Source organism: Daucus carota, chromosome 6 (assembly GCF_001625215.2).
Source record: "Daucus carota subsp. sativus chromosome 6, DH1 v3.0, whole genome shotgun sequence".
Taxonomy (NCBI): domain Eukaryota; kingdom Viridiplantae; phylum Streptophyta; class Magnoliopsida; order Apiales; family Apiaceae; genus Daucus; species Daucus carota.
In genome coordinates, this window is record NC_030386.2 from 36,634,395 (window position 1) to 36,703,515 (window position 69,121).

At 34.8% G+C, this 69,121-nt stretch overlaps 10 protein-coding genes, 1 long non-coding RNA gene, 1 other non-coding gene and 1 pseudogene across 15 annotated transcripts in view; 8 read left to right on the top strand and 5 right to left on the bottom strand.

Annotated features, from left to right (window-relative positions):
- The first annotated feature begins 7,026 nt into the window (after positions 1–7,026).
- Positions 7,027–19,416, top strand: LOC108226948 (glutamate synthase [NADH], amyloplastic). 4 transcript variants are annotated; one of them, XM_017401941.2, is made up of 22 exons: positions 7,027–7,766; positions 7,887–8,006; positions 8,682–8,795; positions 8,997–9,149; positions 9,508–9,608; positions 9,693–9,789; positions 10,248–10,357; positions 10,901–11,004; positions 11,171–11,350; positions 11,430–11,773; positions 11,893–11,963; positions 12,059–12,528; positions 12,627–13,496; positions 13,899–14,053; positions 14,249–14,410; positions 14,536–16,140; positions 16,634–16,849; positions 17,025–17,293; positions 17,428–17,733; positions 17,865–18,132; positions 18,345–18,602; positions 18,769–19,416. In XM_017401941.2, exons 1-22 carry the CDS (start codon positions 7,383–7,385, stop codon positions 19,042–19,044), a joined length of 6,633 nt encoding a protein of 2,210 aa, XP_017257430.1. In that variant the 5' UTR covers positions 7,027–7,382; the 3' UTR covers positions 19,045–19,416. The 4 variants fall into 4 exon arrangements, with proteins under 4 accessions (XP_017257430.1, XP_017257431.1, XP_017257432.1 ...); XM_017401942.2 differs by lacking the exons at positions 7,027–7,766; positions 7,887–8,006; positions 8,682–8,795; positions 8,997–9,149; positions 9,508–9,608 and adding an exon at positions 9,853–9,994 and having other exon boundaries at positions 9,693–9,767; XM_017401943.2 differs by lacking the exons at positions 7,027–7,766; positions 7,887–8,006; positions 8,682–8,795; positions 8,997–9,149; positions 9,508–9,608 and adding an exon at positions 9,853–9,986 and having other exon boundaries at positions 9,693–9,767.
- Positions 19,367–20,144, bottom strand: LOC135147341 (uncharacterized). The gene is made up of 2 exons (XR_010284864.1): positions 20,020–20,144; positions 19,367–19,598 (listed from the first exon to the last, which is right to left on the bottom strand). It is a non-coding gene; the product is annotated as an uncharacterized LOC135147341 (long non-coding RNA).
- Positions 20,145–21,348: 1,204 nt separating this feature from the next.
- On the top strand, positions 21,349–22,363 carry LOC108226304 (uncharacterized). The gene is made up of 2 exons (XR_010284501.1): positions 21,349–21,854; positions 22,136–22,363. It is a non-coding gene; the product is annotated as an uncharacterized LOC108226304 (transcript).
- Positions 22,364–22,970: 607 nt separating this feature from the next.
- LOC108224472 (rust resistance kinase Lr10-like) lies at positions 22,971–25,517 on the bottom strand. The gene is made up of 3 exons (XM_017399110.2): positions 24,517–25,517; positions 24,246–24,287; positions 22,971–24,158 (listed from the first exon to the last, which is right to left on the bottom strand). Exons 1-3 carry the CDS (start codon positions 25,370–25,372, stop codon positions 23,026–23,028), a joined length of 2,031 nt encoding a protein of 676 aa, XP_017254599.1. The 5' UTR covers positions 25,373–25,517; the 3' UTR covers positions 22,971–23,025.
- A 541-nt stretch (positions 25,518–26,058) lies between these two features.
- LOC108225431 (rust resistance kinase Lr10-like) lies at positions 26,059–28,609 on the top strand. Its single transcript, XM_017400288.2, has 4 exons — positions 26,059–26,972; positions 27,080–27,121; positions 27,220–27,249; positions 27,330–28,609. Exons 1-4 carry the CDS (start codon positions 26,204–26,206, stop codon positions 28,436–28,438), a joined length of 1,950 nt encoding a protein of 649 aa, XP_017255777.1. The 5' UTR covers positions 26,059–26,203; the 3' UTR covers positions 28,439–28,609.
- A 5,728-nt stretch (positions 28,610–34,337) lies between these two features.
- Positions 34,338–35,874, bottom strand: LOC108225468 (glucan endo-1,3-beta-glucosidase-like). Its single transcript, XM_017400337.2, has 2 exons — positions 35,679–35,874; positions 34,338–35,570 (listed from the first exon to the last, which is right to left on the bottom strand). Exons 1-2 carry the CDS (start codon positions 35,872–35,874, stop codon positions 34,606–34,608), a joined length of 1,161 nt encoding a protein of 386 aa, XP_017255826.2. The 3' UTR covers positions 34,338–34,605.
- A 2,191-nt stretch (positions 35,875–38,065) lies between these two features.
- Positions 38,066–39,492, bottom strand: LOC108225221 (glucan endo-1,3-beta-glucosidase-like). The gene is made up of 2 exons (XM_017400047.2): positions 39,325–39,492; positions 38,066–39,214 (listed from the first exon to the last, which is right to left on the bottom strand). Exons 1-2 carry the CDS (start codon positions 39,395–39,397, stop codon positions 38,256–38,258), a joined length of 1,032 nt encoding a protein of 343 aa, XP_017255536.1. The 5' UTR covers positions 39,398–39,492; the 3' UTR covers positions 38,066–38,255.
- A 4,158-nt stretch (positions 39,493–43,650) lies between these two features.
- On the top strand, positions 43,651–44,732 carry LOC108226757 (thaumatin-like protein 1; annotated as a pseudogene).
- A 697-nt stretch (positions 44,733–45,429) lies between these two features.
- On the bottom strand, positions 45,430–47,017 carry LOC135147288 (uncharacterized). The gene is made up of 3 exons (XM_064080209.1): positions 46,901–47,017; positions 45,658–46,806; positions 45,430–45,579 (listed from the first exon to the last, which is right to left on the bottom strand). Exons 1-3 carry the CDS (start codon positions 47,015–47,017, stop codon positions 45,430–45,432), a joined length of 1,416 nt encoding a protein of 471 aa, XP_063936279.1.
- Positions 47,018–57,214: 10,197 nt separating this feature from the next.
- Positions 57,215–58,421, top strand: LOC108226571 (thaumatin-like protein 1). The gene is made up of 2 exons (XM_017401543.2): positions 57,215–57,362; positions 57,468–58,421. The coding sequence occupies exons 1-2, from the start codon at positions 57,311–57,313 to the stop codon at positions 58,121–58,123; spliced, it is 708 nt and encodes a 235-aa protein (XP_017257032.1). The 5' UTR covers positions 57,215–57,310; the 3' UTR covers positions 58,124–58,421.
- Positions 58,422–59,804: 1,383 nt separating this feature from the next.
- Positions 59,805–60,959, top strand: LOC108226524 (thaumatin-like protein 1). Its single transcript, XM_017401493.2, has 2 exons — positions 59,805–59,953; positions 60,160–60,959. Exons 1-2 carry the CDS (start codon positions 59,902–59,904, stop codon positions 60,810–60,812), a joined length of 705 nt encoding a protein of 234 aa, XP_017256982.1. The 5' UTR covers positions 59,805–59,901; the 3' UTR covers positions 60,813–60,959.
- Positions 60,960–64,119: 3,160 nt separating this feature from the next.
- Positions 64,120–65,183, top strand: LOC108226503 (thaumatin-like protein 1). Its single transcript, XM_017401466.2, has 2 exons — positions 64,120–64,269; positions 64,389–65,183. Exons 1-2 carry the CDS (start codon positions 64,218–64,220, stop codon positions 65,039–65,041), a joined length of 705 nt encoding a protein of 234 aa, XP_017256955.1. The 5' UTR covers positions 64,120–64,217; the 3' UTR covers positions 65,042–65,183.
- A 3,677-nt stretch (positions 65,184–68,860) lies between these two features.
- The window catches only part of LOC108226674 (thaumatin-like protein 1), a 1,686-nt gene continuing 1,425 nt past the window's right edge, over positions 68,861–69,121 (top strand). Inside the window, exon 1 of the mRNA XM_017401668.2 lies at positions 68,861–68,978. Within this exon, the coding sequence (XP_017257157.1) occupies positions 68,927–68,978 (52 nt within the window). The 5' untranslated portion in view covers positions 68,861–68,926. The remainder of the gene's footprint in view (positions 68,979–69,121) is intronic.

Here is a 69,121-nt window from a genome sequence, read left to right on the forward strand (position 1 = left end):
TTATATATTGCGGCTGCTGCTTCGGACATGTATATAATATATTATCTAAAATATACATATTATTATTAAGAAATTATATATTTACGTAGATAGATTATATTCACAGGAATTATCAATTTTCTAATATAATAGGCTATACTATTACTTTGAAGATCTTATAGGTATTGTCAATCATGTGAGGCTTAGAAATTAAATCTAAAAAATAATTTTTATTAACTTATACAATTATATACCGTCATTGAACAATTATAAAAGATTCCCGAATTTTGAATAAATGACAGAGATGCTAAAGGCATCAATAACATAATTACTAGAATATACCGAGTTAATAAAAATAAAATAACTCCAATTTTCCACGCAAAACTGCCACCCGTAATATCTATATTCGCAATGACAATTAGCCGCATATGTACACAATCTACAGACAGGGGCAGATTAAAAGAACCGGTACTAGTAAACAAAAACTAATAATTCTAATTTGGTTTTGTCACTGAGGTCGTCATCTTCTGTGTCGCCTCTTTAAAAACTGTTTATTCAACTTTAACGTCAACACTCCTTGTATTTCTATATCCAAGTTAAGAGAATCCAAAATACAATGAAGAGTGAGAACTTATCCTTTTCTTCTTCTTTTTCATCTGTCAAGAGTGGAGACATATCTTTATTTTTCACCTTGCAAGTTATCCTAAAGTTTTTTTTTTCTTTTCACCCCGCTACTCCTCGATTACATAATCTTATTGAAACGTTTTTAGCATCGTGATATAATAAATAAAAATTACAGAGGACATGTTAAATAGATGCATCCCAATCACACAATTTTTATGTTTAAAAATTTAACACGTCGATCATATTTGTAAAGTGAAAGATTCCACGTTATTTATTATTACAATAATATATATAATTTATAATACAAGATTTTATTTTACATAATCAATAATTTATATTATTTTGAACAACTATTTTAGTATTGAGATGCTTCAATGTGTATGTGATATATTTTCTTTTGAAAGAATTTATTTTTATTGACCTTGTTTACGTGAAACTATTATTAAAACATTAGTGTGTAAAATATATCAACAAATCCATACTATACTATTTATTTTTTTTGAAACCAAATCCATACTATACTATTAAAGCTGAAATATTAAAAATTTAATATACATGCACAATATATATCATTCAAACTATACGTTGTGCGCTGAGATGAAGAACCGTCTGAGAAGTATGGAGCACAGAGAATCCGATTTTAATTTTGCAAACTGCGTTTTTAAGATCAACTATGCCTGAGTGCTCTAGAGAAAGATGGCATGGACTTTCCAGAATTAAGCGCACCAACGTTCTAAAAAAATTATAAACGCGATAGATTCTTAGACATCAACATCCTAAAAATTAAAAGAACTATATATATTGTGACTATTATTACGATAGATTCTTAGACACCGACATCCTAAAAATTAAAAGAACTATATATATTGTGATTATTGTTATTCTATTTTGTGTACGTGTTTTTCAACGCTGTCTTCAAAAAATACGTCTAATATCTTCAGCTCTTATATAAACAATTAAAACACACTTGACGCCCTTTCATATTCTAACAACACTGTAGTCACAACCATTTAAGTTTATCTTCAATTAAATTACAAGAATAATACTCTATTATTCTAATAATAATTGTTACCTGTGATTTTTTAAAATTTGACACATCATTAACTAGATTTTGGTAGTACAAACTCTATACGTAATAAAAGGATAATACTCTATTATTCTAACAATTCTAAAAATTGTTACTTGTAAATTTTTTATTTTTATTTTTTTGGCCAAAATTTAGAGCAGATTTCATTAATACGAAAGAGACTTAATCGGGACAAACCCCCAATTGATCATGCAACCAGGTTGAAAAACAAATAAACGAGCTAAATAATTAGCCGTTTTGTTTTCGGATTGCTTAACTAACTGAATACAAATATTCTGAAAATTAAAAATGAAGATGATGGTTTCTTGTGCAATCCAACCTGCATCTCCTCCGAAATCAGTAGTTTCACAATTGACCCTCACAGTAATTTCATGGATAGTACAATGTTCAGAGGACTCGGTTGGCCTCATGTTATGAACAAATATATTTTGTGAGAGGTGAGCACATGCGATTTTCACTACCGTTCCAAACGCAACCCAGCTATCTATCTGCCGGATACCAGCTATAAACCTGCCGAAAGTGTTGTTGATGCGAGTTCTACGGATCTCCCAATACACCGTAAAATTCATTTTCAATACAAACACGTCGCATAAAGCGAGACACATCGCACAAAGCGAGACACTCAAACACACAAATAATGACTCAGACAGAAGACAACGAAGAACTCAAATGAGTTTTCTGAATTTTGTGGAACAAAACTCGATTTTATTGTAGAAAAAACATACTAAGAGGATTTTTGATTGAGAATTGAAAAGAAGAGAAGATATGTTGTGTGAATGGAGAATGGGCGGCTAGAGAATTGAGATGAAAGGAAGGGAGATAGATGGGGATGGATAGAAGGGGTGGAGAAGGAGATGGAGAAGGATAGGGAGCGGCCGACTCTCATGAGAGAAAGAGAATTAGGGTTTGGTCTAGATTTTCTAGTTTAAAATTTGATACATCGTTAACTAGATTTTAATAGTACAAACTCTATATGTAATAAATTAGATTAAAGTAGTTTTACATAAAAATTATACCACTTTGAAATTTGATGTTGGGTCGTGTTTTTATAAACCTATCAAAGCTGCGGCTGTACATAGACCGTAAATTTTCTCTATGAAAAATAAAAGGTCCACGTCAGGCGAGTCATAACCAGGTAATGAGAAAAGGTTCTACTAATAAAATGAAACAACACAGCGGTTGGCTTAAAAACGGAAAATAGCTAAGAAACATGGGTAACCCAAATATTTTATGTACCAGGTGAGCCACCTGGCGCGGAGGTTCGGACCATATCCTGGTAGGCTACAACTAAAACTAACTGGGACTAGTATCCTCATAGGCGGCTACATGCGGAGTTGGAGGATCCTTTATCAACCGGGACCCACGTGCAACTTAAAAGATGGTTATTGGACCCGCCATGAGCGGTTGTCGCGTGCCGCATAGGCTAAACTTTATAAATAAGTTTACTTTTCAATATATTTAGCTGTCAGTTAATTGTGAGGTCGGTTTCATTGTATTTATTTTTTGTGGTGGTCCAATTCCCATCTTCACCGCTTATTAATTAATGTATTAATTTATGTATTAATATTTTAATTTGATTAAATATTTTAAATAAATTTAAAATATATTTTGGATTTATTAGTTTGGATTTGTAGTTTTGTAAGCATAATCAACAGTAAAATTATTCTAGCGATCAAGGATTATTTTATAGGCAATTCCGCAATTGTACAGTTGGTAGCAGTTGTATCGTTTAGTGCTACTCACCTTTTACCCGTTGTACATTTTGTGTGTCACATGCGGAGTAAAGTCTTGTTTTTTCTTTTCCCTTTATATTTGTCCGTCCTAATAACATGTACTCCACATAGAGGTGCACAAATAGCCTGGCAGGCCAGGCTTTATCCGGATCTGAAAATATCCGGGCTTTTTGTCAAAAATCCAGGCCGGGCTTTACTGACAACCGGGCCAGGCCAGGCCTGTCAGCAAATTATAGGAACTGTTTAAGGCCTGCAGGCCGGATCAGGCCGGACCGGGTTTTACCCAGGCCTGGTTAAACATATATAATTTTTTCAAGCAACTCTGATTCTACAATTCTACTGGAAGTCTGGAACTAAAAAATAAAACTGAGAATATCTTGAAAAAATAATCTTCATTACAACTGATTAAAATTAAAATATGCAAATACAGTCCAGACTCCAGAACATAAAATGCATTTTACAAAAGCTAAGAAAGTGGCCCTCCAGTGGTCAAAAACTCTGTTGAACTTGATATCATTAAAAACAGAATAGGTCCAGACTCCAGTGTGCTTGGCAATGAAATCCTTGTCATCAAGTATACTCCCACATATTGATACACATCCACTGGCCACTGCCATCAACCTGCAGTGCCGAATTGATCATCAAAAAAAGAAACAACATAATAGACTAATCCCAGAAAAAAAAAGAAACAAAATAAAAAAGTGGATACATGAGCACATAGTTGTCATAAAATTGCACAATCTATGGAATTTGTTTTTGGTGGATAAAGAAAAGATAACATAGTCACAACAAGAATCTGGCTAGGCTCCTACTAATATCACATCAAATTTGAGTGCAGAACATGGATGCACTACAGACTTACCTTGACAGCCAAAGTCCCTGATTATGAACTATTTAGGATGAGTCGCCATCGGTTTCAGTGAGAAGATCTTCATCTGCTGAAGATTCTTCACTGGAAACAACATCTTGCCTTCTTTTTTCTGCATCAAGATGGTCCTTATAACAGATACACACTTCCAAGGATTGCGGATTTAAACGACTCCTTCTTTCATTTAATACCCTGCCACTAAAAGAGAATGCAGATTCCGAAGCTACTGTACTAGCTTGGACTGTTAGAATATCACGGGCCATCGCGGCCATAATAGGATAATGACATGCACGACTTTTCCAAAATTCCAGTATATCTAATTGCTCACCTACGAAATCAGTCATTTTATATTTTGCCAATTCACTACTTGAACTTATAGTTTTTGATTTTTTGCGTGAAATAGCTAATTGAAGTGCAATTTCTCTACTACTACCGGTTTCTACAGGAATATCACGCGGTTTTGCCCCATATAATGTATCATAATGATCATAAAATGCATTAATGTTTCATTAAACTTTCTAATACTTGCATTTGTAAAATCATTACTAATCCCTAAATTATGATTAATACACTCTAAAAGGCTTTCAACTCCATCTACACCAGTTCTGGGATTTAAAGCCGCTGCACAACAAAACATTTGTGGCATTTCTTCATAATATTTTAAAAACTTTGCTCGCATATGATAAATAACAGGCTGCCAAGTACTATTATTATGCCAATTTTTCAGAGTTTCTGAAATCAAGTAAAATTCCTCTAAAACTAATGGAGTGGTAAAATAACAGTTTTATATCCGGGTTTATCCGGGTTTTAATCCGGGTTTTTATAAAACCGGGTTTTGTCCGGGTTTTTTAAAATCCGGGTTTAAATCCGGATTTTTCAGATTTCGGGCCGGGCCAGATTTTGTTGAAAAATAGTAGGTCTGTTTAAAATCTCCAGACCGGGCCAGACCGGATCGGGTTTTTTTCAGATCGGATTTATCAGATTTTTTTCCGGATCGGATCGGATCGGATTTCGGATTTCGGATTTTTTGGACATCTCTAACTCCACATGTGAATCGACCGGTGTGTAAAAATTATTTTTTAGTTTTTTTTGAATTAAATTTGTTTATATATCTTTGTCTAGGAAAAAGAATTTTAAAAATTATATTTTTAATTATTTAATCAACACACTTAAAAATTTGTGTCATAAAACAAAGAAAGTGATTGCGAGTTGTTTTGTATTTTTTTTCTTCGTAATTATGGATACTTTTACTTGAATTATAATTGTTAATTATATATGGAAAAAATTCAGGGTGTATTTCAATTAGAATTTAAAGGATTCTTTTTATTTATGAATCCGAAGATATTCAACTCGGATTAAAGAAAGAAAAGGATCTTAGGGTATTTAATTAGGATTAATCATGCTACGACTACAAAATTTGGTGATATTCGATTAGGATTTTGAATCATACTTTAAAATCTGATGGTATTCAGTTTATAATTATTTCAAATTTACTAAAATCTGATGATATTTGATGGATATTGTGGAATTAATGAAATGATGGATTTTATGGGAGTGTTCAATGTTTTTTAAAGATATTTAAAATCCCACTGAAATCTACGAGATTTTTGAAGTATCGTGCTTCACTCTTAAACGCTCCCATCAATTTTATCTGATATCCGCATAGAATCGAAATCTGATACAACCCATCCATTAAAATCCATATAAAATCTCAGCGTAGTACAACTTTTTAGTATGTTATTTTTTGTTTGCTTTTATAACACAATATACGTTCCACTTTAAACCGTTTGGTTTAGTTCTAAAAAAATGACTTATTGATTAAAGTAAAGAAAAAATTATAAGTGATAAGTGAACCTGACTTACAAGTTTTAAAAGTGTTGGGATAACTTTTACTTATAAGTCAATTGAGTGGTTGACCATTAATATTTTAAATAAAAAAACCCAATTATTAAAATAAAAAACTTTATCAATAAACAAAGTTTTTTTAATATTAAAAAAATTAAAAATTTCATGATAAACTATAAATATTTAAAAAAACTAGCATTCCTACCTGAAAAGAATCACTTTTGCTTTTTTGCCAAATTCTACATAAAAAATAAAAACAGCTTAGAGTGCTAAAAAAATCTGCAAGTACTTCAAATAAGCGTTGCCAAACATCAACTAAATATTGTAACACGGATATTAAAGCATTTCAAATAAAAAAGTACAAATCCAACTTTAACGAAAATAAAACTTAATCACATAACAATTATTTTTTGATATATCTTAAAATATACATGACAATAGTTATACTCAAAAATAAATAATTCAGATAGTAAATACCGAACTTGACAATTTTTAGAACACTATCACCATACAAAAATTATATGCACCAACAATATGAAAATAAAAATACTCCTGAAATTTTTGGATGATAGGTGTGGAAAATCGAAACTATTTCAAAAAGTATACTGCACTGCATGGGTTCCACGTCACTGGTCAACCACTGTAATTTCATTATTTCAGAAGATACCGTATCCATTTGCATTTAAAATATACTATACGCTAAAATCCAGTATCCATTGTAATTTTTTTCACCAACAAATACGATCACGATCCCGATTTACGATTACAGCAGGAGTATTTTTAATTTTTCTTTTTACCAAATCTGCCGTGTGTGTATTCCACACTCTCTCTCACACACCAAGAGTCCTCACCTACTACTAATTTCTCTATAAATAAAATGCTTAGCAACCTCGGCGAGAAGTATCGCGAGAGAGAGAGGGAGCATATCAGAGCTGTCTTCTTGATTTTCTCTCTTCTTGTTTACACCTCCTTTTATTCTCTCTCTATATATACATACATACAATCACATATATTAAAGTCCTTGAAAATCAAGATTTCTTCGCTCTGTGTTGTTTGTTTTTACAGATAAGCATCAGATCTTATCTCTTTTCATCTTCAAACATCTCTGACATTCTGAATCACCACAAACCCGTGAAAGAGATCTGATTTTTAACACAGCCAGATAAAAAATTTCATAAGTTTAATCAATATAACGAAAGTTCACTTTTAAAATTGGATCCTTGTGAACGATTGAATAGTAATCACAATGTCGGTGGCTCAAAATTCGATTTTTCAACCAAAACCCGCCTCGAATTTGTGTTCAACCACCAAGCCTAAGGCTATTCTGAACCCCCAACTCAATGTTTTGAGTCGGGTCGCGGTGAGAGCCAAAGCAAAAGCCAAGAATTGTGGGTTTGCTTTGGAGAAGAACAGGTTTTATGGGTCCAGATTACGTGGGTCGGGTCAAGAAAGGCACCATCTTTGGCAATCTGATGGACCCGGAAGAGCTCCAAAACTCAAAGTGGTGGTCAAGTCTTCAATGTCTCAGGTGCCTGAAAAGCCTCTTGGGCTTTATGATTCAGCTTTCGATAAGGATTCTTGTGGGGTAGGCTTTGTTGCTGAGTTATCTGGTGAAAGCAGCCGTAAAACGGTAAAAAGATGTCAAGTTTATAATTTTGTGTATATCGTTTATGTATATTTATGTGCAGACAAATTTTAGGTACTTATAATTGATGGGTTTGGTCTGGATTGGATTGATTTGTTGTTGTAGGTAAGGGATGCAATAGAGATGTTGGTAAGAATGGCACACAGAGGTGCATGTGGATGTGAAGCTAATACTGGTGATGGGGCTGGGATTCTTGTTGCTCTTCCTCATGACTTTTACAAGGAGGTATATCTGGATCCTAATCTATCTATCTATCTTTATCTGTGTAGGCTTATGTGTAAATACAAACAATTTGGTCTATTTTAGCCTATAATATGACACCTATTTGTTTTTTAGTATTTCTTTATCTTGTGTGTATATGAATTAGTAAAAATCATTGTTTTTATCCAAGCGAATATCATATTTATAAATTATAATATATATATATATATATATATATATATATATATATTTTGGTTTATATATATATTTTTAACTTTTAGTATGTGTCGAATTTCCAAGGTTCTTAAAGCTTTGTATGTACACACACACATGTAACTGATTTTGCTCTGATTTACATGAAAAACAATTTTGTAGAGGCTGTTGTTTGTTAATTTATGGACAGTTTATTTTAGCAGTTCAAAATGAATATATGGGTGTTTGCATGTTGTGTTCTTGTGGTTATACTTAATTTGTTGCACTTTACTAATTTATAAAATTTCTATTACCTCTGATTTTTTGAATTAATATGATCATTCACCAATGTGGATTTTATTTAAAAAACACAAACAAAAACAGTTTAAAAGGGGTTGTTGAGTTTAACATAATCATTTTTCTTGTACAGTAGTAGCAGTTAGTAACAAGCTTTTTGATTGGTGTTTTAAGGTCGGAAGTGAGTTTGATTGGTTTACTCTGTATCAGGTTGCTAAAGATGTTGGCTTTGAGCTGCCGCCATTTGGGGAATACGCTGTTGGCATGTTTTTCTTGCCTACTTCTGAAAGCAGAAGGGAGCAAAGCAAAATTGTATTTACGAAGGTATTGCCTTTATTGCTTACGTTTGTGCATTGGGAAGTTGTAGATCGATTTGGATTTCTATGTCTTGGAGAATCTAGTTACGATCAGATAAAAGTATTATTTTACAGAGATTCATATTGATTTTTCCCATTTTTGGATTACTTGCCTCTTGTGTCATGGTTCACTGTCGTGGATTGACTAAATTCTATGCTGTCTCTGTAGGTTGCTGAGTCACTTGGCCATACTGTTCTTGGCTGGCGCTCTGTCCCAACTGATAACTCTGGATTGGGCCCGTCTACTTTACAAACAGAACCTGTTATTGAACAAGTGTTTCTTACACCTACACCTAGGTCTGAGGTTGATTTTGAGCAACAGGTATATTTTGTTTACGTGGTTCTACTATTTGTAATGCAAAATTTCTTTCTACTAAAATCTGAAACATAAATCAAGTTTAATCAAGTAAAATTTTGCCTTTTGAATGCGAGTAACAATTTCTGTGAAAGAGTAAAATGACTTTATCAAAAATTAATTTATTCATGTTTGCCATTTAACTAATGAAGGCAGCTGGTGGTGTTTATTAATATGTGTGTGTGTTTAAGTTGCACAATACTGGATTTCCAACCTTTATAATATATTTCGTTCTGCTTCTTTCATTGAACTGGTGTTTTATTTCTTGAATGTATCCATCACTTGAAACTGTACTTAATTTGTACCTACGTTGTCGTCCACACAGCTTTACATATTAAGGAGAGTTTCGATGGTAGCTATACGAGCGGCTTTAAATCTCCAACATGGCAGCGTCAAGGACTTCTATATATGTTCTTTATCCTCGAGGCATGCTTTCAGAAACCTACTTTATTGTGCAGTTGAATTGTTTAGCATGCAGGAGTTTTGACACGTCTTCTTTCTTTTTTGCAGAACCATTGTCTACAAAGGTCAGTTGAAGCCCAATCAGTTGAAGGAGTATTATTATGCGGATCTTGGCAATCAAAGGTTTACGAGCTACATGGCCCTGGTAAATATTTTCTCTATTCACTTTTTTCTTTTGCCACTGACTGCATACTTCACCAACGAACAGCATGGGACCAACCTGCTAACTGAAGAGATGCAAGGTTGAGGAATGACTTCTGAGGCATTATTGAAGTATGAATGATCTCTTAAGTTCTTCCACTTCCTTGATATATGAATTTGGATGCGGGATTGATTCTTTGGGTGAGTTGGTAAGGTACCTCCATTATGAAGTAAATCATGTTTGCAGAGCAATGTTGTATATGGTCAGTTCTTGAGGAACCAAGTATAATATTGAGTGGTGGAAAGTAATTTTCTCAGGTTAGGTAGACTAGGATCCACAGTATTTCTTATGGTGGTGGAGTGAATATACTATTGTACCCCCAAACACAATAAATTTGGACACAGTTATGTTTTACTTAAAAATACTGGCATAGAATGAGTTATCCTGTGCTATTCATGCAGGTTCATTCACGGTTTTCGACGAATACATTCCCGAGCTGGGATCGTGCTCAACCTATGCGTGTTTTGGGACATAATGGAGAAATTAACACGCTTCGGGGAAATGTCAACTGGTAAATTCTAGAAGCTTATTCCATTTGTACTTTAAATTCTTCTTTGGCGTGGTTGCATGTAGCGTAGTGGTTTTTGAATTAATCAGATTCATTTAAGATTATGGTGCAGTCTAGTTTGAAACTTCTTAAGAGTATAGATTGGTATGTCCCAGTGCTCTGAGAAGTTAGATTTCTGATTATTCATGCTGCATATAAAATTCAAGCAGCCAACTTAATCTACACATATTTGTTTAGTCACAAATTGATTTATTATATTGTGGCTCTTTAATGCCCTTCACTTTCTTTTGAAGAGCTATTGACAACTACAAGGAAATCATTTTCTTATTCATGATCAATGAATGTTGACTTAATAATTTCCTAATACTTAAGTTTACGTTACTCCACGTGTCTTTGTGATTTTAGTTACATAAATATTTGATTATGTTTAGATCATAGTTTTGTAGGTTATAGCATTTTATACTTGAATTTGGTGATGAGCTGATGATTACTATCTATATTTTCATGTCTGTACATGAACATCACCCTTTTTGTTAATTTTAATAGGATGAAGGCCCGGGAAGGTCTCCTTAAGTGCAGGGACCTTCAGTTGTCAAAGAACGAGATGAAGAAGCTTCTACCAATCGTAGATGCAAGCTCTTCTGATTCAGGTTAGAATGTGTTTCATTTCCCTACATGCTCTACTGTTTTGATACTTTATACACTCTTCCTCCTGCACAAAGGCAAAAATGCAAGGCAAATTGCATGTTGAAACAATATGCAGATAGATGTTTTTTCATTAATCTAAATTTTTGTGGCATTGTTATATTTTCTCAGGGTCTTTTGATGGTGTCCTTGAGCTTTTAATACGAGCTGGAAGAAGTCTCCCAGAAGCTATAATGATGATGATCCCTGAAGCTTGGCAGAATGACAAAAATATGGATCCTGAAAGGAAGGATTTGTATGAATATTTTTCAGCCCTAATGGAACCATGGGATGGTCCAGCTCTAATATCATGTAAGAGGGAATATGGATTTCTCAGCTGCTTATGTTAAAGCATCATTTGGTAATTGTGCTGACATAGAATCACTTGCAGTTACTGATGGTCGCTATCTCGGAGCTACATTAGACCGAAATGGATTGCGTCCGGGCCGCTTTTATGTCACTCACAGCGGACGAGTCATAATGGCGAGTGAAGTTGGGGTCGTTGATATCCCACCAGAGGATGTATCTAGGAAAGGAAGACTGAATCCTGGAATGATGCTTCTTGTGGATTTTGAGAAGCATGTTGTTGTAGATGATGAAGCTTTGAAGCAGCAGTACTCAAAGGCACGACCATATGGAAAGTGGCTTGAAAGACAAAAGATTACACTTAAGAATATTGTTGAATCGGTTCGTGAGTCTGACAGGGTGTGTCCTCCTATAGCAGGAGTCATGCAAGTAAGGAACTCAATTGAATTTTTTTTTTATTGCCCTATTCTTTGCCCTCTGTTCTATTTGGATTAATGAACTTCAATAGTTTCAAAATTTTAACATGGCATTTTTTTTTTCCATTTTAGGCATCAAATAACGATGACAACATGGAAAACATGGGTCTGCGTGGCTTACTGGCTCCCCTAAAGGCTTTTGGGTATTTGTCTTCTTTATTTACTATCTTCTATATGCTTTTTACGCTCTTTTCTGTTCGGATCTAAAAATAAATTATTCCATGTATAATCTGTGCAGTTATACTATTGAATCTATAGAGATGCTGCTGCTACCAATGGCCAAAGATGGTGTCGAGGCTCTTGGCTCGATGGGGAACGATGCTCCCTTGGCCGTGATGTCAAACAGGGAGAAACTCATTTTTGAGTATTTTAAACAAATGTTTGCTCAGGTTACGAATCCTCCAATTGATCCTATACGGGAGAAGATAGTTACTTCTATGGAGTGCATGGTTGGTCCAGAAGGGGATCTCACAGAGACCACCGAGGAACAATGCCACCGTCTATCATTGAAAGGCCCCCTTCTATCCATCGATGAAATGCAAGCAATTAAGAAAATGAACTACAGAGGCTGGCGTAGCAAAGTTTTAGATATAACCTATTCAAAGGAACGGGGCGGAAATGGATTGGAGGAGACACTAGATAGGATATGTTTGGAAGCACATAATGCAATTAAGGAGGGTTATACTACTTTGGTGCTTTCTGATCGAGGTATATATTCCTCCATCTTTATAGCAAGACTTTTTTAGGAAATTAATTGCCACTGCTTCTCATTGTTAATATTATGTCTACTTGTAACAAAATTTCAGCATTTTCACCAAACCGAGTTGCTGTTAGCTCACTCTTGGCTGTCGGTGCTGTCCATCAACATTTAGTCAAGAAACTTGAGCGTACTCGTGTAGCATTGATTGTGGAATCTGCTGAACCCCGTGAAGTGCACCATTTCTGTACACTGGTAGGATTTGGTGCAGATGGTATCTGCCCATATTTGGCTGTAGAGGCCATTTGGAGACTTCAGGTTGATGGTAAGATCCCACCCAAATCTAGTGGTGAATTCCACTCAAAGGAAGAGCTAATCAAAAAGTATTATAGAGCAAGTCAATATGGAATGATGAAGGTTCTTGCTAAAATGGGTATATCGACGCTGGCCTCATACAAGGGTGCTCAAATTTTCGAGGCTGTTGGTCTTTCATCAGACGTGATGGATAGGTGCTTTGCAGGAACTCCAAGTAGAGTAGAAGGTGCAACATTTGAGGCTCTTGCTCACGATGCACTTCATTTGCATGATATTGCATTTCCATCACGAGCATTACCTCCCACAAGTGCTGAAGCTGTGGCACTGCCAAATCCGGGCGATTATCACTGGAGAAAAGGTGGTGAGATTCATCTGAACGATCCTCTTGCCATATCAAAGCTGCAAGAGGCAGCCAGGGGAAATAGTGTGGCTGCCTACAAAGAGTACTCCAAGCGCATACAGGAACTGAATAAATCCTGTAATCTGCGGGGACTTCTAAAATTCAAAGAAGCGGCTGTGCAAATTCCTTTAGAGGAAGTAGAGCCAGCTAGTGAAATTGTGAAGAGGTTCTGTACGGGAGCCATGAGTTATGGGTCCATTTCACTGGAGGCTCACACCACCCTTGCTATGGCAATGAATAAGATCGGAGGAAAGTCGAACACAGGTTTGTTGTCTATTGGACTTGCTACTTCTATCAATTATTCGTAAGTATTATCATAGCATGGTCTGCTTCTCATGATCAAATATAAGTATTGTATGTTTTGAGTTGGAATTCCCATAAGCCAATTAGCTTCGGGAAGTTGATGCAAGCATCTTCTCCTGGAATGTTTTTCTAGTCCTGTTTTCTCCTTTCATCCTCAACTTTCTAAGAGAAATCTATTCATTTCACTGGTTTGAGAGTGTTTTTATTGATTTTTAAAGAAAAACTTGTTGGATCTCTTTGCTTGCATCATCGACTGTTATTATAAATATATGCCACTAACTGCAGGTCTGATTCACATTATGTTTTTGTAGTTGCAGAGTAGTTTAACCTTCAGTACTAACTTCTGAAAATATACTCGTGTAGGTGAGGGCGGTGAAAACCCATCCCGTATGGAGCCACTTTCAGATGGTTCGATGAATCCTAAGAGGAGTGCAATCAAGCAGGTAGCAAGTGGGAGGTTTGGTGTTTCCAGTTATTACCTAACTAATGCTGATGAGCTTCAGATAAAAATGGCTCAGGTATGGTTTAACTTTCAAGTTAAGATTAATTGTTACATGTGTGTTAATGAACATATTAGGTAAATGTTAGATCATCTCTTGGTGAGAGGTGCTGTTCATCTTGGACTGCACTTAACATCTGGCATCAAGTTTGGATTGGTCTTGGTTACTCTATGTTCTTTAGATTTTTTGTAACTCTGGATTTGTGTGTCACAGGGAGCAAAGCCTGGTGAAGGAGGGGAACTTCCTGGCCATAAGGTTATTGGGGATATTGCAATCACTCGAAATTCTACTGCTGGGGTGGGATTAATAAGCCCTCCTCCTCATCATGACATCTATTCTATCGAAGATCTTGCTCAACTGATTTATGATTTGAAGGTTAGTGTACAATACTGTAAATAGTGGACATCTGTTCCTGATTTGATGTAGGGAACCTTATTTAGTATATCCAAGACCACGGTGTGATTTTGTATGTTAATTATGTTTTTCTGATTGTTACGTAGAATGCTAATCCAGCGGCAAGAGTTAGTGTGAAATTGGTTTCTGAAGCTGGTGTTGGAGTAATTGCTAGTGGTGTTGTAAAGGGGCATGCTGACCATATTTTAATTTCCGGACACGATGGAGGTACAGGGGCCTCTCGGTGGACTGGTATTAAGAGTGCTGGGCTTCCATGGGAACTTGGTCTTGCGGAGACCCATCAAACTCTTGTTGCTAATGATCTCCGTGGCCGAACAGTTCTCCAGACTGACGGCCAACTTAAAACTGGAAGAGATGTTGCCATGGCTGCACTTCTTGGCGCAGAGGAATTTGGTTTCAGCACAGCTCCTCTCATAACTCTTGGTTGCATTATGATGCGGAAGTGCCACAAAAACACTTGCCCAGTTGGCATTGCAACTCAAGATCCAGTTCTTAGAGAAAAATTTGCTGGAGAACCTGAACATGTCATTAATTTCTTCTTCATGATTGCTGAAGAATTAAGGGAAATTATGTCTCAGCTTGGATTAAGAACCATCAATGAGATGGTTGGTCGATCAGACTTGCTAGAAATGGATAAAGATCTGATCAAGGATAATGAGAAGCTTAAGACTATCGATCTCTCTCTATTACTTAAACCGGCTGCTGAGATTCGTCCGGAAGCAGCACAGTATTGTGTAGAGAAGCAAGACCATGGCCTAGACATGGCTTTGGACCAGAAACTGATATCATTGTCTGCACCAGCCTTGTCAAAAGGTCTTCCTGTGTATATGGAGACCCCTATCTGCAATACAAATCGGGCGGTTGGAACAATGTTAAGTCACGAAGTGACAAAGCGCTACCACAATATAGGCCTTCCTGCAGATACTATTCACGTTAAACTTAATGGAAGTGCGGGGCAGAGCCTTGGAGCTTTTCTGTGCTCTGGAATCATGCTGGAGCTTGAAGGTGACAGCAATGACTATGTTGGAAAGGGATTGTCTGGTGGCAAGATTGTTGTGTACCCTCCCAAAGGAAGCAACTTTGACCCAAAAGAAAACATCATAATAGGAAATGTGGCTCTTTATGGTGCAACAAATGGAGAAGCTTACTTTAATGGGATGGCTGCTGAAAGATTCTGTGTACGTAATTCAGGTGCTAAAGCAGTTGTAGAAGGTGTTGGTGATCATGGTTGCGAGTATATGACTGGAGGGACTGTTGTTGTGCTTGGGAAAACTGGGCGCAATTTTGCAGCTGGCATGAGTGGTGGTATAGCTTATGTTTTCGATGAGGATTCCAAGTTCCGTTCTAGATGCAATGCTGAGCTTGTTGATCTGGATAATGTTGAAGAAGAGGATGACATCACAACTCTTAGGATGATGATACAGCAACATCAGCGGCACACAGGCAGCCAGCTAGCCAAAGACGTGCTTTCGAACTTTGATAAACTCTTGCCTTCATTTGTTAAGGTCTTTCCAAGGGATTACAAACGAATACTAGCAAGCCTTAGGAAGGAGGAAATTGCAAAAAGGGCTGCAGAAAAGGCTGCTAAAGAAGCTGAAGAGCAAGAAGAAGCAGAGTTAGTTGAAAAAGATGCTTTTGAAGAGCTAAAGAAATTGGCAGCTGCTAATACCATGAATGAGAAAGCTAGTGAGGTAAAAATCCTGTTAAGTTGTGGTTATGAGTCTGTGGAAATTATAAAGCTCTTTTGAATTAGCAAAAAAAAAAAAAGGAAAGAAGAAGCTCATTTAAGTCAAAGTAGCTGTAACTGAACATAATTAAGTAATGGCGACTTGGCTACTGACCACTTCATGTAGGTGCAAGTATTGGAAAATTTCCTTTATATTTCTTGAGGTCCTACTTTTCTTTTCTTGAAGAAGTAGCACAAATTAATTTGCTCCTGCATTAGTTATTTCTGAGGAATTTCCCCATCTGAAACAATAAAAATAGATTATTTTTTTTTGTCATTACACCTCTGTTTAATAAAATCAATATATATTTGGTTTATATCCTTGTATCTCTGTAATGTATCCCTATTTTGATTATATTTTTTGTCCTGAATATAGATAAATTTATGTAGCAGTTACTTGATTTAATACATATATGATGACTTTTTAAACTTACATGGTTTATATTTGAACTCAATAGGAAGTGAAGGCTAAAGTATCAGACAGACCATCTGAGGTAGCTGATGCTGTCAAGCATAGAGGTTTTGTTGCATATGAGCGTGCAGGAGTTTCATATAGGGATCCCCTTGTTCGGATGGGTGACTGGAAAGAAGTTATGGAAGAGACAAAGCCTGGACCGCTTGTAAAGACACAGTCTGCTCGCTGTATGGACTGTGGCACTCCTTTTTGTCATCAAGTACGAATTATATTCTTTCATATGATATAGTTTTGTTGTCTATACCAAAAGGTTTTTCTTATGAGTGCAGTGTTATACATCAAAAAGTTAAAATATAATTGCTCTAATATCTGAGACTTTGTGTAACGATTTACCAAGTTTCTTTCCTTTCTTGAACTGGGAAACTATTATGCAGGAGAATTCTGGATGTCCTCTTGGAAATAAAATACCTGAATTCAACGAGTTGGTGTACCAAAATAGGTGGCGTGAAGCACTCAATCGGCTTCTGGAGACCAATAATTTTCCAGAGTTTACTGGCCGAGTATGCCCAGCACCGTGTGAGGGTTCTTGTGTGCTTGGTATTATTGAAAATCCAGTTTCTATTAAGAGCATTGAGTGTTCGATCATCGACAAAGCCTTTGAGGAAGGTTGGATGCTGCCCCGACCTCCACTAACGAGAACAGGGTATGTTATTATTCTTTCTCCCCAGTTGCCTTAAAGCTAATGCTTGATGTCGATACTATAACTCGAAAGTCTTGAGAACATCTAAAAAATGAAGTATACAATATGTAATTTGATCATAATCACTATTGGTACAGGAAAAAAGTTGCCATTGTTGGGAGTGGACCTTCTGGTTTGGCAGCTGCTGATCAGCTAAATAGAATGGGTCATTCTGTGACAGTCTTTGAGCGGTCCGATCGAGTTGGGGGCCTGATGATGTATGGAGTCCCAAATATGAAAACGGATAAAATTGATGTTGTTCAAAGGCGGGTTGACCTTATGGAGAAAGAAGGAGTGACATTTGTTGTCAATGCCAGTGTTGGCAAAGATCCGTCCTATTCCCTGGATCGACTTCGTGAGGAGAATGATGCAATAATTTTGGCCGTAGGAGCTACAAAGCCAAGGTATGCTATGAGTTCTAAAATACCTGTTTTTCATTATACCTATATGGAGGAACATATATGTATTGGAAATTCCTTTATGCAAGTTTTTCGATCAGAAAAGAATTTCAGAACTTGTATTTAAATTTTTGCAGGGACCTTCCTGTTCCTGGAAGGGAGTTGTCAGGAGTCCATTTTGCGATGGAGTTTCTTCATGCCAATACGAAGAGCTTGCTTGATAGCAATCTTGAGGATGGTAACTACATATCAGCCAAAGGAAAGAAAGTTGTTGTAATTGGTGGAGGTGACACAGGAACAGATTGCATAGGGACCTCTATTAGACACGGTTGCAATAACATTGTTAATTTGGAGCTTCTTCCTGAGCCACCTAGAACAAGAGCACCGGGTAACCCCTGGCCACAGGTTCGACCTTTTCCTTGGTTACTTGATGCTTTAGTTATGTGTATTATGCTCTGATGATTTTATCTTGCAGTATGATCATTTATAGTTCGTTTCCTGTTGTGCCTTATAGCCCATCGCAGACTACACTCGTTTGTGTTACAGTTTATTTTCTGCTCCTAATCTTTAATATCAGTTCGGTCACTGATGCCTTTTACTTTATCTTGTGTTTGCAGTGGCCTCGTATATTCCGTGTTGATTATGGGCACCAAGAAGCTGCTACCAAGTTTGGAAAAGACCCCAGGTCCTATGAGGTATTGACTAAGCGGTTCATTGGAGATGAAAATGGTCTTGTGAAAGGACTAGAAATAGTGCGCGTACAATGGGAGAAGGATGCCAGTGGAAGGTTTCAGTTTAAGGAAGTTGAGGGTTCGGAGGAGATCATCGGGGCTGATTTAGTCCTCCTAGCCATGGGTTTTCTAGGGCCCGAGTCGGTAAGCATTGTGAGCTTATGCCCAAACAATTTTTGCTGTACTAAATATATACATTCTAATGTGCTTTCTCTTCAGCCATTCTTTGTAGTCTCGCATCTTGAAATAATGCCAAAAAATGGATAGATATTATATTATATCTTATATCTCTGATGTTTGTTTTGATCAGACTATAGCGGACAAACTGGAGTTGGAACGAGATAATAGATCAAACTTCAAAGCTGAATATGGCCGTTTCTCAACCAATGTAGATGGCGTGTTTGCTGCTGGTGATTGTCGACGTGGTCAATCATTGGTGGTATGGGCCATTTCAGAAGGCCGACAAGCTGCTTCTGAAGTCGACAAGTACCTTCTTAGAGAGGAAAACAATGTCGATTCAGATCGACTAGATAATACCACCAATAGGCAGCAAGATAGCAACAAGCAGACAGTAATGACAAAGTAAATTTCCTTTTAGTCATTTTGGGTTTTCGGTTTTCATATACGAATGAGGGAGTTATCTTGATGAGTTCCATATGGAGATGATTGTTGAATCTGAAGATGTTTATGGGTAAGAAGAGGTTCACAAGTCGATTCTTGTAGATAACCAACAATAGGAGAACCTTTCGAAGCTAAAAAGAATTTTTAGATTAGGGAGGGGGATAATGTCCTTTGTAATCGGGGTATTATTATCCTTTGCAGGTTGTTTTCGTGATCTCTTCATTTCCTTCTGGTATTTCTTGTTTGAAATGGTGGTTAAAAATCCATCACAATAAATACTGTAAAGCTTTTGGATTTTGGTTTTATATCGTTATCTATTTATCACCAGATTAGTAGATCTTGTGTCCACTGTCAAGTGCTGGTGTGTGTATAAACAATGCTATGTTCTTTTTCATTTCTCCGCCAGTAATTACTTATTTGCCAGAATAATAGTTTCCAGTTAAATGTTGGTACATTTTGATAATGCCAAATGTGAAATATTTGGCTTCAAGGTTTTACAAGTTTATGCAAATATGGAACCTTTATAGAGCTGTAATTCGAGTCGGGCAGCTCGCGAGCTCGCCCGGCTCGAACTCGTTTAAGTGGGCTCGGCTCGGCTCGACTTGTTAAACGAGCCGAGTTCGGGTAAAGGTTTCAGCTCGTTTAATTAAACGAGCCGGCTCGACTCGACTCGAGAAATTAAACGAGCCGAGTTCGGGTAGAGGTTTGGGCTCGATTAAGTGTAAAATTATACGAGCTGGCTCGCTCGGCTCGTTAAAACCGGCTCGTTTAGCTAAACGAGCCGGCTCGACTCGACTCGTGAAATTAACCGAGTCGAGTTCGGGCAAAGATTTAGGCTCGATTAGTTAATCGAGCCGGCTCGGCTCGGCTCGATTAAAGTTGGCTCGAATTAGGCTCGGCTCGAAACTCGCCCGGCTCGGCTCGAATTACAGCCCTAAACCTTTACTTTGATATTTTGTAATGATTTTGTGGGGTTTTTTTTACATACCGAGCCCAGCAAAGCTCATTGTGCACTGAATAGATACTATATAGGTTAGCATATTCCGAATGTCAAGTTGTAGCTGCATCTTGTAAGCTTGCAGCATTTGGTCTTTGCTGTGTATCATGGAACATTATATCACTTTGTAAATTTCTATCTCAATATAGATAAAATATTACTATGTAAATCTCTATTTATAAAAAGTAATGTATCATGAAAAATCATATTATCATGTAAATTTCATGGCAAATTTAGAAACAATTTTAACATATATAATATAAAATCTCAAATATTTGCCGCTTGAACCTAAAAAAATATATTTAAAATAAAAGAGCAAAGCGTTATTAATTCATTCATATCTTTTTAGTGATAATTCAACCGATTGTAATATTCTGTTAATATAATGTTATATAGATATTAAAATAACTTGAAAGTTTATTTCAATATCATAGAGCATCTCCAACGGCGTTGGTTATAATGGTTGGCTAAATTGGATCTGTAAGACATTATGTAAAATTTGCTGAACCTGTAAGACATTTTACTTCGATGGTATTGGTTATATTGGTTGACTATAATTTAAAAATAACATGTTTTAATATTTTTGATTGTTATAAATAGAATATATCACTTTAATATGGTAATAAGTGATGTGTAATCTTTCTATAGATTTTCTTATAAACCTGTAGCGGATCGACAAATATAGCCATCCATAAGAGGCTGACTGTAATTATAGATAACATGTGGGTATAGTTGGAGCGCGAATTCTTAAAGCCATTAGCTATACTCCCTTCGTCCCCCTCAATTGTTTACATTGGAGGGGGGCACGGAGACCAAGACAATGTATGAAAAATGAGTAAAGTTAGATGAAAAGTGGGTAAAGTGGTGGGACCTATCAATATTTAATAATAGATTTGTGATAGTGGAGGAAAGTAGTGGGTATAATAGTAGTTTTTATTGTTAAATATGAGATAGTAGGGGAAGATAGTGAGTGTAATGATAAGAAAAACTTACTATTTATAGTAACGTAAAGAAATGAGAGTGACATTCCAAAATAGTACAGTAAAGAAATGAGAGTGAGAGACTAATATTTATTTTTGACATGACAACTAAGATTTTAGCTAAGGGGTATTCGTGGTTGGAGATGCTCTAACAATTTTATTTCTTAAGCCTGCTACATTGATTTGAAGGTTTTTTTTTAATGTCATAAATTACATATTAAAAAAAATCTGAGGCGTGTGAATTCGAAAGAATATTTGCGATCCGAAAAACCAAAAAAGTATTTGCGAGTGTAATTACAATCTGGCCCTGCCACCTCACCCAAAATTCAAGTCGGCGCGGTAAGGTAGTCATCGTCTATACACGAACCCATTCCCCCCAACACACAATCGCACCGCCGCAAAACACAAACGCTCCAAAACAATCAATCAATGGCGAGCAATCCGAGCCGTCTGTTCTCACCAGCAAATCTGAGCCGTCTGTTCTCATCGGAACCAACTAAACTAGGGCTACTAACTTCCGAAATTTCCGCCTCCGCGAGGCGATTGATCTCATACACATCTCAGAAGCTTCACGAAACGCAACAACACGAGAAGCCGGTCTCCGGAGACGGCGATAAAATCGTCGACGAGAAAGTGAACGACGGCGATCGCGAAAGCGATGAAGAAGAGGATGAAGATAGTTTGGATATAAATAAAGCGACCGGTGAGATCGGAGGTCCTAAAGGCCCCGAGCCTACTCGCTTCGGCGATTGGGAAAAGAACGGACGCTGCTCTGATTTTTAATTTTTTTTTAATCAGGTTCGCCTTTTAATATGTTGATATTTTATTTATGTCGTAATTAGAAAATTGTGTTGTTTTTGTGAATTAGGTTTTGGAAAATAAGCGATTGAATTGATTCTTAGTATACTTTTTTGATAACGGATCGGTTAATTGGATCCCAAATTATGGATTGTTTCTGAGAGATTCTTTCGTGTCATGTGAGAGTTCTGAATTTTTGAAAGAAGATGAAAAGCCAGAAATATAGTTTTAAGCATTGATTACTCGGTGGTTCTTATCGGGTTTCGGGGTTGTAATTTCAGGTTCTGTGGGCTGCAGTTGTCGAAGAAGAATTGGTTACACGACACCAGAAAGATTATGCAGAAGATATAAGGCGATACAGACCCCTTCATACTCTCTGATGCCATTGATTTAGACAAGGGAGATTGTAATAACATGCTTGTACTAGTTGAAGATATGAATAATTTGAGATTACTTTTGGCGTTTATAAACTTACAGGATTAATACGAGGTATTCTTGATTTAATTTTATTATATGTTTGTCTGTACAATTTTATGCTGGTGTGCTTCTTGTTAAGAATCTGAAATGAACGAAATTCCAGAACTTATATTTCTCAGATCAAGTATTTTTCGATTCATTTTCTGGTCTAGTATTGTGGGCAGAAGGAAGCTGATGGGACTTCTACTCGCAGATGTTTATAAAACTGTTAAGCTAATTGGATTATATTTCTGCAATTGTATTACTAGCTGAATTTAAATATGGCTCTAGTAATTCCTGCTTGTTCTGAAAGACTAAAGTTTGGCTTTTGAAATAATTTAGCTTGAGAATGCCAGGAATGGATACGCGATGATTTGATTTTCATTACTTACTACTAACATGAGATGATTCTCTTTAAACCTAAATGATATTTTAGTTTTATGCACATTCCTGTTAGCAATTTTGCTTTAACTTTTCAGCATCAGTTTCTTATCCCGTTGATTGCATTAGAAACTTGTGTCATCTAAAACTATCAACAGCTTTATTTCAATAGCAGATTTCTCGGAGAGTATAGCAACCTAATTGTAAACTTTGCATTTCTTTTGTGTACTCTGATGAAAATTGGAAGTTTTAATTTCTTCTCAAGGAGGGTAGTGAGGCTTGAAACAATTGATAATACTATTATAGAAGAATAGATCAAACTATACTTGTGTACTTAATCTTGTTTTTCGGATTCGGAAATAACATCGAGCTCGTTCGAAAAGAGGCTGGAATGTACTGAATATGCAGCACTAAAAGGTGCTGAACTTGCGGCACCAAAAGGATTAGGTGGCATTGCTGGACAATCTGGTTTTTCTAGCATCTGGATCACTCGAGTCATGGATGGTCTGTCTGCCGGATGCCACCCTATGCACCAAAGACCCACAATTGTCAGCTTTCTTGCTATATTCGTGTCTTCTTCTTTCTCTAATATTTGGATTGCCACTTCTCCACCTCCCTCCAACCGACGATATATCCATTCTGGAAAGTACGTATCACTGCTGTTTACTGCTGCTTCGTTGTTCCTAGCTCCAACCATTTCGAGCAATAACATTCCAAAACTGTAAACATCTGATTTTGATGACACCTTCCCGAAATTCCTAGAAAATACTTCTGGCGCAATATAACCAATGGTTCCTCTAGCCATAGTCATTGATACAATACTCTGGTCCTTGGAACACAATTTAGCCAACCCAAAATCAGCAATTTTGGGAGTGAAAGTTTGATCCAACAAGATATTGTGAGGTTTGATATCAAAGTGAAGAATCTGCTGGGCACATCCTTGGTGAAGATATTCGATTCCTTTAGCTATACCTAGAGCAATTTCTTGCATCTTCTCCCAACCAAGGAAGTTGTTCTTATTGTTTATTGCAGAGTAAGTAAACTTTTGGAGAGAATCATTAGGTTGGAACTCATAAACCAGAGCTCGATTGCATCCATCAGCGCAATACCCCACAAGGCGAACCACATTAACATGATGGATACGTCCGATAGTGCCTACTTCGTTGATGAAGTCATCCCCATTACTTTTGGAATCAATATTGAGGACCTTAACTGCAACAACAATCTCATCAGTGATCTGGCCTTTGTAGACTGATCCGAAGCCACCTTGGCCTAATTTTTCACTGAAATGATTAGTTATTTTCTTGATATCAACATACGAATATCTTGTTGGTTTCATAGCTTTGTAATCATTCATAAACATCTCAATCCTCTGACGATCTTCTTCCTTTAGATGACGTGACCTGATCACATAGTATAGTACCCCAGCTAACACAAGAGCAATGAACAATGCACTAGGGACTATCCCTGAATGTCAAAACAATGAACCAATTCAAAGTAAGATTTTGAAGCACACATTATAACTTTAAGCTTCTGTCTAGAATGAATTATTACCTGATGGCTTTGATAACACTGACCTGATTGATGCACCATGACCTACGAAATTATAACAATATCGTATTAGTACAATCAAACACTCTTCCAGGACTAGAGACCAATGTTCTCTTCAATATATCATACATAATCTAAGATCAGTACTAATCTTAGATGGTATAGATGAAATGCCTAATTTATCTCAATGCTTAATGCAAGCACGCGTAATGCTGCTGCAGAAATGATTATATATGATCAAACGGAACCAGTTGAAATATTATTGCTTTCGTACCTCTTACTGCAGGCGGAGGCGCTGGTATGGGGAAACATACAGTGCTGGTGCCATTTCGAATGAGGTTACTACTGCTGCTGCTACTTGTATTGTTACTGAACTTGCAATATTCTCCACTGGCTTCACATTTTCTACAATTTGGTGTGAACCAATTCATCCGAAGCTGATCATAATGGCGCTCAGAAATTCGGTAATCGAGCAAAAGAGGGGCACCAGAGACACTGTACTTCCTGGTGCATGATCTGATAGGCACATCAAAAGTGTAAAATGAATTTGACAAGAAGGCGTAATACTGGAAACTAGCCTCATTCGAGAAGAGAGTCACGCTTGGAACAAAAGACCTAAACAGTCTGTCACCTTCTGATGAACAATTGAAGAAAGTATAGTTATTGAGGAACAAATTCCCTTCTGAAATCTTGAATGGTGCAACAATATCAGAACTTGAATTGGAATTCAAGGAGGCCCGGATCAGCGCATGAGGACTTGTAAACATAAATGATCCGAGAATTACCTCTTGTGAATTGTAATTGATTTCATTGACGGATGCATCTATAGAAAATGAGAGCTGTTGTCCGTTTACAGATGTATCGGATAAATACTTAAACTGAAGCACGGTGTCTTTGCCTCTGCAAAAGAGCTTAAAACCTGAAGGGTACGAGTTTACACATGAATCAAGCTTGTTGGTACTAAGATAGAAAGGGAAACGGACGCTTGGGCCAGTTTTCTTGCATCTTTTTACTATGTTGCAATCATCAGTTTTTTCGTTCTGACCCGAAACATTTGTCACTGAACCTGCTCCGATCACTACTACTACTACTGCTACTAGTACTCGAACAAAAAACTTGAATGAACACATAGCTGAAATACTGATATCTTCTGATGGCCTAATACACTGTATAATGTATCTGCAGGAACAATGACTACTGAAAATTAGCGTGGACTTGATAAACAAATGTAAAATCCATGTGCTACAAGCTTACAACTTGGACCAGGAAGGTCTTATCTGCACAAATAGTGGTCCCGGTACATGTCTTCAGTGTTGTAGTCTAGTGGATACTTCTCGTGATTAAAAATTAGAGAGTTGCGGGTTTGAATTAAGCCGAATGTTTGTAATTTTATTTTGTAGTTGAAAATCTGAGCATCTTCAACTGCTCTAGTTAACTTTGTTGGTTGTATTTTGACCCTTGACTTGTTTCATTTTGTTTATGTAAAGCTACGTGACCGTGTTTAATTAAAACGGAATAGGAACACGTTTCCTCCACAACTACGTAACATATTGCAAGTTGTTCATAATTGAGTATCATATTTTGACAATCAAAGCTGAGATTCGGGCTTTTGAATTTATTGATGAAGATAAGTTAATGTATATAGTCTGGCCCCCCACCGCATTTGTACCTGTATGATTAATATAATATTTGTAATGATAGATGTTAGGGTGAGACTTTCTCTTTTTCTTGAAATAAAGATATGAGAAGGTGAGAACTACCGCTTTGGAATCTGGTGAGGATATTGGATGTGAACAAGGAAAGTGCAACTGGGATTAAAGAAGAAAGCGGCATTTGACATTTTATGATCGGGAAGTGTTGTGTACTGGATACGACCTTTTATGTCTTCTGGGGCGGTGTTCTGTTCAAATCTGAACAAAAGCCTGATGTGAGGAGGAAACAGTTTTGCTACTGTTGCTGACATGAAAACCTCATCAATACTAATCTTATTAGTAATATCTGTTCTATCCTTCAAAGCCTACTCTGCGCCTTTGTCTTGTGGAAATGTCCGGGAGATTAGATGTCCCTTTCAACTCAAAGGCGACAACCAGAATTGCAAGGGCTCTAGCTATGAGTTTTCTTGTGAAAACAATCGCACCATTCTACATTTATCTCCTGATAATATGCAATACTTTGTTGAAGATATCAACTATGACAATTCTTCACTCTTGGTTGTTGATCCGGGGATTAAAAAAGATAACTATTCCTCTCTTCCGCTCTATTCTATGCAAGAAGAGCCTTCTATCCGCGGGAACATACCTCTTGAATATCTTAACCAGCCGGTTACATTTCTCAGCTGCCACACTCCTGCAGTGTCTAGCCAGTACATCAATATTACATCGATTGCTTCATCGTCTTTATACAAGTATTCCTATGTTGTTACTGGTAGGATAACGCTGTCACAAGTGGAAGGTGATTGTGAGGTTACAAAATTGGCTTGGGTGTCGAGAGAATGGCCTATTCTGAAAACCGATAATTATCTTACTATCAATTTTTCAGAACTTCCTATCACTAATTTTTCAGAACTTCATGATGGAATGGCCTATGGATTCAAGATGGATTGGTCTAAGATCTTCTGCGCAAGCTGTAATCTGCGTGTGTATTCACTTTGCCAGGCGCTTAATGCAGAGTACACTTGCTTTTATGACTGTGATCTCTATGACATTACTACAGATGCCTTTTTACCACTCTGTGAGTACAACTCTAATTGATTTGATTTGTCTTGTTTACTCATTGATCTAGAAAGAGTGAAATTTTTACAACTTCTAATAGTAATCTTGCAAAACTTAAACCTGTAGGCTGGCGTCAAAATTTACACGGCATCAAGGAGATACTGAATGGTAAGTTCTAAGAATTTCATTTTATATGCAATTAGAAGCTTATAAATAGATGCATGTCGTATCTGATTCATCTTCTTTTGGTTTGTCCTCACTACCAGACCATCGTTCTGCTATAGCCGCGGTTGCTGGTAAGCTTCTACCATCTGTGTACTTTACTTACACAAAGTATCTTTATTACAAATTTCTTATAATAGTAAAACAATTTCAGGACTAATACTCGCTGCAAGATTCACAATTGGGTTACCATTTCTGTTGGCCGTTTTAGTTTATAGATTGAAGAAAAGACACTTATCGGTGTATGATTCAATTGAAGACTTTCTTCAAGGCCAAAACAATCTGACGCCTATACGATACAGTTACTCAGACATTAAGAAGATCACTAATGGTTTCAGAGATAAGTTGGGTGAAGGAGGTTTCGGAAGTGTATATAAAGGAGAACTTAGAAGTGGCCTTGTAGTAGCAGTAAAGATAATGGGGAAGTCCAATGCAACTGCACAAGAATTCATGAATGAAGTTGCCACAATTGGAAGGATTCACCATGTAAATATAGTGGAGCTCATTGGTTTTTGTTTTCAAGGTTCAAAACGGGCTCTAATTTATGAGTTCATGCCTAATGGTTCACTGGAGAAATACATCTTTCCTGAGAATGAAGATGAACATTTAGTCTCCTTGAGCTGCGAAAAAATGTATCAGATTTCTTATAAGGTGGCAAAAGGAATTGATTATTTACACCGGGGTTGTGACATGCAAATCTTGCATTTTGACATCAAGCCTCATAACATACTTCTCGACAAGAATTTTAATCCAAAAATTTCTGATTTTGGTCTTGCAAAACTATATGCAAGTGGGGATAGCTTTTTGACTTTGACAGCAGCAAGAGGAACAATAGGTTACATGGCACCAGAGTTGTTTTACAAAAATATTGGAGGTGTCTCACTTAAAGCAGATGTTTATAGCTACGGGATGTTGTTAATGGAAATGGCTAGTCGAAGGAAAAATTCAAATCCTATTGTGAACGAAACAAGTCAAGTTCAGTACCCTTTGTGGGTTTTTGACGAAATCAGTGCAGGAAATGAAATTGAAATAGAGGATGCTGATGAGGAAGAAAAGAAGTTGGTAAAAAAGATGATCATCGTAGCACTGTGGTGTATACAAATGAGACCTAGTGAACGTCCTTCAATGCATAAAGTTATTGAGATGCTGGAAGGAGATGCAGATGTTTTGAGGATGCCTCCGAAGCCTTTTCTTCATCTGCAGGAAGAGCAGATGGAGGATCAAGAGTTGATATCTATCTACTCCTCTACTATTGCAAACTGACCAAAAGGAAAGTGCTAAAGTCATAGCCAAATAGATCGTTTAGGGCTCCTTCTATAGTTAGTCTCTAGTTCAATTTGAATGTGTTACATTGATGTTGGTAAACTATATCAGAGTAAATTTGTAATAATCAACTCTTTTTGTTACTTAAAGGTTAGTGAAAAATTGGAATTATATAGTTTTTTGCAAGGCAAAAGTACCAACCAAGTTGCCATTATTTGTAAAGTTACTACATTAGAAGCCTTGTACAGTAGAAACTCTTTAAATTAATACTCGGTAAATTAATAAACTCTCTAAAATAATAAAATTGTCTGGTCCCGACTTGAGCCAATGTAAAAAATTGAAAAACTCGATAAAATAATAGGATAATAATTTTTCGGGAGATTCCTTTATAATTTTCGGTCCCAAGAAAATTATAAATTAATAATTCATAAAAGCTGAAGAAAAATATATTACACTCTATTGAAATATGATTCAATAGTTGTATATTTTTCTTTGAAGTTCAAATCTATTTGAAGTTGTATTTTTGTATTGTATGAGAAGCTATCTTGTCATATATGATTTGAATACTCTAACACATTTATGTAATTTATATATGTCAAAATTGCTTAAGAATACTGTACACCAAACACATTTATTCGTCTTGTTTACATTTACTGTACAATACTTCAAAAGTCATTATTGATTTAATTTCCAGTGAACACATTAGTTACTGATTTATTTTGAGTCCCAAGGTTCTTTTTTGTTTGGCATGTACAGTATAATCAGTTAAAAACTCTTTAAATTAATAATTATTAATTTATCGATAAATTAATAACTCCATAAATTAATAAATTTCTCCGGTCCCGACATTATTAATTTATAGAGTTTTTACTGTGTAGTTGCTAATGAATACACGCTAACGTTCAATGGATTCTTATTAGAAAACCAATATCAGAGCGAGGTTTCGATCCTCGGACCTGTGGGTTATGGGCCCACCACGCTTCCGCTGCGCCACTCTGATTTGTTGTTGTATGTCGCATTAAGTTATATATTATCTTTATCCTTCAATCTCCCCCACATAATTCCTTTTAATAATAGTTTTCTTTTGGTTATAACTCTTGTAATAATAGTTGATTATAAAAATTTCCCAGTAAACAGTAAATTTATTCAATTTCAGAAAGTTCACACAGTGTATAACAAGGATGATAACACATTCTATACATATCAAACTGCTGATTTTGATCCATCAGAAAATTTATCATCAAATAATAATTCAAGTAAATTTGATTGTGAAGATCCCCTGTATCACTTCTTTGAGTCTAACTCAAAAAACAAACGTGCAAAACTCCATAAATCTGGAGGCAAATTGGACATGCTAATAAATTAACTTCAAACATGCAAATTTATCAGCAACCTGCAAGGCTGGCGAATCTCAAAGATTACTCACTTCTCTCTTGACAAATGAGGGTAATGCAAAGGCAGCTGTGCCAATCTGTAATGCAAAACCAAACAGAGTTTAGAGAGAGCTAGGGATCAAATTGCAAAAGTACGTGGGGAAATGCCACTTCTACTGTAAAAATTATATTCACAAATTTCCGCGTGGAAGTATCAAACAATAATTTAAAACATAGGTCGAGATTCTTTTAGTGAAAGCCAGGTGACCATTTTCAGGTGTTTTAAATGGCTTGACCTGAGGTGGCTCTGCGATTGAGCATAGTAGAAATCTGATGATGCCACTGTATACGGAAAACAAACTACACAAATCAGAAGTATAGAACTATTTAGTTCTGCATTTACGTCTATAAAATAATCACACACCACTACGAGAAAAGTAAGCGGTTAAATGTATTTAAATAACCCGAAAATGTGATCGGTGGAAAACAAAATATGAATATTTCATTTTAGAAGCAATGATTGTATTCATCATATTATGACAGGAAGGTTATATTTTACAACTCCCATAGTGAACAAAAGATGGAGCGTGCAGACGTTGTGTGATTGAAGTGCAAATATCTTTTAGCTTTGGAAATGCGCGCAAATATCTTATGTACGCTTTTACCAAAAATTTTATGTCTTTTTTCACGCATGCTTGCCTCGCAATAAACTAAATTATAGTTCTAGCTGAAGCACAGTGGAATCAGTTTAGTCATTTTATAATCGGTTTTTCTAACACGTGTCCACGGCATAATAATAGAACACAATGATTTGGACAATCCTTGGATTAGAACAAGCAAAACTTATATACGATTACAAGTCTTAATCAACGGTAAGAACATGCAAATCTTGGAATTTTACTACTCAGGAATACTATAGCACTCGTTTGCCGAATGTAATTAGCTGCCGGACACCGGCTCTGCTTTGAATATCGTCACACGGAGCAATTTCTTAGAAGGCTCAACCAGCTCAAACACACATACATCACCTACTGCGAGTGCATTGTCCTCTGCAAATTGCTGCCAACCCAAACCCACTTTAACTCTGTTCGACTCGACGCGAAACTTAACCAGCCAAGTTCGTCTTCCAAGTCGAATAATAAGAACTTCGACTCTGTCCTTCATATAGGTCTTCAGATCGGCCTTCTTTGCAAACTGCCAAAATAACAGTTACAAAACCAACCGAATCCCTTAAAACTAGTCTGCGTTCTCTAAAACATAGATATTTATAACATGCACTAATAAAAACCGAAGAGAACTATAGAATGTACAAATTTCATCTGCTTAATTACGTACCCATCCTTGCGTTTTACCGACAAATGAGGGTTTCATAACTTTAATGAAAAAGGGGAAACTGGATTTGAAGGCTTTGGCCGAAGCACATGCGTTATTGCACTCTTCCTTACCTGCATGCAAATATTAAGCCGAGAAGATATAAAATTTGTTGGAGAATAAATTTGAAACAGAGGAGCTAATTAACTTGCCTCTGATATTATCATGCTGCTGGACTGGATTATTCAGATCAACCTCTAGTTTTATAGGCCTCTTCATCATGCGAGTACTACATCCAATGCCATTTGCAACGTCTCCTCGTTCCTCCTCACTGCTCGAGGTTTCGTTGTCCAGTGAAGCTTTCGCAATGTTTTCTTTCTGCAATTTTTGCATCAAACAGTCACCAACACCATGATTTTCTTTAAGCCCAGACTGTACCCTTTTCTTTTTACAAGCCCTGAGTTCATCATTTAGCCTTCCTTTCGTTCTTTTCCCTAGTTTTTTCGGATAGTCTATCTCGGTAGCACTCGTATCAAATATCACCACCTCGAAATCACAATTCCCCTGATACTTAAAAAGTACCGAATGGCCAAAACACAGAGAGTAGAATGTTGCGAATTGAGGCCAACCGTTTCGCAACCAAACCTTGCCTTGTTTCCTTTGCAAATCCACTGGCCAAGGTGCACCACCTGGAGCTTTTAATCGAACTTTTCCGTGTAGCTCAGTTCCATACTTTTTCACAAACTTTTCGGGAATCATCTGCCATTTACATATAAAACAAGTGACGAAGAGATTATGTTATGCATTGTGAAGCGAAATGTTTGCATGCGAGACACTTACCAGCTTACTCTCGGAACTGATTTCAGAGATGATGATTTTGAAAAAACAGTGAGATTTTGCATGACGATCAGATGGAAAAGAAGACTCCATGTGTATTGTACTTCCAACTTTGTCTGGTCTTAAGAGCAAGTCCAAGAGTGCCCTATATTAATGTCCTAAATCAAAATATAAGGCATGTGAAGCAAATCAATGCTCCAACAATGTCCTAGTGGTGCCTTAAAACACTAGGACATGTAAAAATTGCCTTATTTTTGAGGCACCAATATGCATGCCCTATTCAATAAAAAAATAGTTTCCTACCATTCCACTACATCTCTCTCTTCTCTCCTTTTCATTTCCCTCCAATAACAATTTAAATATATTAATATTTTAATAATAAGGCACAATAATGAGGCATGTTGTTGGAGTTGATATATGAAGATGATGTCCTAAATCACTAGGACACATTATTTTATTATATTTATAGGACATTTGCTAGGACATTGTTGGACTTGCTCTAAATTCACAGAAGATCAGATTCGTGTTGCAGAGTTTCAATACGATGCGTGTAGTTTATATGTGTTTGTATTGTACGTTATGCGTGCCACTGTTTAGCAAAAAACAAATAATCATGACTCCCCCTGTCACAGCAAGGGAGAAAAGGTTTACAAATATTACTGCTTCTTCGAAATTTTAGTCCTATTCATCATTTTCACACATGTTAAGGTATTTTAAATGTGTTTACTTCTCTTTTTATTTTCATTTTCAGGACTCTTTAATTGATAGTAAACCTTGAAAACAGTATTTAATAAGATTAACTTGATGTTTTCTAAAGCCAACTTTCACTAGAAGTGAGCATTAAATATTTACTATAATTGATCAATTTTGGAAAGACAAGTTCAAAATTAAGTTTTGAAAAGTTGTATTGGAAAAAGAGTAGGACAGTGTTATGGGAAGTTCATTTTGACAAATAGGACTAACATTTGAAATAAAAAGTTAGGAACGGTAACTAATCATCAATTAATTTTTATTTCATAATTTGTTTAAATGATTAAATGTTCGATTGCTTAGTTATTTATCTGATTAAATATTAATCAATTTAATTAATTTTTATTAATCCTTATTTTATGCATTCGTCGATTAATTATAGTGTTCGTATTTTTATAGCAGCGCTTTTAACCTGTCTGATGATTTAAATAACTAAATTATTTAAATATTGATGTGCGCATGTACAATATTGGCAATTAAAAAAAATTAATTCCATCAACTTAATACACATAAAAAATATATCTATACATATCTTTTAAGCTGTATAAAATTTATCGGTTCCCATCACATTTTAGGAGACTTATATGCATGCATATATATATATATATACACACACACACACACACTAATTATTGACATAATAAAATTTACTCTACGTCCATGTATGCAGGGCTCGGGAAAATTCATGGGGTTTTTTCATAAATATATAGGAAAAAGTAAATTTTTGCAAATTTACTTTTCTCAAGAATAGCTATTTGCAGTTATACTACACTAAGTTTCTAAATTGCAAAAATACTACCCCTCCCTTCTGCAACTGAATGCAACCACATGCAACTGAATGCCTGATTTCAAGTTCCAATTCTCAAATGTCATTTTCGACCTCATCCTTGAAATCAGGAGTTGCAGTTGCATATGAGGTTGCATATTAGATCAAAATAGAATTAACTGAATGCAACCTCATAAGCAACTGAATTTTTTTAGGGTGGGGTGATATTGTGGTGGATTTGGGTTGCAGGCCTACAACTGATGTATGGATGCCTCTGGCGGGGCTATTAGATCAAAATAGAATCAACTGAATGCAACCAAATGCAACTGAATGCAACTAAATGCCTGATTTCAAGTTCCAGTCTCCAAATGTCATTTTCGACCAGATTTTCAGAATATATATATATATATATATATATATATATATATATATATATATATATATATATATATATATATATACTCCAAGGATGAGGTCGAAAATGACATTTGAAAAGTGGAACTTGAAATCAGACATTCAGTTGCATATGAGGTTGCATTTAGTTGCAGGGGGAGGGGTAGTATTACTATTTTTGCAATTTAGAAACTTAGTTTAGTATATATGCAATTAATTTAGGAAGATGGTATTTTTGCAAATAAGATCCTAAAAAGTAGTATATTTGATAAATTCCCAAAATTCATTTGCATATATTAAATCTCCACTCTGCGTTATTTTATTCTATATCTGTGGAAAGCTCCTGAACAAAGAAGTGGATATTAAGCAGTAACTTTCCTGTGGTTGAGCGATAATCATTTAAATATATTTGATGTTAAATTACAACTCCTCTTCAATGTACTCAAAAATCGCAAGCTAAATAGAGCAATTGGAAAAAGAAAAAACCTTATGAAGTTTTATTATTTTTATTCCCGGCAAGAACGTACATATGACTAATACAACAGGTGAATCGCAAACTAATTATTTTTCACAAATATAAATTACAAACTTACAACCCATATAATTTGGAAAAACAGAAGATAAACCCTGTGCAAACTCATGAACTCTTTCTTTGAATTGACTTTTTATTCTTTGCCTACTCATTTGCAGGCAATTAAGTGAATTATCTGTAAAAACATAACACAGTGAATGAAAGTTCAGCTGAAACTGAGATCATACTTGGGTTGCCTAGTTGCGGGGTCGAAAAGCCCGAAATGCTTCTCGGTCTCGTCCCCCTCTTTGAGGTACTCATCAAACATCGCAAACAAGAAGGTTTCGATATTCCCTGGTTTCTTCGGTGTCCCAGTTTCTTTAACATGATTAATCAAATTCTTGTAGTAAGTCCCTGCATTCTCTACAGTTGTGTCTTTACCGGCTTCCGAAGGCCATCCACTCTCTGATACTACTATATTGATGTTCGAATCACTCAATTTCTCCACAGCCGAGTACATAGTGTCCAACATTGCATCAAAGAGGTTCGTGTATTGAAGACCGGTACCTTCATCTGATACAACCGTATTTGTTGGCTCAAATAAAGCGTATTGAAGATTTTCGTCAGGATTTTTTTGGTAGCTGAAATATGGATAAATGTTTGCTAGCAATGGCGAATTGTTATCAGCTAGAAACTGAATGATCGGTTGCATGAACCCTTGTGCGCTGTCTTTGAATGCACCCTGTGACGGAGGGAACGAATTTCGAGCAAGGAGACCAGAATATGTGGCGGTCGAAACCTTGATTTGATCTTGTAACCCTCCGGCTACAATTGCGTCATGCAAATTTCTCATGGCGGGGAGAACAAAGTTAAGGTACCGGGAACTATCGTTGTCAGGATCAACTTCATTTCCAACAGCAATGTAACGAAATTTGACATCTTGGTAATTTAAAATATTGTCTCGAACCCAATTTGTTGCAGCAACAGAATCTTGAAGGGATTCAAGTTCCGTGTTTGGCACGTCAAGAATGAGCTCTATGTTGGACCCTCTAAGAGCGTCAAGAGTGGCATGAAGGGGATCGTAGAGCCTCATTCTTCCAATTCCGTTGTCTTTGTACAATCTCACTGTGTCCTCTTCGCTTGGCCGAGGATCTAAGTTTCTCCCATTACACACGCCTATGGGTTGTGCCCCTGCAAATTAAACCAAACCAAATCAAACCAAACGATAAGTGATCAATAAATTTTTTATCATTACACTAACAAGTCACACAAGTTTTGCTTAAAGAGAGAAAACAAAACCTGCAGTCTTAAAAGCAGGCACTAAGATCCCCAGAAACAACACTGTAGCTTGCATAACACTGATCAGTAAGGCCATCGGAATGTTACACAACTCAAATGTTCGGTGTGTTAGTTTGTACAATCTCACCACACTTATATAGTACTCGAGACTCGTCAAGACTTTGAAAGACTCTCGGAAAATTCCAGTTAAGCACATGCAGTCTGCAAAATTAAAAAAAACAACCACCACATATCACACTGTGGAAAAAACAATCTTGTAAGTTTCGTTCTGTGGTCGTTTTCTCGAAACGTAGTCTTTGGTTCGCAAACCCCAAATTCTGTAACGAGAATTCTAACACATTAACGTGTCCGAAGGCCATTCTCTTCCCAGCTACCACGTCTATCATCTAACCCAGGAAAATTAATTAGGAATTTGAATATTTTAATAAAAATTAAGATACGCTACAAATATTCAGTAGTTTTCCAAAATTAAGTTCTTATTTCGTATTCCCTCTGTCCTAATATGTTCTATATGTTATTTTTCGATACATATTTTGAGATTTCTATAAAATATAGTGTCATAATATTTTTTAATTTTTTTAACTTTTACTATATTTAAAATTAATAACTATAAAAGCATTATGAAATTTTATTTTATAAATCTCAAAATGAATGTAAACAAAACAACATGCTGGGCGGGACAAGTATCTCACACTCGTGTCAATTAGTATAACGAATTAGTCTTTCAGGTCGTTTTCTTAAGCAATAGTCTTTTTGGTATACTTTTCCATAGTACCAAGTCCAGATTCACAGGAGTCTCGTGACCTATGTTGCACGGGGACGCCTACTAGGTGGAGTACCGCAGTTTGGGGACGTCCCGGGGACGGGGACGGCACGGGGACGGCTGGGGACGGCTTGGGGACGTCCCCAAAAAGTTGGGGACAGCAGGTTAAAATTGGGGACGTTTCCTGGAGTAAAATGATAAATATACCCGTCCCCAATTAAACATAACATAGAAAACCCCAACTCAGTGGCTTCTATTCAAGTTATATACATTATTCACACGTTCTTCATATATACATACAATCATAACTCTTCTCAAACTACTTTCTCACTCAACCAAATAAACATAACTCATTAGTTTTCAATGGAAACACAACATGGAATTAGTGGTACTGGATATGGACATGCTGGAAGTGGAAGTGGATCTGACAATCAACCTCCTTTGTGAGCCTGAAATGGAGAATGAGTTGATCTCCGGTGATATTAATATTTGAGAATGTTGCATCTGTCCTATTTATATTAAATTTTTAATTTTTTATTAATATATTATGTGCCGTCCCCGTACCCTTTAATTTTAAAATTGACGTTTCATGTCCCCGTCCCCGTACCCGTATATGTTCCCGTACCCGTCTCCGTGCAACCTAGCTCGTGACGTCCAAATTACTGTGTCATCAAATATAACCCGACTGATACTATGCAGGGATGAGCAAAATCGAACAGGAATCGAAAAATCGAATCATATCGTGTAAATTCGGTTCGGTTTGGTTTTAATTTTCTGAAAATCCAGTCCATTCGGTCCGGACCAAATCGACCGACATAAAGTTTGGTTCGGTCCGGTCCGTAAAAAAATATTTCGGTCCGGAACGAATAGTCCAAAATATATATAATTTAATTTATATTTATATTATATATATATATATATATATTATATGTTATATTTATAATATTTAACTTGTAAATTTAATTATATCTACCTTTAATGAATTGGGGGTGATTAATTAATATGAAAATTTTAAAATAAATCATGATTTTTAGTTTTATTTATAATATAAATTTTTATTTTTCAAATAATTTCAGTTCTTTTGGTCCGGACCGAATGAACCGAATTATTTCGGTTCGGTCCGGTTCAGTCCATTATAAAACTTCGGTCCGGTTCAGTCCGAAAAATATTCAAACTTCGGTTCTCAGTCTATTCGGTTCGGTCCGGTTTTGGACCGAACCGACCGAATGCTCACCCCTAACTACATGCATGTTCTTTGTTAGTTTGTCAATTTATATTTTATTTATTTTGTGTTCATCAGAAATTTCGATTTCTTTCTAAAATTTAATTTTTTTTATAAAAATTTTAACATAAAACTTTATTCTGGAGAATTTTTTTCAAAATAATATATTAAACAATAATTGTGAAGAGTCTATATGTCGGTCCCCTTCCGGTATAAAAGAAAATTGAGAGGGACAGAAACAACAATTAAGATGAAGAATGTTTCAGTATATTTTAAAACTTACCAGACGCATAAGTTTTTTATTTGTACACTTGAAGTATAATCCTATATCTATTAAAAGCTCTGAACCAAAATATTGAGCAGTAAGTTTACTCAAAACATATAGCTTGCTAAATAGAACAATTGGAAAAAGAAAAACCCTTACGAATAATTTATTATTTTTATTCTCGCCAGAGCGTACATATGAGATATGACTAATACAACAGTTTACGGTGAAGCGCAAACTAATTATTAATCCCACACTCAGGAACTCTTTCTTCAAATTGACTTTATTCGGCGATTAATCTGTAAAAATATAGGACTTAATAAAAGTTTAGCTGAAATTCAGCTGATATTTAGGCTGCCTTGTATCGGGGTTGAAAAGCCCGAAATGCTTCTCGCTCTCTGCCCCATTTTTGTTGTTCTCATCAAACATCGCAAACAAGAAGGTTTCGATATTCCCTGGTTTCTTCGGTGTCCCTCCTTTAACATGATCAATCAAATTCTTGTAGTAAGTCTGTGCATTCTCTACACTTGCGCCTCTATCGCCTTCCGAAGGCCATCCACTCTCCGATACTACTAGTTTGATGTTCGAACCACCCAATTTCTCCACAGCCGAGTACACAACGTCCAACAACGCGTCGAAGAGGTTCTTGTACTGACGACCCCCTTCATCTGATACAACCACATTCGTTGGTGCAATTAAAGCGTATTGAAGATTTTCCTGAGCATTATCGCGGTAGCTGATGAATGGATAAATGTTTGCTAGTAATGGCGAATTGTTATCGGCTAAAAACTGAATAATTGGCCTCATGAACCCTTGTGCGCTGCCTTTGAATGCACCCTGTGACGGAGGGGACGAATTTGGACCAATGAGACCAGAATATGTGGCGGTCGAAACCTTGATTTGATCTTGTAACCCTCCGGCTACAATTGCATCATGCACATTTCTCATGGCGGGAAGAACAAAGTTAAGGTACTGGGAGCTATCGTTGTCAGGATCAACTTCATTTCCAACAGCTATGTAACGAAATTTGACGTCTTGGTAATTTAAAATATTGTCTTGAACCCATGCCTTTGCAGCATCAGGGTTTTGAAGGGATTCAAGTTTCGTGTTTGGGACGTCAAGAATGAGCTCTATGTTGGACCCTCTAAGAGCGTCAAGTGTGGCGTGAAGTGGATCGTAGAGCCTCATTCTTTCAATTCCGTTGTCTTTGTACAATCTCACTGTGTCCTCTTCGGATGGCAGATTGAGTCCGTTTCTCCCATTACAAACGCCTATGGGTTGCGCCCCTGCATATTAAACCAAACCGAACCGAACCAGACCATAAGTGATCAGTAAATATTTTATCATTACACTAACAAGTCGCACAAGTTCTGCTTATACAAAGAGAAAACAAAACCTGTAGTCATGAAAACAGGCAATAAGATCCCAAGAAACAGCACCGTAGCTCGCATAAAACTGAGCAAAGCCATCGGAAAGCTATACGATAAAATTACCAAGAGTAGTAACTCAAATGTACCGTGTGTTAGTTTGCAAATCTCACCACACTTATATAGTACTCAAGTCGTCCAGACTTTGAAAGACTCCCGTAAATTCCACTTAAGCACACCCAGTCTACTAAACTAAAATCAAATTTCCACACATGACACCGTTGAAAAATCAATCTTGCCATTGTCGTACTTACCGGGTTTTTGTGGTCGTTTTCGTGCAACGTTGTAGTCTTTGGTTCGTAAACCTCAAATTCTAAGCCGCCGTTAAAATCCAAACACATTAACGTGTCCAAATGCCATCTCTTCCCAGTTGCCTCGTTTATCATCTGAACTAGGATGATAGTTACTGATATTAGAGGAATTCGAATATATTATAAATAATTAAGAGACAAAGTCTAGAAATATTTAGTAACTTCCGAAGTTAAGTTCTTACTTTGTGTCACGCAGTCGTGTCAATTAGTTATAACCAATTAGTCGTTCCGGTCGTTTTCTTGATAAGCAGTCTTTTTGGTTTGCTTACTTTTCTTCTTTAGCACCGAGTCCAGAGATTCATAAATCATAGGAGTCTCGTGACGTACAAATTACTGTGTCATCTTTTCCAGTTACCGCGCTAATTAGAAGAATCGTCAAATATTACCCAACAGAAATTATATATAGGAAAATTTACTGCCCTATTAACTGCATTAGCCGTAACCAGTGTGCTAGAAATGTTTATGATTTATGTTTGAGAACCAAAGAATTCAATTTTTTTATATATAAAATCTTAAAAGATCTGATTCAAGTCTCTGTCTAATGGGACGTGAAAATTTGACTAATGGCTGCCAGTGAAAATTGTAAAAATTATAAAAAATCAAAATTTCACGGATTGAATTAAGTTAAAATTTTGGTATGTTGATTAACGATTATTTCAAAAACACAAGTAATGAAAGTTTTTGATTTCAAGTTCACTGACTTATAGAAATCTGCACATTAATCTCAAGAACATGAAGAAAAAACTTATTAAAATACAATTTTTTATACATTAGTGAACTCAAAATAGAAAATTTTCACCAACCCGCGTTCTTGAAATCACTCGTATATTAACATATCAAAATTTTATTTCAATCCGTGAAGTTTGATTTTTCATGTTTTTAATTATTTTTACCTTTGATTTTTCAATCTCTACGTTAGCATTAACTAAAGCTCAGTTAGTCAAATTTTGACGGAGGGAACTAAATAAATTTTTTTGAAAATTTAATTATCGAAAAATTAGATTCTTGACGGAATAATGATAATAATATATAGTTCATTCAATATATAATATCTAACCATTTGCAAATAAAGATGTCACGTATGACAAAACTACAAATATTAATATAATCATAGTATATATAACTATATATACCCTTATAACTAATATAAATTATATTATATTTAATTATATAAAATATGATATGATAGTTAATCAATATTAAAATGATATGGTACAATGATAATGCATAGTTTTGTCTGTTTTCATCAAAGAAAATGTCAGATACTTAAAAATTGTTCCATTTTTGTCAAATTTTAATTGACAATTTTTTATTTCCATTCGAATTAATTATTACAAGATTTCTATATGCATACAAATTACCCGATTAAAATAATTTATCAGTATATTACATTATTATATGGGAAAAGTTTGAGTTAAAACTTGGGCAGGCGGCATTACTCTTTTCAAACATGTCCCACCATTATGATCGTTACTAACGGACGTCGTGTGCCGTCTGCTTAGTGCTTATATTTCCGTCGCCCATTGGTCAAAAGTCCAGATTCATAGTCTCGTATATGCCTCACGAACTAACAATCTTTTCAGTTAATTTCCTGATGTTAGTCAGTCGGTACTTGTTATTACTACTTTGAAGTTAGAAAGCTTCAGCAATCAGCATGCAGAGAAAGTCTAGTTAACCGGCAAGCAGAGAAATCATCTATTTATATATATATAATTGATTTTAAGATGCACATGAGCTGTTAGGCAGAGTTTAGCAGCGGACCGGTCTATGCGAATCAGTTAAATTCTAATCTAGAAAAATTCGTTATAACGATTATCCGGACCATATAGATTTTAAGAATTTGGTTACAATTTTGTAAGGATTTTAAGGTTTATATAAATATTTTATATAATAAATAATATTTAATAATATAATTGACTATAATTAGTGCAAATATTAATTTATATTAAATTATAATAATTGAATTTATAATTTAGTATGACATATTTGGTTTTCTTTCTAATCAAATTAGTGAAACGTTCAACGATATTTTAGATATAATGTTAAAAAAAATTGATTCTCACCAATTATGTTTTAACTTTTATCTTTCATAATATAATAAATTTTCAAATACAAATAAAATATATAAAATTTAGATAATTACAATGCAGCTGAGTACTTCACCGTGGCTCAATGTCGAACAAGACTTTGCCCCACTCAAAACCAGTGTTGTAAAAAGCGCATTAAGCGGCCGATTAAGCGGCCGCCTAAGCGGAATCGGCCCTAAAGCGCTTCGATTTTGTACTAAGCGGGAGATTAAGCGTTTTTGAAAATTAAGCGGATTAAGCGGTCGTTAAGCGGATTAAGCGGTAATTAAGCGGTCAAAATGATGTTGACTTGCAAATTTGTTTAAAAAAATAATTTTAAAATATTAATTTTTTATTAATATAACTATAATTATATTATAAAATTAAAAAAATATATTTTATCAAAAATATTAAAAATGCATATTCTTAACACAACATAATATTATTTTTAAATATATTAATATTATAATTAAATATTTAATTATATTTAATTAATTCGCTTATTGACCCGCTTAAAATTCCGCTTAAGCGTCCGCTTTACCGCTTAAGCGCTACAAGGTCCTCCTGCCGCTTAGAACCAATTTGCGCTTTTCACAACATTGCTCAAAACCCGGAGTTTGGAGCGTTTCGAGGTTTTCAAACCAAGATAACAATTAGGTTACGTAATATTGCCCGCATGGAAATGGAAATTATGGAATAGTTCAACATTTAGGTTACGTGTGCGTTCAGTATTTAACCATATATTGCACATGCGCGAAGACACGAGAAGAAAAGGTAGGATGGGAAACAAAATATCTGTAAAACAGATATGTAAGACAAAGGTGTTAAGAATATAAGTGCAGATTTCATTTTAAATATTTTACTTTTTCAAAGTTTTAATTATTGTATGTTTTATAGTTTTCAGGTAATTTTAAAATAAAATATAATGTAATTGTTAGAATTTTATATTGGTTTTATTAATTTAGTATACTTATCTAATGAAACTCGAATTTTAGATTTTCACATCAAACATATTAACATTTCTCTTGATTTGAAAATTTTAATAATCACGTTTACAAAAATAACTAAAAGTAGGAATAAACAAATTATAAATATGCCTGCATTTCGATATTATATTTTCAAACAAAGACAACGATTGGGTTACGGAATGCGAAGTAGCAGACAAATATAATGTGGAAAATTGTTGCCCGCATGAATCAACTGGAAAATTTTAAGGCTATAAACAGTAGGTAGACAAACAGTATAGAGCTAGTACCCGTTGTGACAAGCTATTGCAACGTGCTGCGTTGAATATATTCGATTATTTGATTACCAAATTTGAAAACCACCTGGTAAGTAGTGACATAAAAAGTTTCTTATGTTAAGAGTTTGACCGTACCATGTCCTGTAAATATAGGTTAGCTGCATATATTATTATTTTTAAATATAAGTTTCTTCATTAAATTAAATATAAAGTTATATAATTTGTTCTCGATGACTTGAAATAACTCTACATTAAATCATAATTATCTGAAATAATTATACTGTGGAAACAATTTTAATATCAAACTTTATGTTTAAATTTTAGGTGTTAAATTAATACTATATATATATATGTATGTATGTATATTTTATATTAAAATCAAATATTATGTGATTCATTAATTAATATGAAATTTTTTTAATATGATTATACATGGTTGAATTTTTCTTTTCTTTCTTTATCATATTTCTGGTTAAATTTTAAGACTTTATAATTCTGGTCATTATGTACGTGGTGCTGGTGATATCACTTGCCGACCAGCTGCCCAGACTTTTTGCTCGTCTGCGTAGAAAATATGGTTATGTGATCGTGGTCATCCAGCTGCACATTCACAGAACCTGCATCAAAATATCAACTTAAATTTTATTTCGGAACCACTGAAAATGGACGGAGATATCATCGAACTTAAGGGCTATATAAACCCTAATTTGTTCTGTCATCATATAACAATATTCATCATCACATTTCCTTATACATAGTTAAATAATAGTTCAATATGGCAGCGCAAACGTCTCTCTTGGCTCTTTCATTCGCTGCACTTCTGTTGATTGGTAATTAAGTTTCTGCATCTAAATTTTTATTGACGAACATTTTTTTTAGCAAGTTAGGTTATATATATAGCAAATAAAGCAGGCTTCAAACTGTGTACTTTCAGGTGGTGAGTCGGCAACATTCACAATCAAAAACAACTGTCCCATGACAATCTGGCCAGCTGCGTTCACCGGGGAGGGATCACAGCCATCAACAACAGGGTTCGAACTAGCTTCACAGGCATCGAATACTATCGACGTTCCATCTCCAACCAAAACTTCCGGAAGAATATGGGCTAGAACATACTGCACAGCCACTTGCCTTACCGGAGAGTGCGGACATGGCGGCGAAGCCTGCAGTGGAGCTACGGTGTTCCACCAGCAACCCTAGTTGAATTCACATTAAACGACAACGGTGGACTGGACACCTACGACATCAGTAATGTTGATGGTTCTAACTTGCGTGTTACTCTAGCACCTGATAACTCGGCATGTGTGACAACCAGCTGCCTGGGTGATATAAACGCAGACTGTCCTGCAGATCTGGCGAGAAAATCTGGTAGTGAAACAGTGGGATGCCTTAGCGATTGTGCGGCCTTAAATAGACCAGAAGATTGTTGCACTGGTGCGTTTAATACTACACAAACATGCCAGCCATCAAGGTCGGCAAATTACTTTAAAGAAAAGTGTCCACAGGCTTATGGCTATGCTTTCCATGATCAAACTAGCACCTTCACTTGCTCTACCGGAACTAACTACAGAATCACATTCTGTCCGTGAAAAGTACTGATTTTAAGTTGATATGTCAAGCGCAAACTAAATAAACTGTGCTCTCACTTTTCTAGGTACTACAATAAGAGAGCAATAACATTGAATAAGTGATGTATACTGTTTTACCTTTACCGATTGTCTCCGCAATATTTTATACCTATGCCTCTTTCCTTGTCTTCTTATTTGTAAGAATTTTATTTTTGTTGGTTAAATATTGTTATAAGAGTTGCATATATACGCTCCCAAATAAAAAATAATTATATATCACTTTATGTCATACCAGATATCTTCTGATCAATTTATCCAGGAAATTTCTAAATGATAAAATATGAAATATATAAATAATAATTTTCTAATAATAATACTAGACATCACATTTATATACGTTCACATATAAAAATAACTAAATGTTAATCATTTTATCTGATTAAAAATAAATGAGATGAATACCTAACCCTACCCTTCCCAGCAAAAGACAACATGACGTAGACGTAGTGCAAAAGAATATTACGAGGAAAAAGGGTAAAATGGCTAATTCATAACAAAGCTGCTTAAAAACTTGCAGTTTGGTCATGGAGTTAAAAAAGCTTACAGTCAACTAATGAAGTATTAAAAAACTTGCATATTAATAACTCCCGTTAACTCTGTTAAAAACATAACGGAAATAAGCTCATTTTCAGATAGATCACTGGATGAAGAACAACACTGCAAATACATCATTCCAAACATAAAAACCATCCACCCCCCTGCAGTTACAATAATAAAGAGAATTATCATCCCACCTTCAGTTACAGTCACAAAAAACTACCATATTACCAAGTTTACAGTGTCCAAAAAGCAACATGTTCCCCAGTAGCAAATTACAAATATTAAACTACAGTCCTGTTTTTCTTGGGACCTTGAATTTTCTCACAGGAAGCTTTGGCCTTCCTCTTTTGCTGGTCCCAGCTTTATGTGGTTGCAGCTTTGAAGGAGATGGAGTCCCACCTGTGCCATGTGTTGCTTGAACATTTGGTGTAGGCATCTGCATTTTAATGAAACAAACAATTAATACACTAGTTTGTGCATGAATTAAAGCAATTGAAAGGATAAAATAACTTACAAAAACCATTCTTTGGCTTCTTCTAGGTGTAGTTGGTGGTGGTGCACTAAGCACATGCTCAGCCTCCAAAATCTCATCCATAAGCTCAGCTTCCCCTGTCTCCCTTTCCCTCCCAACCCTCTCACTTTCTGCAGTTCTTTCAGCTTCTTCTTCAGTCATTTGTCTCCTCTTTGGCATCCTTTTTCTGACTGGCTTCTCCACATAATCAGCAGGCTTGTTAGGGCATTTGCCTCTAGTATGCCTTGTCTCTCTATAGATTGTGCAATGCATTACCCTCCCCATCCTAGAGAAGTTTGGTCTTTGGGATTGCTTCATCCTTCCTCTAGCCCCCTCCCACCCTTCCCTCCTCCTCTGCCTTTTAGGCCTTCCCCTCAGCTGCTTCACAAATGGTGGTGGGAGAACTGTGTCTCCCATTGTCTCCTCCCAAAAGGGTTCCCCCCTCAGCACTTCCAAACAAAATGAGTAAGTCCTCATATATGTATCTTTCTTGAACCAATGTTCCACATAGTCAACTAGATCTTCTCTCATTTTTTGAATGGCACAAACAGAATGAGAGCAAGGTATGCCAGTTAACTCCCATACTCTACATGAACAAGTTCTTTCTTTCAAATTAACACAAAAACCTACCCCCCTCCATTTCACTTGAAAGTTATCCTGACCATCCCACAACACACTGCACTCACTACTCTCCAAAACAGCTCTATCTAACATTTTTTTGGCTTTAGGCACAAGCACACAGTCTACATCCCTCATTGCATCTCTCTTTTTATGTATCCTCTCCATAAGCATATCATGAATTTCTGTAAGCATATCAGTTAAGGGCATGTACCTTGTCTTGAGGATCCAAGCATTGAAGCACTCAGAGATATTGTTGTCAGTGCTTGCACATTTGGAATGAGTTGCAAAGTATGCTTGAGACCATACTTTGGGATCCAGTTCATTCATCTTCTGAGCAGCCCCTTTGGAGTGCTTTTCAAGGTCCTTCATTGCAGCCTTGAACTGAGCTGGATGTGTGGATGTACAAGCTCTCCAAAATGCCACTTTGACAGCTTCACCTGGATGCTTCTTAGACAAGTTGGAAGACAAATGTCTAGCACAAAATCTGTGCTCCACAAGAGGGAGAAATTCCCTCACTGCCTTATCCAAGCCCTACAACAAAGGTCATAAAACCAAAACAAAATTAGATTCACATAAAACACAAAGACAAAGCTGATAAATTAGTTGTAAGGTAAGATATTAACACCTTTTGTTGATCTGAAATTAGTGTATATCCAGTGCCATCTCCCAACTCTATATCTTCAATCAATAGGAGTAAGAACCAACTCCAAGAATCATAAGATTCAGACTCTACCACAGCCATTGCAAATGGGAACATGCTGTCATTGCCATCTCTTCCAACTGCTGAAAGAAGCTGGCCACCTCACACAGATTTGAGAAAGCAGCCATCCAGACCTATGATTGGTCTACATCCAGCCTTCCAACCCTTTTTCAGCTTGTCATAACAGACATAAAATCTCTGAAAATGAGGTGCATCTCCCTCATTCACCCTTGTTGTACAGATCTTCACTGTGTTGTCCTTATTTCCCCTCAAAATTTCACCACCAACGTTCCTAACCCCAGCATAGTGTTTTTTCATCTCTTCCTCAACTTGACTTAAGGCCCTCTGTCTCACCCTACAACACTTAGCTTCACCAACTTCAACCTTCAAAGTAGTCCTGAATTCTTCTTGCATTTCTTTAAGCTTCCAACTAGGATTTCTTCTTATCCTAGGACCATACAGATCTGCTAGGTACTTGACAGTCACAAGCTTATTTCTGTATTGGTAGATGCAGTTATGCTCATCATTAACTGTCTTCAGCTGCCAACTTTTATTCTCCTTCAAGTATGAGAACCACATCTTAAAGGGACATCCTTTACTGCACACAACTTGGATCCTCAGCTGGTCATCCACACTGTACTTCAGTGGTCTCCCAGATGCAATAGAAAAGCTCCTAACTGCATCTTTGACTTGTGCTTTATCCCCAAAAGTAAGTCCTGGAACCCACTTAATATCTTTACCATCAGTCTCCATGTTAAATACCTCTTTTACCCTTAATTTTCTTTTTCTAACTCTTGGCTCAGCATATGCAACATCACCATCTGTCTCTTCACCACTATCTGCACTCCTACAATACTCTGAATCAGTGTCTCCTTCACTGGCTTCATTCTCAGGCCTCCCAACTCTTTCAAGTTGTTGTTGTTCATGTCTCACTTCCTCCCTAATCCTTCTACAATCATCAAGATCAGAGCCACTCCCATCCCCAATTTCATCTTCACTCTCACTTTTTTCACTCTCTTCTACATAGTCTTCATCATCACTGTCTTCATCATCTACACCTTCTCCACCTTCAAATCCTCCAATTTCTGCACCCTCAAATCCTCCAACTTCTGCACCCTCAAATCCTCCAACTTCATCAGCACCCTCAAATCCTCCAACTTCATCACCTATATCTTCACCAGCCTCATTCTCACACAACTCATAATCTTCCCCATCCCCATTCACATGATAAAGGTGTAGCCTAATGACCCCAGCGGCTTTTGTTGCTACATGAACTATTTCCGGGATTTGATCATCACTCACAAGCAGTTTGTACCCACCCCTTGGACTAACACCATTACACAGATAATATAACTTATCAGATTCTCCAACGACAAAATCAAACATATTTCTTATATAGCTCACACTCAATTTCTCAACATCAACCTTAATCCTTTTCATTGTATCCCTACCCACATACTCTCTAACACCAGTTAAATTAGGAGTAACAAACCCACCATTATAAAACAACACAATTCGAACAGTCCTGTATACACACATAATATACATACGAATTTAGGGTTTATCGACAAAATAAAGAGGGTTTACTGAATCAACAAGAGAATTAGAGAGGAAACTTACTCCATTATGCACGAAATCGAGAAATCGTCGCCGGTGAGTAGTTCAGTTGAATCGTCGTCTCCGCTTTCCCGCTCAATCGCACTGTTGTCTGCTTAGATATGTAATAAAATGTGTTTTAAGTTTTATTATGCATATTTAGATGTAATTAGGCTTGGGTCGGGTCGATGTAAGCTTGGGTCGGGTCGGGATGACGGGTTTTTAACGGAGACGTTAAAAGTCAAAGGCACTTTAACGTTTGTGTAAGTTTCTGTTAGCACGGTCGTTCGATTGAATTTTTTTTAAAACAAAGTTATGTGTTTGAGAGTTTTTTCAACTCCATGACCAAACTGCAAGTTTTTAAGCAGCTTTGTTATGTATCAGCCATTTTACCCTGAGGAAAAATGTTGCACGCATGGTAATGCAAACAAATATAATGTGGAAAATTGTTGCACGCATGAGAATGGAATGTGAAAAAGGAGTATATAGTTATTAAAACTCGACATTTCAAATGAGCAAAGTAAAAAAAAAAGGGAAGGAGTACAAATTATATTATTTTTAATTATTTAAATATGATATAATATTTTAATAATATTAAAAAGATCTGGTAAAATTATAATGCGTCGATATGCCAGTTTTTTCCAAACAAATCCCACAGTTAACGTCCTCACTAAGTGAGCCGATGCCAGTGGCGGAACCAGGAATGAAATTCAGGGGGGGCTCAAATTTGTAAAGCACCGATTGAAATTTGGATACCGAACCTCGATACCACATTCATCAAAGGGAGACGGTCATCTCTCTAGGTTGCACGTATTGATTGGTTAAAGGGTCTCAAATAGAACGTTGTTCAAAGTGCATTAACATAAATACAGCAGTAAGCAGTGACGTCGGAAAAAAAATTGCCCTATAGAATAGCGATTTTTTTGCGCCACATAAGGACTGTAGACCTTCGAAAAAGCGTAAGTAATCAGTTCCAAGTGACATGGCTATTCACTATTCCTTTCCAAGAAGTCTCCTTCTCCATGTGTGGCGTGATAAAATAAGGACCACTAAGGACCCAATTTGTCCTTCTTCTCACAAAAACCCCATTGCCGGAAATATTAAGCCTACTGAAGGCAGGGAGAGTCGGAGAGCAGGTTGCAGGCCCTGCGAGCTACGGGGATTGGGAGACGGCCGGGAGGGAGAGCGCAGCTGAGCAGGTTGTGGCGAATCCATTCGCTACTAAATGAATTTATCACAGTGAGAAGCTGAGTTAGGGTAGTGTCAAGTGTGTGCGTATGACTTATTCTGTTTGAATGTATTTGTTAATAAAAATCTCTTTAGATTAAGAGCAAGTCCAAAGCAGAGAGAGAAAGAGAGTATGTATAAAAATTTATTATAATATATAGGATAGAGCAAGGAGAGAGATGTGCCTTATAAATAAAGCTTCAAGAGGTTGTCCTAATAATATAAGGCATGGCGTTGTTGGATCAACATTTTTTATCAAATGTCCTAACTTATGATTTTGGACATGTTATAAGGTATCTCTTGAACTCGCTCTAAGTATCCTAAATTATACAGACATGAATAATTCAGCGGAAGCTGAAAAAAAAATATACACTGTTTTTAAGAGGTTAGGGAGGGTTCTAGCATCCCTAGCCCCCCTCTGGTTCCGCCATTGACCGATGCTGTCATTTTCTTGAAACGGTGAACGCGGTCTGCTTAGTGCTTAAATTTCCGTCGCCTAACGGTCAAAAGTCCAGATTCATAGTCTCGTATATGCATCACGAACTAACAATCTTTTCAATTAATTTCCTGATGTTAGTCGATACTTGTTATTATAGCATCCGTCAACAGAATTGTATAGTACTCCCTCGGTCCCATCAGGATGTTTACGTTCACTGTTTGCACGCATTTTGAGGCTCTTATAAAGTATAGTTCAAAAATAATTTTTTTAATTTTTCTTTTTTTGAATAAAAGTTTAAACGTCAAACTTTTTTTCCGGATTTTTTTAAAAAATAAATATATAATGTAAGTATACTTTATCGGAGCCTTAAAATGCGTGCCAAAAAGTAACGTAAAGAACCTGGTGGGACGGAGGGAGTATATCGGAAGAATGCACATGGTATGCATTTATTTTAATGTTTGTGTGAAATATAATTTTATAATTTATTTTCAAATTTTTTCTGAATAAAAATTTAATATTAAATTTTTTGTTCAGAATTAGTTATTAATAATAAGTTATAAAGTAATTTGTTATAAAGTCAGAATTTGTTATTATAAAGTTTATCAAAAAAAAATAATAATAAGTTATAAAAGTATTAAACTGTGTGTCGAACTATAGAAAAAACCGTACATAAATAAAACGTTTAAGATCTATATTTTCAATTAAAAAATTAAAACTAATATATCAAAATATTTTTTACATCTCAAATTACATATGAAAACTCAAGATTGTCATTTTAAAACGAAAATAATATATGCCTATGGTTTAGCAGCGGACCGAATCAATCCCGGAAAATTCTTTAACATGCATTTTTGTTTAAATAAAAAGGTTTTCAGGGAATCCGCCAAGAGTGTCTCCTCCAAATTATTCCGACTAGAAATCATCATAGCTGTTAAGCAAGCATGGGACCCTGGTCCCTAGCCATTAGGTGGACAACCTCGTTAGCTAGTTTTCTTAACATGAAGTACTAATCTAATTATATCTCTCCTATATATCAACTATGCATAATTCAAAGCATCTAAGACACTTCTTACTTGAAGCTGGTAATGGGTGTTGTTCTGCAGCGCTTTCACAACTTGCAGCGAGTCGGTTTCAACTAGGGTTGGGACTTGGGTTTGGTAGCATATCTTTGAGCCAAGAGAGAGCCTCCTGCAAACGACATTATTTTTTCCAGTTATTAACGATTATGATCCGGATCATATAGACTCAAATAGTTTGGCTAGAGAATTTGTAAGAAATAATTGATGAGTAATCAATTAATCGGACTGTTTAAATGTTTTATATAATAAATAAATAATATTTAATAATATAATCAGTTATAAGTTAATTAATTTACTTATAGATATGGTAACTTTCTTTTATGACCAAAATCTAAGGTTCCGCCTCATCAAATTTGTAAAAAAAGATAGGTGATTCCTTGATAAAATAAAATAGATACCTTAGATTTTCGTGTAACAATATCGTGAAGATATGAAAGTGAATTTTACGTCATCAGAAAGATATGAAAGCGAAGAATTAAAATTAATATAATCGAGAGTATATGTTCTAAGATAATTTCGGGGTGAGTCAGGATCGAACCCCAGGATCTTAATCGATGGATTATAAACTCTCTGAGCTAAATTTTATAAAATTTAAGTACAAGTATAACCGTAAGTTAGACACCGAATTTTAAATCGCGCCGGACGTCCGTAGATGGTTTGGTTTGGATTGGTTTCCGACGTGTTGGTTTAAGAAATTGATGAATGAAGACCGAATTGCACTCTTGTTGGCAATTGTACCTTCGTGCAATAGGAAGAGTTTATTCTAGATTATCACCCAATCATTCTAAATTTCTAAGATAGAATAATCAAAATTTATTAATTTTAAGATCCTTATATTTTATAGCATATTTTGGTATAATATTTTAAAATATTTTTTATTTATTATTTCCTCCGTCACTCTGGTTTTTTTGCAGGTATTTTCAATGTTTAATACATATTTTAAGATGTACTCCCTCCGTCCCAATGAATTGTATACAGTTTCTTTTTTGGGACATCCCACCAATTGTATACATTTCAAAATAGTAAATTTTTATAATATAAAACATCAATACACCAACTACATTCTTCCACTATCTCTATTTAATAATAATATAAACACTATTACACCCAGTACTTTCCTCTACTATCTCAAATCTATTATTAAATATAAATGGGTCCCACCACTATACCCACTTTTCATTTAACTTTACTTATTTCTTACACAATTTCTTGGTCTCCGTGTCCCAACCATTTGTATACAAATGGTTGGGACGGAGGGAGTAGATAACTATAGTTTCATAATTTGTATTCTAAGATTTTTGTATAAAGTTTAAACATAAACTTTTATTTAGAAGAAAAAATAAAATAATTAATAAAATTATACTTTTTAGGAGTCTTAAAATCTGTCCTCAAATATAAAGAACTGAGGGGAACAAATGAAATACTATTATTTTTTTATTTAATTACTAATATTATATCAATAAACCGATTGATCTTAACAATCATTTTGAATATATTTAATAAATCTCAATAGTTTTTGAATTAAGTTTTTTGTGAGAAATTAATATATATATATATATATATCATAATTTTATTTTAAACTCCTGACTTATCATATTAAGTCATATTTCATAATTTTGAAATCAACATGTTTTTGATATTGCAGGACAGTACAGCTTGAACATACTTCTACCTATACTGTATTTCTTATCAATATATTATATTAATTTTAGAATATTAAATTTTAGAATAAAATATAAAATAGAAGATTAAAATTAGAAAAAATTAATATTTCATTCATGAAATTCAAATAAATGATGGATAAACAATTTAATATAGGAAACTAGAATTCTTAACATTTTAAAGTATTACTATGATAATATTCTCATTTTATAAATTCAGTTCGACTCGAGTCAGGAGTAGAAAATGCTTTCAGATTCAGATCAATGATACCTTGTATAACAGATAATTCAATAGATTATATCAGGAGCATTTTCTGTTAAAATTGGTTTCAGATTCAAATCAATGATGCCTTGTATAATTATCAAAAAAAAAAAATGATGCCTTGTATAACAGGTAATTCAATAGATTATGGGGCCGTTTGGCTGAGCTTAAAATAAGTGCTTCTTGCTTAAAATAAAAAAGTGAAATAAAAGTTAGAAGTTAGTTAAGACTTATAAGTGATTAAAGTGTTTGGCAAAAAAGTAGAAGTCATGAAACAAAAGCTAGGAATCGTAGCTTTTTTTAAGTGCTTCTCGACTTTTTACACAAACGGTACGAATAAGTGCTTCCAACTTAAAAGTCCAGACAAACACCCACTATATCCTCCGCTCGATGGTATGCGTTTACTGTGGAGAGCCCATCTTCAATGGATCCAGCTGCTCATGTACAGAAAGATATTGCAATTATGTATATCGGATCCAACAACCAACCCAAAAATACTATCAAAAACGCTCTTTGTCACGTGAGATGTTACAGTAATAGTTTAATATTGAAAAGATGTGACCAATTTTACACGACCACAAGGTGATGAATAAGTTCAACGATCAAAAAAGTTTTGATTCTGACAAAATATATATTAAATTTTATCGTTCACAATTAATTTTAAAGATATAAAATAAATAGATATAATTTTAATAATTACAGCACAATCATACAATGCAGATTGCAGATCGATGAGGAGTACTTGATTATAAGGTTCACTGTCGAACAAGACTTTACCTAACTCATAACGCGGAGTTTGGAACGTTTCGAGGTTTTTCAACCAAGATAACAATTAGGGATAGCAACAAGTTGGATCGGTTCGGATATTTGAGATATCCAAATCCAAATCCAAATTATTTTTAAAATCCAAATCCAATCGGGTTTCAGATATCAAATCCAAATCCAAATCCACGGGTTTCGGATCGGGTTCGGGTTTGTTCGGGTTTATCCAAAACCTGAATTCCGAAATTTATATAGTATTGTAAAAATATTATTTTTGATTTTTTCGCCTTTAAATTTCATTATATTTAAAACTAAACTACTTTAATAATAAAGTATTACACATTAATAAAATGTTGAAACATATTTAATAATTTCTAAACACAAATCTTCACTATATGGAGTATGAAATTTTAAAGTAATTCATTAGTTAAACAAAAAAAGTCACTATAACCCAAGAATATACACATTCACACTCTACCTATGTGTGTATATATATATATATATATATATATATATATATAAACAAAATTTAGTAGATTTAAAATTGAAAAAAAATATATTAGTATACATATACATATACATATATATATATTTGGATTTTTTTTCGGGTTTCGGGTTTGGATCGGATTCGGATTTCGGGTCGGGTTTCGATACGGAATACCTAGTATCCAAATCCAAATCCAAACTCGTTCGGGTCTAAAAATCAAATCAAAATCCAAATCCAAATCCAAAATATCGGGTTCGGTAAGATCCATTCGGACCGAAACGGTCGGGTATCCATTCGAATCGGTTTTTTCTGGCATCCTTAATAACAATTAGGTTACGTAATGCGAGGAAACAAACAAATATAATGTGGAAATAATATTGCCCGCATGGAAATGGAATTCTAACAGGAAATACCCTAAAGCAAATCTGTAGACTATTACTTCCAGCGGTCTTCCATGGAACTTACATGTGCGTTCAGTATATTCAACTATATATATTCCATATGCGCAAAGACACGTGAAGAAAAGGTATGATAGTAAACAAAATATCTGTACAATAGATATTTAAGACAAAGATGTTAAAAAATATAAGTGCAATATATGGGTTTCAATTTAAGTATTTTATTTTAAAAGTTTTTAATTATTATATGTTTTATGGGTTTTCAAATAATTTTAAAATAAAATAAATATAATTTTTATAATTTTATATTGATTTATATATTAAAAACTAATATTGTAAAAGTTAGTTTAGCATATATACCTAATGAAAATCGAATTTTAGTTTTTTATAACATTCTCGTGAGTTGAAAAATTCAACAATTACAATTAGAATCTGTCAAAAAAAAAAACAATTACAACTAGAAGGAATAACTAAAAATAGGAATAATCGAATCATAAATATACGACATTTCATTATTATATTTTTAAACAAAGACGACAACTGCGTTACGTAATGCGAAGTAGCAAACAAATATAATGTGGAAAATTGGTGCCCGCATGGATCAACACGAAAAATTAAGGCTATAAACACTGGATATACAAACCGTAAAGCTAGTAAGAGCATCTCCAACGGCGTTGGCTATAATCGTTGGCTAAATTAGACCTGTAAGACATTATGTAAAATTTGCTGAACCTGCAAGACATTTTGCTTCAATGGTACTGGCTATATTGGTTGGCTATAATTTAAAAATAGTATGTTATTAATATTTTAAATTGTTAAAATAGAATATATCAGTTCAATATGGTAATAAATGATGTACAATCTTCCTACAGATTTTCTTACAGACCTGTAGAGGTTCGACAAATTTAGCCATCCATAGGAGGTTGGCTAAATATATAGACAATAGGTGAGCATGGTTGGAGTTGAGTTTTTGGAGCTGTTGGCTAAATTTTTTTATTTTAAGTAAGCCAACTCACTTTTTAGCCAAGGGCTTTAGATGGTTGGAGATGCTCTAACCGTCGTAATAAGCTATTGCAACGTGCTGTGTTGAATATATTCGATTATTTGATTGCCAATTTGAAAACCACTAGCTGGTACTCCCTCCGTCCCTTCCATTTCTTTACACTTTCTTTTTTGGGTGTCCCATCCAATTCTTTACATTTCAAAACTTACCCAAAATAGTCAATGGATCCCACCACTTCTTCACTTTTCTTTCCTTTTCACACTACTATTATTCCACTATCTTCTTTTTATACATTAAAAATCAATGGGTCTCACCACTTCACCCACTTTTCTTTCTCTTTTCCACTACTTTATACATATTTCTTAACCTCCGTGCCCAACCCAAATGATAAGAATTGGGAGGGACGGAGGGAGTAAGTGACAAAGAAAGTTTCTTATGTTAAGGTTTGACCGTAAATATAAGGTTAGTTGCATGTATTTATTATTTTAAATATAACCTTTTTATTAATAAATTAAAAATAAATTTATATAACTTTTCTCAAAATTATTGATAATCTTAAGATATCCCAACATTAAATCAGATTTTTGTAATAAATTATATTGTGAATATAATTTTAAAATCAAATTTATGTTTAAATTTGAGTTGTTAAATTTTATATAAATTTATATCATCATACATAATATTCTATATTAAAATCAAATTCTATATAAATCATTGAAAATTAATATAAAACAATATGATTATACAATAGAATAATCAAAATTATTCATGACGATTTAACACATCTAAAATGGAATTTTTGATTGTTAAGATTTTAAAAAAATTCTGAAATATAAAATTTTATATAAATTAATCAAAATTATGAATAGTTTAATATAATAAGATGAAGAATGAACGAACCCTTCTCGTCTTTAAACTGCACCGCAGTATATATGACCTTACGATTATATATGCATTGGCTTACACCACAAGTTGGGTGTAATTTTGAATTAAACTGCATAACCCCAAGTTATAATAACTTTTGAATTTATTATATCCAATGTAGATTACACTACACAACGAAGGAAGTAATATTTCTGATTCAATTTTAAAAGCAAAAGAAAGTATATAATTCTGGTCATTATGTACTTAATTAGTCCTGGTGATGTCGCTTGCTGACCAGCTGCCCAGACTTTTTGCTCGTCTGTGTAGAAAATATTGTTCTGTGATCGTGGCCATCCAGCTGCAAATTCACAGAACCACGAGAACCGGTAGATATTATTAATCAAAATATCAACTTAAATTTTATTTCAGAACCACTAAAAATGGACCGAGATCGATATCAGCAAATTTAGGCCTATATATATCCCGTTCGCCTGCCCCCCTCATACATAGTCCATTAGTTTCCTTATAAGTTATACATAGTTATACAATAGTTCAATATGGCAGGGCAGACTCTCTTGGCTCTTTCATTCGCTGCACTTCTGTTGATCGGTAAGTTTTCGCGTTTATATTTTTGTCCACGAATATATTTATTTTTAGCAAGTTAGCGTTAGCTTTCGGCAAATAAACCAAACTTGAAACTGGGCACACTTTCAGGCGGTGAATCGGCAACATTCACAATCAAAAACAACTGTCCCATGACAATCTGGCCAGCTGCATTCACCGGGGAGGGATCACAGCCATCAACAACAGGGTTCGAACTAGCTTCACAGGCATCGAATACTATCGACGTTCCATCTCCAGCAAAAACTTCGGGAAGAATATGGGCTAGAACTTACTGCACAGCCACTTGCCTTACCGGAGAGTGCGGACAAGGAGGCGGACCCTGCAGTGGAGCTACCGGTGTTCCACCAGCAACCCTAGTTGAATTCACATTAAACGACAACGGTGGACTGGACACCTACGACATCAGTAATGTTGATGGTTCTAACTTGCGTGTTACTCTAGCACCTGATAACTCGGCATGTGTGACAACCAGCTGCCTGGGTGATATAAACGCAGACTGTCCTGCAGATCTGGCGAGAAAATCTGGTAGTGAAACAGTGGGATGCCTTAGCGATTGTGCGGCCTTAAATAGACCAGAAGATTGTTGCACTGGTGCGTTTAATACTACACAAACATGCCAGCCATCAAGGTCGGCAAATTACTTTAAAGAAAAGTGTCCACAGGCTTATGGCTATGCTTTCCATGATCAGAGTAGCACCTTCACTTGCGCTACCGGAACTAACTACCAAATCACATTCTGTCCGTGAAAACTACTGAATTTAAGTTGATATGTCAAGCGCAAACTAAATAAATTGCTCCCACTTAATTTCTAGGTACTACAATAAGAGAGCAATAACATTGAATAAGTGATGTACACTGTTTTACCTTTACTGATTGTCTCCACAATATTTTATACCTATGCCTCTTTCCTTGTCTTCTTATTTGTAAGAATTTTATTTTTGTTGGTTAAATATTTTTATAAGAGTTGCGCGTGACTCGAGTGAAATATGTCATTTTATAAGAGATTCACATGACTAGTAAAATATGTTATTTATTTATCATTGATATGTGATTCTAGGTATTTTAAAAAATTTATGTGCTATCACATATCTTCCAAATTTCTTCAAAGAGTTTCTAAATATTAAAATATGAAAATTATAAATAATAATAATTTTAATAATAAAACTAGATATCATATTTTTTTATATATACACGTTCACAAATGAAAATAATTATATATCACCTTCTGTCATGCCAGATAACTTCTGAATTTCTAGTAATAATACTACATCACATTTATATACGTTCACAAATAAAAAATAATTAATTATTTATCATTTTAATTATATGATTAAAAATAATCGAGTTGAATGCCTAACACTACCCTTCCCAGCAAAAGACAACGTGACGTAGTGCAAAGGAATATAATGTGGAAAATTGTTGCACGCATGGGAATGGAATGTGAAAAAGGGAAATTAAGGTTGTAAGAACCCTAGATCGAGCACCTTTCATAGTAGTAAGCTGGCACTGGTCCTACATGTAAGGTGTTGCGTTCAGTACTATACAACTATTTAAATTGCAAATGCACGACTCTACATGGCACGCGGGGAAAAAGGTACAAACATAAATATTTGTAAAAATAGATTTTTAAGATAAACACGGTGTAATAAATTTTCTTTTAACTTGTTATGGCCTGAATGGATAATTTTCCATTTTTTTTAAAAAATAATGACTTCGAATAAATGACATATTTTGATGACTAAATTTAATTTAAATTTCATTTGGAAGCTACAGTAATTATATTTGAATACTAATTATGTATAATTTATAGAAGAATTATACTAAATCTACTCTTTAGTTGCGAATTAATAAAGTTAAGCATGACTTTCTGTATAATTAACTTTTCGATTTGTAGACGCGCGTTATGGAGAAATAATAACTTCAGTTAAACCATGTATTATTTGCCCTCAACAGAAAAACTAAGCAAGTTCTAATTTATAATAAATATAAATTTGTTAGAAGGTCTATTTTATATGCAACCGCAATGCATGCGTGGTTCGTCTTACGAAGCTAGAGTCTAAACGTCGAAAATAAAATGAAGTAACTGAAAGGCTGATCATAACTTGGATCCATTTAATCTTACATCCACATATTTGCATAATTCGTTGACAAACATCACTTTGCTCTTGCTAAATATATATGATCGAAAATCAAGTCATATGTTGTTCTCTATTTCTTAACGTACGAGGTATATGGAAGAATAGTATAACTAGGTCGATAGATGAGGGCTGCCTAGACTGTTTCAAGTTCCGTGGCTAGAATTTGTTAGTTGAAAATTGTATAGAGACTGGTGATCCCGCCCTGCTGGTCTCAACTGCGAGGATTGCAGCAACTAAGGTCTCAAGTTTGCAGCAGCCAATAAAATGGTTTCATCATTCTGCACGTCTCTACATTTTGGGCCTATATAAACCCTCCTATGCCCTATCTTATACCATATCATTGTTCATCTCATTTCTAAATATATCATCACCTACATATATACAAGATGGAATTGCAGACTCTCTTCGCTTTTTATTTTGCTGCCCTTCTGTTAGTTGGTAAGATTCGGCATTCTTAAACATTTTTCATTATAGGGTTTTAATTAGTTGCACTTGGCTTATAATGAGGAACAAACTAATCTTTTTAGTAGCTAAATTTGAGCTAGCTCTTGTGAAGAGTTTATCCTCTCTCGTCTCAGGTTCCGGGTTCGACCCTGATATATTGATAATCTGATTGATTTTAATTAATATTGTACTCTTTTCAGGTGGCGAGTCAGCGATATTCACAATCAGAAACAATTGCCCAAACACAATCTGGCCAGCTGCACTAACTGGTTCTGGATCACAGCCATCAACCACAGGGTTCGAACTCGCTTCACAAGCCACAAACACTATCAACATTCCAGCTCCATGGTCCGGAAGAATCTGGGCTAGAACATTCTGCACTGCCACTTGCCTTACCGGAGAGTGTGGTCAAGGCGCGGGACCATGCAATGGCGCTGGCGGCGCTCCACCAGTAACCCTAATCGAATTCACATTAAACGGCGACGATGGAAAGGATTTCTACGACGTCAGCAACGTTGATGGTTTCAACTTGCCTGTTAGTGTAGTGCCCGAAAACTCAGCATGTCCAACAACAAGCTGCGCCGCGAATATAAACGACGGGTGTCCAGCTGGACAGGAGGTGAGAGGTCCAGATGGTGCTACAGTCGGCTGCAAGAGTGCTTGCGCCGCCTTCAACAAACCGGAAGATTGTTGCACCGGTGAATTTAATAGTCCAGATACATGCAAGCCTTCAGCTTCTTCGTTGTACTTCGAAGGGAAGTGCCCACAGGCTTATAGTTATGCTTATGATGACAAGACTAGCACCTTCACTTGCCCTACTGGAACTAACTACCAAATCACATTCTGTCCTTAATTAAAAGGTCAATATAAATTGACATGTTATGTTATCTATTTCTCACACACTAGATAAGGTGCTCTCCCTTTTCTAGGGGTAATGCAAATGTAAGAGTGCTATAATATTGAATAAGTGAGATGAATAAACATTGTACCTTTTGCTGTATTGTCTCCATTACATGCATGCATTTGCCTAAAAATTAGTAATATTTTGTATTTTTGTTTTTCTCCCCACCATCAGAAATTTCTATAGATGATCATTTCCGAGTAGAAAAGATTTAAATATTAATATCAACTCATTCGTCCTTTTTTTTTTTTTAATAATTGTTCTCCTTTTTTAAGTTGTGTGGCATATATCTTTCTAACATATTTATAATTCTTCGTGCAATCTATTATAGTATGTTGTTTTCCCGCCAAAATTATTGTTTGTAAAAAGAATAAAGTATCAATTAAGTATATATACCAGCTTGTAAAAAAGACATATGTTCCCTATTATAAAATTTGTTAACTCACTTTTGAGCTATATATGGATTATATATGCTATTATTATTGATTTATCACTAATATTCAGGTCATGACCAGCTACAATTGTTAATAACAAGTACTTACGTTTGGGGATTTTGTTACACATTTTGGAGATATCTCCCTAGTTCAGAGAAATTTCTTTTCTCTATGAAAAAAACATCTCTCCATTTTCGATGCAATAACTATATTGTGTCGTGTAAACACAAGATTAAAATTGAGTTTTAATGTTGGAATCAATATTAACGACTTTTGGCTTACCTATAAGGATCAATATAAGTAGTTCTTGAAAAGAAGGGAACCAGGATTTTTACCCAAATGATCCGGAGCCCAAGATAGCAAGGGTGTAGCCATAAAGCCCAAAGAACTTCCAGATAGCCCACCAGAATATAGAATCGATGCATGCGACCATATTCGAATTAATCATGGGAAGACTTTCTCCACATTTGAGCCCTAGAGGAGTATAATTACCTAAACACATGATCGTTGAAGATGATAGATCGTCATACTCCGAAAATCATAAATCATCAAATAAATTCCGATTAACTTTAATCTTTAGATAAACTCCGATGTTCTTCATTCATCAGATAGCTAAAAATTAACATTTGGTGACCTTCATTCATGTTTTCAGCGGAGCTTTCGATTGCTATGCGTTGCTTGGCTTAGTTTAAAATTATGACTTATGACTCTTTTGATCTTTATTACTATGTAATATTTTTGACAATTTATTGTAAATATAAAGTACATTCTTTAATTTATAAATAATATTTTGACGTGAAAGTGTTAACATGTTACATATAATAATGTTAATATTTTTTTAATATTAGTTAGATAATGTGTTTATTACGTTTTATAGTACGTACCTATAGAACCAATATTGATTATTTTTGAATCGAAAGTCCGTATATAATTTTAGCGAATTTTCTCAATTGACACTTAGTTTATTCACAAAAGTATTATTCTAAACAACTGCTGTATATTCAAATTTGCAAGAAAAACCGGTGCAATGTGAAACATAATCGTCATTAACATAGTCGTAGCAGTCATTTTCTTGAAAACTAGTCTCAGGTCTGCTTTCGTCGCCTAACGACCAAAAGTCCAGATTCATAGTCTCGTCATTATATATTTCATAGAAGTCTAATTTATAACCGGCAGTGCGTAATACATCCGAACCAGGGCCGTCCGAGACTTTTTTGAGGCCCTGTGCTAACGTTAAGAATGAGGCCTTCCAAATAAAAAAACAAAATTTTAATATATTTAAAATAACAAAATATCATAAACAAAATTGTACTACTACAATTGAAAAATTGTTTTTTTTTTGGGTAGTTAAACTTAAATATGTGTGTGGCCGTGTAGGATTTACTGCTTGTACAGTGTACTAATTAGTGTTTAAATAAAATAATGATAAAAATTAAAGAGATTAATTTATCATGAGTATACTAAAAGATAAAAAGAAGTATTCATAAATTGGGGGCCCTAAATTTCTATGGGCCCTGTGCTGTTGCACTTGGTGCACTTGCTCAAAACCGGCCCTGATCCGAACTTTGATGTGTGAAAATGTAAATGATGGGTAACTTATATATGAGACTGTAATTGCTCGAACCAAATTCATGCATCAATTGATTAAAATTCTATATATCATATATAGTGATACATCTCAATGTGAACTATAACAGTGCATGCATCAAACCAATTCAAGAAGCGGCTGTGCATAGAATTAGGGCTGTGAAACGGATAATTCGGATACGGATCTGCCTGTATCCGAATCCGGATCCGGATCCGAAAATCCATATCCGTATCCGGATCTGAATCCGAAATTTTTTAAAGGATAATATCCGAATCCGGATCCGACGGATACTATCCGGATTCGGATAATATCCGGATCCGAATCTGATTTTTAACCAGAAATTTTATTTTTCTATTAAAATTTCTAAAAATCATAAAAAAATAGTAAAAATTAAAAATTAATTTTTAAAAACTGATTAAAAAAATTAAAATCATTAAAGAAGGTTTATATTAATTCAAAAATTGATTCTTATTTATCTATTAATATAAATTTGTTATCTTTAAAATATTAAACTCAAATAAAATTATGATATATGTCTATAATATTTTAAAATTATACAAAATTTATATAAATATATTATTTTATGTATACATATATAAATACACACATTATATAGTTATTGAATAATAATAATAATATATAATATTTAATATCATATATATTTAATTTCGGATTCGGATATTATCGGATACGAATATGCCTATATCCGTATCCGTATCCGGAATTGTCGGATTCGGATGCGGATAATATCCGCTTTGTGTCGGATACGGATAATATCCGCTTTATCTCGGATACGAATGCGGATTTTTCGGACGGATATCGGATTTTTCGGATTTTTTTGACAGCCCTACATAGAATAGTGAAACACAAAAAAAGGAAATGCAGGTAATCAAATTAATATAGTTAGATTACTTAGCTCCTACTCAATATGATCGAATAACAAGTCAAGAGAATACATGGTTCTCGATGCTACGTACGTAATAGTCTGATTAACTATCGAACGAACAACGCATATATATATCTGGGAATGGTATAAGCCGATAATAAGGCCGGCTGCCAAGACTTTTTGAACTTCCGTGGCTAGCTAAAATTAGTTGTTATGTGGAAAATTGTATAGACAAGTAATTACCCCGCCCTATCTATATGGTCTTAGCCAGCCAAGTGTGATTCATTGCAGCAATCTAGTAAGCTCTGAAATTTCAAGCGACCAATAAAAATGGTTACTTCATTTCGCACGTCTTCAGATTTTAGGCCTATATAAACCCCCTCAGGCCTCTGCTATTTGCTCATACCACAACATTCATCGTATTATCAGCTCTCAGTATATATTTCAGTATGGCACTGCAAACTCTTCTCGCTTTTTCATTTGCTGCCCTTCTATTGGTTGGTAAGATTAATTCGATCTTCATTCTCATAAATTCATATCTTATATTTGTTCTCAAATTCAGTTAAATATATCAGAAATTATTATATATTTTACTGATCTTAACATTGCACGATTTGCAGGTGGTGAGGCCGCAAAATTCACAATCGTAAACAACTGCCCGAACACAATCTGGCCAGCTGCCCTAACCGGAACTGGATCACAGCCATCAACCACAGGCTTCGAACTCGCTTCCAAAGCCTCAAAGCCCATCGACATTCCAGCTCCCTGGTCCGGAAGAATCTGGGCCCGAACATTCTGCGCCGCCACTTGCCTAACAGGAGAGTGCGGCAAGGGCACCGGCCCATGCAGTGGTGCTGGGGGCGCTCCGCCAGTAACCCTAGTCGAATTCACATTAAACGGAGACGGTGGAAAAGATTTCTACGACGTTAGCAACGTTGATGGCTTCAACTTGCCTGTTAGTATAACACCAGAGAACTCACCATGCGCAACCACAAGCTGCGCCGCGAATATAAACGAGGGGTGTCCGGCAGGGCAGGAGGTGAAGGGTCCAGACGGCGCAACCGTCGGCTGCAAGAGCGCCTGCGCCGTGACTAACAAGCCTGAAGATTGCTGCACCGGTGAGTTTAACAATGCGGAGAAATGCAAACCATCAGCTTCTTCCAAGTACTTCAAAGGGAAGTGTCCACAGGCTTATAGTTATGCTTATGATGACAAGAGCAGCACCTTCACTTGCCCTACTGGACCTAACTACAAAATCACATTCTGTCCTTGAACGGTCAATATAAATTGACATGTTATGTTATGATGTATTTCTTACATACTGAATAAGTTTCTCCCACTTTCGAGGGGCTACAATAAGGGAGAAATAGTATTGAATAATAAATAAAAACATTGTATCGGTGTTGTGTCGTTTCTATTTGGCAAGAGTATTTTATTTTAATACTAGTTGATAGCCCGTGCCAAGCACGGGTTTAAATAAAATTTTAAAATTTGTTATTTATTGGAAGAATAATGTCTTTTTTAATTACATTATTATATTTTTATTATACCTATTTAAATTATTGTTTTTAGATGATATTTAAATTATTGTTATTTAATATAAGACTTTCTATATATTAAAATTTGATCATACTTTAAATTTATTTCATAATAATATGAGTCCCTGTTCTATGGAGTCCACAAAATAAGAGTATTGTTGTCCAAAATTATTTAAAAATACTCTACTCGTTTCAATTTTAATTTTTTTAGTCTACAATATTTGTAAACATCTGACAATTTGCAGGTTATATTATAAATCACTAAACATTATATATGTTCTAAAATATAACTCATAAGTAGAATAATGATTTGATATCAAATATCTTGACGTATGTCTAGAGTTTCAGTTATTTTATTATATGTTGCAATATGGATAATGACTTCATTTTCTTTGAGTTTCTATTTGTCTAGTCAGTGTTGTCACCACCGCCTTATTCGTCTTTATCGCAATCTTTTGAAAAACACTAAATGATAATAATTATTATTATTAAAAAATAAATGACCTAGTTTTTTGGTATTTTGGTATCAATATCGAATCTTGTTTATTTTAATTCGGAAATATGATTGAAATTGTATAGATTTGTTTCGTAAATTAAATTGTATGAGTTTTAAAAATTAAAACGAATATTTGACGTATGTCCAGAGTTTCAGTTCTTTTATTATATGTGGCATATGGACAATGACTTCATTTTTTTTAAGTTTCCATTTGTCAAGTCAGTGTTACCACCGCCTTATTCGTCTTTATCGCAATTTTCTAAAAAACATTGAATGATAATAATAATTATTATTAAAAAAAAATGACCAAGTTTTTTGGTACTTTGGTATCAACATCGAATCTTGTTTATTTTAATTCTGATATATGATAGAACTTTTATAGATTTGTTTCGTAAATTAAAGTGTATGAGTTTTAAAAATTAAAACGAATATTTGACGTATGTCCAGAGTTTCGGTTCTTTTATTATATGTTGCAATATGGACAATGACTTCGTTTTTTTAAGTTTCCATTTGTCAAGTCAGTGTTACCACCGCCTTATTCGTCTTTATCGCAATCTTCTGAAAAACATTGAATGAAAATAATAATAATTATTAAAAAGTATATGATCAAATTTTTTGGTACTTTGGTATCAGTATTGAATCTTGTTTATTTTAATTATGAAATACGATAGATGTTTTATAAATTTGTTTCGTAAATTAAAGTGTATGAGTTTTAAAAATTAAAACGAATCTTTGACGTATGTCTAGAGTTTTGGTTCTTTTATTATATGTTGCAACATGGATCTTATTTTTAAGTTTCCATCAAGTCAGTGTTACCATCGTCTTATTCGTCTTTATCGCAATCTTCTGAAAAACATTGAATGATAATAATTATTTTTATTAAAAAATATATGACCAATTTTTTTGGTACTTTGGTATCAATATTGAATCTTATTTATTTTATTTCTGAAATATGATAGAAGTTTTATAAATTTATTTCGTAAATTAAATTGTATGAGTTTTAAAAATTAAAACGATCGAATAATTTCTCTGACATTATTATTCTATTGATAGGATATTATATTAATATCAATATGAACTCCTTATTTATTTGAACACTGAAGCATGATAAAAGATTTATAGAGTTGTTATGTATATTAAATTATTTGAGTTTTAAAAAATTAAAACAAATAATTTTATCGGTAACATATTTTTATTAGTAAGATAATTGTTATAATACAAAATCCTGTCAAATATTGAAGTTTTTTTATAATAGTAATAATTGTTAAATAAAAACTAATACGATGATAGCCAATTTTTGATATGAATTTTATAGGACTGTTTCATAAGTTAAATTGTTAGCGATTCAACGGTGCGAATTGGATAAATGTTATATTACAAAATCCTAAACACCACAGAAGTCTTTTTTATAGTAGTATAATAATCTTAACCAATATTGAAATTTTTATTAATGAAATCCGAATCAATATAGAAGTCTTTTCATAATTGTATAATAATAATTATAAAATCCTAAAAATATATAATAATAAGTATAAATTCCTAATAATATAAATTTTTTTCATAATTCTATAATGACTGTTGTTATTAAATAAAATATTTATATTACATTGTCCTAATCAATATTGAAGTTTTTAATAATAAAATTCTGATCAATACAGAAGTCTTTCATTGTCCTAATGAATATTGAGGTCTTTAATAATAAAATTCTATTCAATATAAAAGTCTTTTAATAATAATATAACAATGACTATAAAATCCTAATCAATATGAAAGTGACCAAATTTTGGTACTTTTGGTACCGATGTTCCACCGAAAAGTGGTTTCGCTTATTAATAAAAGGTATTGAAGTGATTCCTCTTTTATTGAATGACAGAGTGTTCTTGCAAACATGAAAAACACCATACGTAATTTTTGACAAAGGGTATATTATCCATAGCTAAAATAACGCGTGTAAAAGAAATGGAAATATAATACTTTCAAAATAAGAACTAAAAGTGACCCCGTGCTAAACTAATGAAAACTCCACCTTAAAATCGTGAAAAATAGAGCTTTTTTACCCCACGGATAGAGATTATGAGTATCTTATTTACTGTCCTTGTGATAAATACGACTCTTACTTCTCAAATTAATAAACTACTTTCTCTTATTTTAAACTACTTGCTCTATCTTATACCGTTAATTAAATTGACCCATTTGATTCTAATTAAAATTCATAAATGTGAAATAGTTGAGAAAAAAATTCAAAATTATATTATCAAAGAATATACGTAACATACTTTAAATTGTTGTATATTTTAGACGTGAGATTATCGAGAACGTTATCATTCTATTGCTGAATAAACAATATTGAAAACATAAAATATTTACAAAACAACACTTGCGCATTTTTGGAAAAGTTTATGATAATTATCCTCAAAATTCTCATCTATAATTTTTTTCCTCACCTAAATTACTGTTTTATTAAATTATATCAATGCGACTCTTTAATTTCGGTAAACTGGGTCACATAAAAAATAGAAACATAACAAATAATCTGGTAAGCGGAGGTTATGAGATAAGTTAATAAAATTTTATCATGCAGTGAACGTACTATTTCATATAGCTGGCATAAACGAAAAGCAGTTTTTGAATAAGAAAAGTACTCTAACCTACATATCATCAGTTGGCCCCCATTAGCCATCGAAATCGCACATTTTTTATCACAATATATTTTGAAAATTAATTTCATTTAATATTCTCTCACATTTTGTCCAGATCATATTGTACGTAGCACTGGTGATGTCATTGACTACCGACCTGCTGATTGCACATGTGACCGGAGTCCGGACTCTAATGGTCCCCGCGGTCCAGCTTCAATTGCAGAACCACTAGAACTGTAGATATTATATAATTGCCGACTCGAAATATATGTATTAACCCTACAATTATAATTTGAACCACTAGTTAAATTTGATTGAAGATATTATGAAATTATCAACAGAATACACACCATTTCAGAACCACTAGAATTTGTTGGAGAGAACAACAATTTAAGGGCTATATAAGCCCTACTTCGTACCCTCTTACCAATCCACATTCGTCATTGTATTTCTGTAAACACATTTACGTACATGCGCCTGAATACATGGCACGGCAAATTCTCTTCGCGGTTCCATTCGCTGTACTTCTGTTAATTGGTAAGATCTTGCATATAATATTCGATCAATTAACATTTTCTATAGCTAATTATACTTAAGGTATAGTAGTATATGCAGCTGCGTGTACTTTTTATTGTCTTATCAAGTGACGCCAGCTGCTTGTTTTTTTCCTTCTTTTTTTA

What these genes read in the sequence shown, in the direction of transcription:
- LOC108226571 (XM_017401543.2), top strand. Translation starts at nt 57,311, where the DNA reads ATGGCAGGGCAGACTCTCTTGGCTCTTTCATTCGCTGCACTTCTGTTG. An exon ending in CGCTGCACTTCTGTTGATCG is followed by an intron (nt 57,363 to 57,467) that starts GTAAGTTTTCGC and finishes GCACACTTTCAG; the next exon opens with GCGGTGAATCGGCAACATTC.
- LOC108225468 (XM_017400337.2), bottom strand. Translation starts at nt 35,874, where the DNA reads ATGTGCTTAACTGGAATTTTCCGAGAGTCTTTCAAAGTCTTGACGAGT. An exon ending in GCCTGCTTTTAAGACTGCAG is followed by an intron (nt 35,571 to 35,678) that starts GTTTTGTTTTCT and finishes TTTAATTTGCAG; the next exon opens with GGGCACAACCCATAGGCGTG.
- LOC108226948 (XM_017401941.2), top strand. Translation starts at nt 7,383, where the DNA reads ATGTCGGTGGCTCAAAATTCGATTTTTCAACCAAAACCCGCCTCGAAT. An exon ending in CTATAGCAGGAGTCATGCAA is followed by an intron (nt 11,774 to 11,892) that starts GTAAGGAACTCA and finishes TTTCCATTTTAG; the next exon opens with GCATCAAATAACGATGACAA. An exon ending in GCTCCCCTAAAGGCTTTTGG is followed by an intron (nt 11,964 to 12,058) that starts GTATTTGTCTTC and finishes TAATCTGTGCAG; the next exon opens with TTATACTATTGAATCTATAG.
- LOC108226503 (XM_017401466.2), top strand. Translation starts at nt 64,218, where the DNA reads ATGGCACTGCAAACTCTTCTCGCTTTTTCATTTGCTGCCCTTCTATTG. An exon ending in TGCTGCCCTTCTATTGGTTG is followed by an intron (nt 64,270 to 64,388) that starts GTAAGATTAATT and finishes CACGATTTGCAG; the next exon opens with GTGGTGAGGCCGCAAAATTC.
- LOC135147288 (XM_064080209.1), bottom strand. Translation starts at nt 47,017, where the DNA reads ATGGCTGTGGTAGAGTCTGAATCTTATGATTCTTGGAGTTGGTTCTTA. An exon ending in TAATTTCAGATCAACAAAAG is followed by an intron (nt 46,807 to 46,900) that starts GTGTTAATATCT and finishes CCTTTGTTGTAG; the next exon opens with GGCTTGGATAAGGCAGTGAG. An exon ending in GAAGCCAAAGAATGGTTTTT is followed by an intron (nt 45,580 to 45,657) that starts GTAAGTTATTTT and finishes ATTAAAATGCAG; the next exon opens with ATGCCTACACCAAATGTTCA.
- LOC108224472 (XM_017399110.2), bottom strand. Translation starts at nt 25,372, where the DNA reads ATGTGTTCATTCAAGTTTTTTGTTCGAGTACTAGTAGCAGTAGTAGTA. An exon ending in GCCTCCGCCTGCAGTAAGAG is followed by an intron (nt 24,288 to 24,516) that starts GTACGAAAGCAA and finishes ATAATTTCGTAG; the next exon opens with GTCATGGTGCATCAATCAGG. An exon ending in AGTGTTATCAAAGCCATCAG is followed by an intron (nt 24,159 to 24,245) that starts GTAATAATTCAT and finishes TTTGACATTCAG; the next exon opens with GGATAGTCCCTAGTGCATTG.
- LOC108225221 (XM_017400047.2), bottom strand. Translation starts at nt 39,397, where the DNA reads ATGGCTTTGCTCAGTTTTATGCGAGCTACGGTGCTGTTTCTTGGGATC. An exon ending in GCCTGTTTTCATGACTACAG is followed by an intron (nt 39,215 to 39,324) that starts GTTTTGTTTTCT and finishes TTTAATATGCAG; the next exon opens with GGGCGCAACCCATAGGCGTT.
- LOC108225431 (XM_017400288.2), top strand. Translation starts at nt 26,204, where the DNA reads ATGAAAACCTCATCAATACTAATCTTATTAGTAATATCTGTTCTATCC. An exon ending in AGATGCCTTTTTACCACTCT is followed by an intron (nt 26,973 to 27,079) that starts GTGAGTACAACT and finishes TTAAACCTGTAG; the next exon opens with GCTGGCGTCAAAATTTACAC. An exon ending in CATCAAGGAGATACTGAATG is followed by an intron (nt 27,122 to 27,219) that starts GTAAGTTCTAAG and finishes CCTCACTACCAG; the next exon opens with ACCATCGTTCTGCTATAGCC.
- LOC108226524 (XM_017401493.2), top strand. Translation starts at nt 59,902, where the DNA reads ATGGAATTGCAGACTCTCTTCGCTTTTTATTTTGCTGCCCTTCTGTTA. An exon ending in TGCTGCCCTTCTGTTAGTTG is followed by an intron (nt 59,954 to 60,159) that starts GTAAGATTCGGC and finishes TACTCTTTTCAG; the next exon opens with GTGGCGAGTCAGCGATATTC.